Here is a 72,089-nt window from a genome sequence, read left to right on the forward strand (position 1 = left end):
ATCGAAGGAAAACAAGAGACTTCAAAAGCAATATTACTGTTTTGCCTGCCTGCAACTACAAGGACTTTGAAGACAGAGCAGCGAATCTGCGCACTCCTTATTTCATAGGGACAAGTGGAGAACACCATTTCTGTAATGCCATGGAAAGGCTTATTTACTCAGTAACACTTCCGAATGAGAAAAGCTGACTTCAGCTACAGCAGGATATATCTCCCTACATTTTAATTTTTCCAGAAAGATAAACGTAAAAGAGCTTGGTACAATAAAAGTTCATCGGATTAAAGTTTAGCTGCCTTTTGTTCCGCTATACAGTTGGAAAACGTGAAGTACACAATCATCTCCATATGTAGTTTGTTGGAGGGACACGGGCAGGGACTAGTTAAGAAATAACAAGGGCTTCCCGGGGCTAGCTGACAACGTGCTTTCAAAAGAGAAGGAAACACTCGCAAAATCTTGAGAACAAATGAAAACATGCAACAAGCAAGCAAAAGATTTAAATACTGAATTTTAAAAGGAAAAAAATATGTTCCCATGGTCCAATGTGTTTTTCTTGGCAGAAGTAGTCTTTTGTAATGATTCTGCTTTCAATAGCACACAAAATAGCATAAAATGGAATAAATATGCTGTCCTTTCTCTTTTCCCCTATCCTTTGTTATTCTCTATGCCTAAAATCAACTGATATTGTTATTTCAATGTAATTTTGAGGTTTTGCTTTGCCTTCAGTTTTTGGCCTGAGGGTCAGTTCTCATCCTTTTTGCCTTCATGCTTTTCATCACTAAAATCTCATACACTCGCACTTCTACACTTTTGTTTCAACAGAAAATTTCTTCGTTTTTATTCTGGCTGGAAAGTGAGGCACCAACTTGCATCTCTTATTTCTTCAACACTGAATCATGTCACTGGGTACAAAATTGTTTAGTAATGTAAGAACCACTTTTTGCTGGTTTATTCCCTAAAAACGGAAAACCAAACAGTTCACATGGCTACCCATTAACCTTTGATGTGAGGAGATTTGTAATTATTTGCCAGGTCAACATGTGGAGCTGTCAACTTACCTGAATGCCACTCTTTAGTTCGCGTGACCCAGGCAGACCACGGGGTAGAGGTACACATACAGTGGATTTGTAGAGGTTTGGTTCTTCTGTGTTTCAGGTCATATGATGGAGAAAATTTCACCGCGCTACTGCCCAAGAAACTGAGCTGCAGTAGCTCCTTGGAGCGTGTAATTTTTCTAGATGTAATCAGCTGCCATCAATCACTGCAACAACTCTTCCTTTCCAAGGTAGCGCACAGCAGACCCTACAGGAATGAAAAATTCAACAGAGTATAATATTTAATAAAATCTGGGTATACTGTGGTAAACTGTGCTTGCAAGAAACCTCTGTACATGTGAAAAACACCACTGACATCCTGAGGATGGCTCTAATAAACACGAAGTTCACTGCCTTTTTGATTACAAAGCCTAAAAAGCTACAGACAATCACTTTGGCTGTGGACTCTCCTTTTATTACAGCGCTTGACTATAAGATTAGATCTAGCATCTCGTGCCCTCGTAGGTGAAGACTCAAGTGGATGCACAGATTTGTTTCTTCCAGACTGAAGGTGGCAACGCTTTTATATAGAGAATTCCCAATAGTAGCTCAAAAAGCAGTAGAAGTGCTAATGCTTGGTGGGCCGGAGGAAGAAGCAAAAGTATGGAGTGAAAGTAGAAAAAGTGGAAGTACGTAAGTGCCATGGTAGCAGAGGCACTATCAGAATCTGTGGCTACCAGAAGCTGTAATGCAGATGCAAACCAGAGGCAATTCTTCCCTCACCCCTCTTGGGATTAACTCCAAGTGGGAATATCCTCATGTTTTCCTTGAAACCTTATGCCACAGGACTTCCTGTTTGCTACACCATTTAGTTAGAACAGAATCATAGAATCGTAGAATCATAGAATGTGTTGGGTTGGAAGGGACCTCTAAAGGCCATCTAGTCCAACCCCCCTGCAGTCAGCAGGGACATCTTCAACTAGATCAGGTCACTCAGAGCCTCATCAAGCCTGGCCTTGAATGTCTCCAGGGATGGGGCCTCCACCACCTCTCTGGGCAACCTGGGCCAGTGTCTCACCACCTTCAATGTAAAGAACTTCTTCCTAATGTCAGATCTAAACCTGCCCTGCTCTAGTTTAAACCATTGTCGCTCGTCCTATCGCTGCCTGCCCTTGTCAACAGTCCCTCCTCAAAACTGTAAGGGGATAGCACAGGACTGAAAGTTAAGCAGATATGAGCTAGCAGAGCCAGCAGCAGGCAGAGCATTGGTAAATAACTAAAAAGACAGAAAGCAGAAGACTGTGAATGCATGCAGCAGCAGCAGCAGATCACATATATACACGATCCAGTGGCAAATGAAGGCACTCTTGTTCGCACAAAGTCCTGCAGAGTAAGGGAAAGGATAACGTGTTAATAACATTTTTTTTAACATTAGAGGAAAAAAAAGGTATCCTATTAATGCAATTAATGCAATGAAGAAAATTCAAAATTTTGAAGTTCCGAGGAAAGTGGTTGAATGAAGTGGTTGTTCATTTTCTTAGTGCCCTGTATGACCCCCACCCTTTGCTGGTTTTCATGCAAAGTGCTGCCCCAGCCCAAAAGCCTCCACAAGTGCTGACCGAAAATGGTTGCTGAGCTGCTGGATTGGGTCAGTTTATATATCGGCCACTGCTGCAACCTTCCAGCTCTCCCCCACCAGCAGACCACCAAGCACCAAACACTCGTTGGAAATATTTGCCTTGGAGGTAAGACCACAACCAAAAGGAGAAGCAGACCATAAGCATTGTTGGATGTCAAAGCTGAAACAACATGACTGTCCGGAATTCTCTCTAGATCAGAATTTCTAACCAGTTGTACCACGTGCTTATGAGTTCATGGTAATTTTATTATCATAAATATTTCTGTTATGAAATTGTTTGGAGTGATTACACTTCTTTGCCTGGATGCAGTTGGCTGTGTAAGTGCCTCATATCTTCCTCTGTGGCCGAGTTGCCTTTTTGCCTTGTGATGGTTACTGCACCTCAGGGCAGGCAGAAGCTTACGGAAGAGACAAGTGAATGTTGACAGCTGAAGGGAACACTTCTCATCTACAGTGGGGCAAGCAGGAGGAAGAAACCCATGAAATGGGGAGTCAGTAGCCCTGTTTGTAAGTTGTGACACTCATGAAGAAAGGGGATTTGCTTGCCAGGGCCCCAAGATGACAGAAAACGGGTAATTTTTTTTTTCCTAAGAAACCGGAGAACACTGGGAGGACTTTAGTCAGCTGAAAATACTTCGATTACAGAGCAGGCCTGTGAAGAAATACACTCCTTCGGGGCACTGGAAATTGGCTAAACTGCCAATTCAGACCTCTTAATTTGATCTGTCTCACCTAGGTATTCTGAGATTATTTTCTTAAAAGATTTATTTTGTTCAGCTTAGTATTTTGTGTTCTCTTGAAATGCCTTCCTCACCTCATGGAAAGAGGGACCTTTTCCTCCATGCTCCAGCCAGCTCAGGACCCTGTTACACAAGGGCTTGATCAACCCAGGTATTTCCAGGAGTGTATGCTGGGTGTAAAATACTCTTACACTTTTCCTAAATTTACTGCAATTAACATATTGCTTTGGTGGTTTTTTTTTTCCCCTTTTGGGGCACACTTCTCTCAGCAGAATTAGGCACACGTTAAATCTATCGCTTGGGAGCAGAAAGCAATCAGCTCTCTGCGATGTGTACTTGCCATGGGCTTACAAATGATCCTTTTGACTGAAAATATGTTTCCTTGCTCAGAAGGTATATTTGTTATTAATAGAAATCAAACAATTGCTGCATGAAGTCATTCTCCCGCACACTTTCTGCAAATAATCATTGTGGCAGGCCCATTCAGAACCGCGATTGCTGGTTTCCAAGGCTCCAGGGAACTGCAAAAATATTTTCTCTGCCTTTAACCATAGAAATGTGCTGGTTGTTTTCCCACGTAGCTAAAATCCTTCCATAGGAATTACGAGTGACTCACTTGCACAACAGTTTCGGGGGAAGAAGCATCACTCTCTCAGTGGCATATGTAGGTAGGTACCTGTGGATTTGCAGCAAATCAAGGTGAATTAGCTGAGACTTTTACCCTGGGTCAACACCTACCTACCCGCCCTTTACCTACCACCACGGGCTGGTTGGTGAGAGACCTGGTGACCGAAGCTAAAGCTGATCTCGTGTCAGGAATTCAAACATGGAAACTGTGCTACTTTTCCAATCCCTGATATCAATCATCTGCCATGGAGAAGGTGCGCTGCCAGATCCAATTCCTGTCTCCAGTGGGTTGGGACAATCAGATGGATCAGCCTCCTTCGCCCCCTCGCCTCATTCACTAACGTGCTTGTACAGCTATTCATCTACTACTCTTCATGAATAGAGGTGGTGAACTTCTATATAGACATCTATTTAGTCAACTTGAGGCTAAACATTTAAGAAAAGTTAGAGGTTCAATTTCACATTCTTCAGAGGCCTGAGAAGTACAGTATCTGTTTCAGGTGATTTTCTGGATTTGTAGAGGATAACGACTAGAAGTCAGCTATTAGTAAGGATGAAAAGATGGAGGAACTGCTGATAGGTAGTGTCTAGGAACTGGCTGATTTTCTCAATTTAGGTCCCAAGGAAGTTCATTAAAAAGCATGACAGACATTAGAAGTTCAAACTTTGGCTGAAAACCTGTAAACACTAGTTAACGAGCACCATGAGATCTGATGCAGCGTTTGGAATGCCAGCAGCTATAGACTGTCTGAGCTTGAGGAGAATGGGCATTTATTGAACCACATTTGGTTTTAATATAAATTAAAATGGGTAGCCTTCAAGAGAGAGGAGGTAGCAATTAGTTGTGACCCCCTACCGCTCCCTTACACAACATCATACGGATACACTATTTCTATCACAGGTATAGAGCTGAATTACAGCCTGCATTAGTTATGGAGGCTGACAGTATATGCTAATCTGTGCTTTTTGTTTCACAAAGTAATTTGTGTAACTTTCCACAACCAACGTGAATACAAAATTATTTGCAAGGAACACTATTCTCAAAGGTCACCTGCCTAAAGCTAATTCAGAGGGCAAACACTTCCCTATCCCTTACTTAAACTTGCATTCTGCAAGATATGAACTTATCCTCTGGGGCAAATATTTTTTTCTTCCAAATTTAAATTAATTAGCAAGTGTATATTCTCAAAAAAAAGAATACATTACTGATGGGAAAAAATCGAGAGCAATTTAGCTCATTATTTTTGAGAGGTTGCCTTTATAGATCTGATTATCATAAAATTGTTAATTTTTTTTTCTGTGGAAGACACAAAAGGAACTCGCATCACAACTGGGTATAGTTAGTAGCAACCTCTAAAAAAAAAAAAGTCATTCATTATATACTTATTTTCATTCAGAAAAATAAAGTGAAATTATTTATGTAAAACGTAAATCAAAAATAAAGTAAAACGGAATTTATGTGGGGGCAGTGATCAAAGTGTTGGTCACATTATGAATTTAAAATTAAGACCACAAATACAGTGACTCAACCTGGGAGCCAGAGGGAGGTTGAGACAATGGTGCCACAAGCAAAATTCAAGAAAGGAAATATATCTGATCAAGTCCTTCTGGAGCTTGTATTAGTGGCTTTGGTGCCCTGTCCTGGGTATAACTGTGGAGAAACCAAGTTGCAGAGGTGGAAATGAGATTAGAGTGAGCTCCCAGAAAACTTAATACAGACAAGTGAATTACGATGTGACTCGCCTGCAGGGATACGGGTTGGCTAATGCTCTCTCTCCTTACTCACTGAGTCAAGTCTAATTATTAGCTTATATTTCAAGTTTAAAAAAAAGGGCTTTTGTTTCAGCGCTTCTTTAGCTCAATACTTGAACTCTGCTTTAGAGACACCTTTGAGATATTTGAGAACAAAACCATAGAAAGTCAAAATAGGAATAAAAATAGATTGGATTGTATGGTACGCCAATATTCAGACTAGAATTTGGCAACATTGCTTCGTCTTACAAATATACTACTTTTATTTAGTAAGGTGAGATATACAAGAGTAGTAAAAGGTCTGCTTTTAGAGATACTATTTTCCATTCTCCTAAACATGTTAATACACATCAATTATCACCTGAAGAGGTTAACACCTGTGTCGCTGTATAGGAACTAGTTGTCTAGAAAAATTTGGTAACATGAGACTTCTTTGATGTCTCTGAGTCCTTGAAAGCCCAGAAAGACTAAATCTGCAGCTTAACTACAGGCTAGATTGTATGGTACTTTGATAAAAGAAAGCTGTACTTTTATGTGGATCACCACCCTGTAGATTCCACAAAAATATTGGTCTTTGCAAATACAGTTTTGGAGTCAGTGTGGAGTGGACAGTAATGTTCAGTGGAAATGGAGATGTAGAAAGTAAGGAGTCCTGTCGCACTGCAGTCAAATACTGTCAAAGAAAATGTGAAGAGAGAGAGAGTTCTTGGAACAGAGTTGAGAACCCAGATCTTTCTTGTCCCACATCAACATCCCTCTACTAGACTAGACAGGCTTTCATGTTCGTTCTACTTCTAATTCACTGCCACAACAAGAGAAAGGTCTTCTCCCAGCCACTGTGCAGACAAAGGCAGATTGCCTTTGACAGGAAATCAAACCCTTCATACCCAAGGCTCCCATAGCATGGGTAAGCGGCCAACTTCGGAGCAGTTGGATAAAAGGCCACAAGGAGGGTTGCTCACAGCAGGTTCATCCTACAGAAAGCAACATCTGTAGACTCAGACGCAGAGCGCATATCTTAGACTAATTCTCTCTGAGGTACAAGAGGCAGGGGAGCACGTCATGTCTGGATTGCAATAGGGTTTAGCCAAAATCTGGACACCAGTCTGCTTGGCCCTCTCTGTTTTTTTACAAATAACATCTCCTAACAGTCATCTGCTTTGTTGCAGAAGATTGATGGGGACTGGTGAAACACTGGCACAGGTTTCCCAGAGAGGTGGTGGAGGCCCCATCCCTGAAGACATTCAAGGCCAGGCTTGATGAGGCTCTGAGCAACCTGATCTAGTTGCAGATGTCCCTGCTGACTGCAGGGGGTTGGACTAGATGGCCTTTAGAGGTCCCTTCCAACCCAACACATTCTATGATTCTATGATTCTACTTCAAATAGGGATAAAGCCCCTCAAGTCCAGAAAAGAACATCTGGCTGCCATAGAGCTAGAGTGTAATCCCAGCTGCTTTTTTTTTAGTATTTTTAGTTAGTGAAATCAGATAAATTTTGTATTTTGAGGTGAGAAACATTGCTATGTCATGTAAGGGGCCTAAATAACGGTTGTCATCACCTATGAGTGGTGGAAATTACCACTAATCTTAAAAACAGTGAACTTTGTTGGGACAACTTTGGGAATCTTCATTGTATGGTATTATTGCCATCCTATCCCAGCACCATTAGACGGCATCACATTTTGTTCCTGCAGGTACATTTTGTTCCTCCACATGAGAACAGAGAATCTGAGCAGAGACCTTCCGCAGCAGGGAGTGCTAGTCTGTCCATGGAACTCCAAATCCACCCTTTATAAACTACAAAAGTTTCAAAACACACACTTTAGCCTGTTTTTCTCTATGGTAGTACTTCTTTGGAGAGAGTCACTGTAGACTCAGATTTTTTTAAAAATAAAAGATTGGTTTTCGTCTCACGCCTCGTTTTTCATGAGTGTTGAGATAAACAGTAGTCTGCTGACAACACTTTAGGTAACACTAGTATCGCTTGCTTGGTAACACATTTGCGTCAAATGGACCTTGACTCAAAGGATACTGAGGCAGTCTTCCATTGCCTCTGATTCAAAGCCCTTTGCAAAATACCATGCAAGCTTTATTTTCTTTCCAGTTTGCCTTCTGTTATAGTGGAGAATATCTACATGCAACGTCTTGGCTATAGATAATTCAATTTATCTAGTGTTTGCTTTGCATATTTCCGGTAATGACTCTTTAATCAGCCCTGTCTAATTTGGTGTATCCTACTTTGGTGTACCTTGACACTATTGCGTCTTCTGAACGTTTTTCCAGGATAAAAAGGGCCTACAACGTAACAGAAAAAATGCTTAAATCAACACGGAGAAGGACAACTGAAGCTGCTGTCAAATGGATGACACCCCTGCCTTTCAGTTTAGGCTGACACAGAACTGCTCTGCACATATCTCAAGACATTAAAAAATTGAAGAAAAAAAATAAGATTAAATAAAGATTGCAACCGAAGTTGAACAGGATAAAGAAACTTTCTTCCAATGTGGAAAGAGAGAAAAGAGCAATATCTGTGGAGTCTGACATCCTGAATACCACAAGTTACAACATTTTACCAAAATGCCCATCTCTTCAGCCCGCTGCTTTAGAAGTGAGAAGTGGAAGGTTGTCACGAAGTTTAAACTCTGCGCAGCAAGGTAGGACACCAGCCTGGCCAAGCACCATCAGCCAGAACCTGGGAAATAAACACAAGGATTCAGACAGATGGAAGTTTGAAGGTAAAGCTAGATTGCCGAAGCAGAAAGAAACGGCCAATTAAAAAAATGACTTGTCAGTTGCACCAGATGTCACCAGACTAAGATACATGAAATAACTCTGTCCTGCAGATTTCCAGTGACCACAGAAAAAATTTAAAAAACCCTCTTGTACAAGAGAAAACTGTTCTGAGCACTCTCGATTTGCAGAGAAACCTTTCCTTTTCTCAATTATTTATTAATCGATTTCATTTAGATGAGGGTGCCAGATGGATAAAATACTACTTTTCTCTCCCTTACCTTAAACCACTCACGACCCCAAACGGTTAATAAAAAGAAGAGGAAAGACTGTTTAATGCTACTTCAGATCATTGATTTTCAGAAGCCCAGAGATGTATATTGATGCTGTGTTCACACTGAACTCCACAACCAGGAGCATATTATCCCCAGCAGTGAACAAGGATTTATCTGCATCTCAATTTATTTGCCTTCTGCATTCAGGCTTTGCTGATGCAGATATCTCACTCTGTGCAGAGAGTCAGATTTTCTTTTCAAACACAGTAATGACCACAACCTATTACCATTACTTGCTCGGTAAAATTGCTATCAATAAACCAAGGCTCATGTAGCACACATATCGCCGAAACTACATTAGTAGTTAGAGAGAAAGGAGGATGTGAAAGCCACGGACCCGCTTTGCATTCTGAAAGGTAATTTCTCCCATCTAGAACAAATAGAGAAAGAAGCGAGGAAATTTACTCCGCCACTGTCAAGCTAGGGAATGAACGAATCTGGTATTCTGTCTCAATCTGACACATTTCTCAGGCACTTAAATTGCTCTCATAAATTTAGAAATTATCAGGGGAAAAAAAAAAAAAAAAAACAACCCAAAAAACCCACCAAACCATGCTTTTCTCAGAACTCTGCTGATTTGTCATTGGTTTATTATGTGATGAAACAAGCACTGACTCAACATGTTACAAATATTTGTCTGAGTCTTTAAAACCAATGCAAAGCAAGACAAACAAATAATCTTGAATAGTCTCTACAGTGGTATAGAGTCAATCTGTCTCCAGCTGTCAGGCATTCTGGCTGGATTTGGTATTCACACAGAGGCAGTCAACCCACTCTAAATTCTCACGCCTTTTATACACAGCACGTAACTTTGAAGCTAAGGAAACTTCTTGCGCAAATAAATTCTGAACGGCATCTCACAGAGCAACTATGAGCTTCAAACAGTCAAAAAGACAAAGTTGCTTTCCTCCGACTCTAATGGGTTCTACTTACTCTCTGTCCTCCCCCATCTTCACTCTGAGCTAATTAATGCTGCCCCAAAAGCGAGCCTGCTCTTCCCATTTCTCTGAAGAGCATAAATACTGCTGCTGAAAGAAAAAAGAGAAGAGAAGAGAAGAGAAGAGAAGAGAAGAGAAGAGAAGAGAAGAGAAGAGAAGAGAAGAGAAGAGAAGAGAAGAGAAGAGAAGAGAAGAGAAGAGAAGAGAAGAGAAGAGAAGAGAAGAGAAGAGAAGAGAAGAGAAGAGAAGAGAAGAGAAAAGTGGCATTCCTAAATGAGAGAAGAGTCTTAAAAAACATCTGTCTGATCCTTTAGGCTCTGTTCTGAACACTTTCACATACACCACACTGAGTGGAAAGGAGACACTGCGTTTTTTGAATGTTGTTGCCCTTTTCTATAAAAGCCACGTAGAACTTCGTACCAGGTTCCTGCTGTGTAGCTTTAATCTGCTTTTGGCTCTCACTTCCACCCAGTTAATTATTTTGGCTGCAACATATCATCTGAGCATGGTTTTTGCTACCAGGTAATTACCACCTTATAATTAAATAACTCTTCGAAATGGTTTAGTCTCTTTGGCTTTGCATCATTTGTAATTGAATCCACAGAACTGAACTAAGTCACTTCCCACAGGTCTTAGAGTCAGTGGGACAAAGAGCTTGTACGTCTTGATTTGGAAATAAGGCTGAGAATATATCTCCATGGCTTTATTTTTCCGCTGGCTTCCAGCCTTTCTGGCTCCTGACCAGTGCTGCTACTGATGACTTTGCCTGGTGACTTAGTTTTGCCAGGTAACGACTGCATCAGTGAAATGTTTGCAAGCAGCTAAACGTGCTGAGGATTAAGCTATCCATCAAAGACTTTGGTGGACTGTCAAGATCATTCTTCCTCTTCATCAATAAACCTTGAACAAGTGCAATATTCTGTCACCGATCAACAGTACCATCTGATAGTGTCTGATCAGCCTGGGCTCCGTCTCGAAGAGCAGTCACCCAGCCAGCACGGAAGGAGAAGCCAATATTTAAATGAAGAAGAAACCAATATTTAGAATCTATTTTGATCGTGGCTAAACAAGAGTCTCCTCAATCACAGGAGCTGCCACTGGCTATCTGTATCTCCTATGTCTAGTCAAGGGAAAAAAACAATCAGGACATCTTAAATGCCAAAGTCCCTTATATCTTGAGGCCCTTAGTTCCTACCTTACAAGTTAAAAAAAATACATTATTTTTTACATTAAGTGTCACACAGCTGCTTTTCTTCTGCCCATTGAGTGCTCCAATTTCAGAAGAGAATTAGGGTTGTAAATGTGGAGTCAACTGTGGGGACCCATAAAATAGATTAAGGAGCCCAAACCATGCTGAGAGAAGAAAAATTTAGTATGAATATAATTTTTATCTACTCTCCATACTTGAGGTACAGCACATAAGTATTTTAACTGATTACCTTTTTCTTTTAATCAGATCACCCTACTTCATACACCTTGGCAACACTCTTCATTGAGATGGAAGGCAAAAGACAGTAATTTCTGTATGTCTGCTCTGCTGTATTTTAAACAAGGCAGAAAACCTCTTCCACAATTCCTAAACAAAGTCTAAACCAGATCATATTTAGTCGTCATGATAAGCAAAAAAGATCTTGATTCATAGAAGCTTCAATATTTTCAATTATTCTGGAGGCTGAAACAGATTTTCAGGCAAAGGACAGCATCTCCCCTAGTTGGATGCTACGTAAATTGGTCTCTGAATAGCCCTTCCAGCTTCTAGTAGTAAAGATTGAGTATCTCAGGTTATGCAAGCAGACCTTCATCTATATTATCCTTTCTTCAGCCCTTCTAAATGGAAAAGATTGGTTTTCAGTGTGTATGAGTTTTCCTATGTAAAAACCATTAGGCAACAGTCTCAGCAGTTATTAATCACTCGAACTCTGGTGTTTCACTGCCAATTTACATTAGCTGAGGATATGCTTCATCCTGTCCCTTACTCTACTTATGCATAAATCCCAGTGCACGCGTGTTATCTATTCCACTGAGCCTATCAAAGTGCCAGAGATTTCCAGTGATGCAGAAAAAAATATCTTCAAACAGAGAAGGTAACAGTCTGCTGAACTTCTGCAAAATAGTTTCAGAGAGTAGAAGAGCGCATTCGGAAAGAGAAGAAAAAGCTGGGTGCTAAGAATACCAAATTTAACTTTGATCTGCTTCATATCAAAGAGCACACAGATTTTAATTAGATCTCAGGCTCAAAAATATTACTGCACTGCCAGACAGAATTAGAAACATTTACTGTTATCAAGGAGAAACCCGGGGATTTCCACATTGGCAGAAGAGTACTGATTACAGTAAGTAGTGCACCATGGCTAATTACGCTTTTGAAAAACTTGTAATGTATTTAGCGTTCATGCCTTTCACCAGATTGAAACCAGTGGAGAATGAATTCTTATTTACTGACAAAACAAATCACGGCATGAGCATTAACTCTGTAGGTTTTCGTATACTTATACTCCCAACTTCAGAATAAACATATTTATACAACTAGGTTTTACAATCCTTGAATTTAGGTAGGAGGGGCAAATTTTGTACAGTGATGTGATATCTTTTATCAGATTAGCTGAGACAGCTGGGTAAAGAAAGACAGAATGGGGCCTGAGTCCCTTCCTCAATCGCAGTACCGAACTGCATGCTCCTGCTAGTCATAAACTTCAGTCTACAGGATAAGACGAGGCAAATTGAAATGGCCTTAGAAAGGTAAACAAATGAACGCAGCCAACACTTCAGGCACAGAGTAGTGAGAGGCCATCTGGGGAAGCATTTAGCCACCCTTCATAACATATCTTACCTCAAATTGTGCTCAAACTGTCTTAAAAATGATGTTTGTCAAGGATATTCTCTGGAAAGCTGCTTCAGAACTTCATCTATGTAATTATTTAGTTCTTCTATTAATCATGGCCAGCTCATATCAATTTGCTCCCATGCTATCAGGGTTTTCTTTCAGATTAAACACCTCTTCCTCCTCCCTTATATGGACACAATGAGTACTTAGAGAATCTCTTCCACCTTCATTCCACTGAACTAAGTCAGACTCTTGTAGTTCCTATTTGTATGAAACACTGTCACCCTGATCCCCTTGAAAAGTCTTCAGGTGAAGACCTGTCTTGAGCTTGTCTTTCTTGAATTCAACTGAGCAGTATTATCCACAGAATTTAATAACATTTACATCATGCTGCCTACGATAGCATTAACTCCCTGTTTCTGCAGGCAGATCAGAGCCCAGTCCCTGAAATTCATTAGTAATTCTGTCCAGAACAATAACGTTTCTGCATGACCCACTGTTGCTTCAACTCTGCCTATTGCCTTATCTTTATTACTGTAGTATCTCTTGAATGAACCTATCCCATACTTATCAACAGTTTCCCTGGGTAATGCATCAAAAATGCTTTTTCTTTTTTAGAGAAGTCAATTATTTCTGTTTGGTAAAAGTTACCCTCTTTTTTTTTTTGCATTGAAGCTCATCCTATTTTGTTAGTTTCTATGCAGCTCCAATTTTCCTTTTCATCATTAAACTTTTACACAAGTCTGAAATCAAAGCAACGGAACTTTAGTTGCTTGTTTGGTTTGGGTTTTTTTCCTAAATATAAATTGTATATTTCCTATTCTGAGGGTTCCCATAACCTTCCGTTGCCTCTTTCCTTTGTTTTCTTTATCAATGCTACCAACACAACTGATATTACAGGCGCACCTAAAAATTCTTAGTTGCTAAGAGATTTATACCTGGTTTAAGCTGCTCAATGTCCCTTAAAAGTTATACAGCTGCCACTCCAATACATAGGTCTCTCTTAAAACTCACTCTGGAAATTCAGAAGCTGTTAGACCCTACCGACAGCGTGTATTTTGCAGCACTCAGCGTGCCAAATGTGGGAAGGTACTCAGAAACAGGGAATTTCTAGAGCAACAGAGGTACCCAGGGCCAGTTTGGAAGACCCAGGTGATTTCCTAAATCAACAGTGAATTCTGCTCCATAACAGCCTTGAATTTCATATGAATTTCATGTTTATAAGCTTTTTCAGGTTTATAAGGTTTTTCAGAGAATTTTTTTTATTATTATTATTTTTATGTAAGATGGACTAAATAACTATGATAATGCCATCTTTCAAAGTGGAAGAACAATTATGCAAAAGCTGTTCATGAGACTGCACATGCATGGAATACCTCTCAAGCCACTCGTAATAGGCTAAAAATGTTGTTAGCACAGAGCAGCAAATAAACGAAGCAATTCCTAAATTAATTGCTTCAAAGTAGACACTTGTTTCCTTCATTTATCCAACAACTTTTGCACACAGTGAAACAGTATCTGAGTATTGAAAGTGGCAGCTGGACTACAACAGCAATTTTATGAAGCAGACACTTAAAATATCAACGCTGATTAGATCCATTATTGCTGTTATCTACAGTTCAGACATCTATCAGGCTGTCAGTGCTTGCATTCAGTGATAGTTCATGCATAAAATTCACAGCAGGATGTGACTGCCGACCGACAGATAAAAATATTAACATCTATACGTTGCGCTGGGAATGAATACATAGCACTACAGGTGATTCAGAAAATCATTAATAGTAACACTGATTTTGTGCGTGCTTTCATTTTCATCTTGGATCTATATTGGGCGTACTTCATTTGAAATAAATAATATGTTTCCTCGTTAAGAGAATAATTGAGGAACACAAATAGGTTTCTGTTTATGGCAGAGCTGATGTTTTGATTATGCATCCCAAAATAGACTGAAAGCATCTGGCTGGGAGTCTCAGTACCGTTGAAGTAAGAACAAGAACATGTTTTAAATGGATAGTTAAGTAGAAGTTACTTAAACTGCAAAGCTGAATTACTTTAAAATATACAGGAGTATTCTTACATTACATTATCGCCTGATACTTGTTTCCCATATCAAATACTCATTAAAAAGCACACCCAGTCAGAAGAAGATAATGGTTCTTTCTTTAAAATACATTTTGTAAAAGAAGGAGCTTAAAATGAGAGATACTTCAGAATAGAAAATAGAAAAATAATACAAATAGAAAAATACTAATAGAAGCATTCCACTCAATTATTCTTTCCCCATCTTATTTCACCTGGCCATGAGGAAATGCTCTAGGATCCCAAAGAGCCAGAAAAATAAACAAGCTTATATCACACATGAAATCCATTCCTCAGTCAAGAGGTGACATCCAATGTGATTTGAACTATCAAACAGGAATTTTTCTTGGCAACTGCCCGTGCCTGCCAGACCACTGCTGTACGCTTCTGGTGTGGTGAAGTACAACCACGTCCAAACCAGCTCCCTGAAGTTCCAGCAAAACATTCCTTTAGTACTTGGAAGCCTGAAGAGTTAGGCAAGCTGCTAGTTCGTATGGATGATGATGTTTTCCATAAAAAGAGAAGTTTTTCCGTTCTTTCTCTTAATGATTAATCTTTACATGGGGTAAATAAATGCACTACTATTCAAAGTTAATTTAACAAACAAAGGGACTGCAAAGAGGGCTTGGAAGAAAGATTTAACACTCCTAATATGTCTTGGAAAATTAAACTTCTTGGACATATCTAGAATGAAATTTAATATATGACTATATATACACGAATATATTTTCTCTTACTCTTTCTGCTTAGATATATATACTTACACACACACATAAACATTAGGTATAGTCTATAACATAGACTGTAACTGCTTTTACAAAGATTACTCCTATGGCTTTTTGTTTGCATCTTAAAGTGCTATTTTTAAACAGGGGGTAGGGGAGCAGAAATTCTGCCTCCTGTCTCAGCTTTATAAACCAGACATTATATTCAATTTCTTTACGTGTAGTCCTGTTTTGTTGGGAAGCCAATTTTAATACAGCTTTACCATTGACAATAACGGGTATCTTCTGAAGAGTTCACCCCACTGAAGCTCAGTCTTTGTTGCCTCATAGGCCAGAACAAACAAGGATGTCTCTTCTATTCTGCCCAGTGGTGTGGAGTGTGAATGCAAAATATTGTATCCAGAAAAAAAGGCTTTAGAGGAGGCAAATCTGTCTCCTGAGTTTTCCTCTTAGATGCCTGGAATCTGTGAATTATGAGTGCTGTGCTGAAAGGCAAGAGAGTACCGAAAGGGGCTACAGGAAAGCTGGGGAGGGATTCTTTATCAGGAGTGTAATGATAGGATGAGGGGAAATGGTTTTACACTGAAAGAGGGGAGATTTAGATGAGATCTGAGGAAGAAATTCTTTGCTGTGAGGGTGGTGAGCCCCTGGCCCAGGCTGCCCAGAGAAGCTGTGGCTGCCCCATCCCTGGAGGGGTTCAAGGCCAGGCTGGACGGGGCTTGGAGCAACCTGGGCTGGTGGGAGGTGTCCCTGCCCAGGGCAGGGGGGTTGGAACTAGATGGTCTTTAAGGTCCCTTCCAACCCAAACCATTCTATGATTCCATGATTCTGTGATTATTTCCCAGCTGTGGCTCAACCACTCTGGCTCAGTCTGTGTGCCACTGCTGCTTGACGGTAGATCATAAAGAGCCTCATAGTCAAAGGAGCATTACTAGCTAATACCCTTTCCAGCAGCCGTACAACATCGTGGCCCACCCTGGGCCATGGACCGACTGGGTACCTTATTGCATCTTGACTGCTGAAAACGCACACGTGTACCCAAAGCGCCAGTCGCATGAGCCTCACATCAACACATGAAGACTTAAAAGTGACACAATTTTAAAAGCTTATAATTCCCTGATCAGATTTTTGTGGCGGTATGTTGTTTAAAACAGGTACTATTAGCCATAAGTGAGCCAGCCTGTCAGCAAAAACTATTGTAGCATTTAAACTTTGGTGAACCGTATCTGACTGTCAGCATGTCAAGCAGATCTATTTTAGGTGTGTTTAAGGCCCAGTTCATTCTGTGGTGACATTTTTCACAACCCATAATGCATAAACTAGATTCAAATACCTATATCCTTAAGGGATACACGCTTTTCTGCAAGCTCTTAGATATGCTACGACAAAGTAGCTAACCTAGACGATAATGAGCAATACGACTAGTCACTATACACTACAGCGAGCCACAGCTTTCTGAAGATTTCCTTTAGCCTTTTTTACAAAGTCAGTGCTCAGAAGTGTTCTACATATTCTGAAACTACTGAAGTGATTTTATGCGCCTTTTGCTTTGAACAGTCGGTTCCCCAAAATGAGTTAAAATGGTAGCTTTTAGCTTTGGCTGGCTAAAAATTCTTTTACAATTAGAACATATTGCGAACACCTCTGTCTGTCAGAAGAACATACATCTATTTTAAAAAATAATCTGCCAAACCGTATGCATGAAGGATCAACATAAATGTTAGACTGTTATTTTGAGAACGAGCTATGAGTAACTGAAAAAAGAGATAGGTATTACAAGAATATATCAATTAAAATTTAATCTCTGGCTCTATTTCTGAAAATTCATGAAAAATAGTTATCACATCGGTTGCTAAACACTGAATATAACAGGTCAGCATCAGAAATCAGTTTCCCCTTTCATCATTTCCTCATTCCCTGTAACTTCCCCACCAATTCCACTGCGGAATTGTGATCTCTCTCCTTTTACCAAAACACTCTGAAAGAACTTGAGACACATAAAATTCATCAGGAATATAATAACTGATGTATTTTATGCACAAAACTACTTTGCAATTGCCAGTTACATTGTTTCCCATCCTTAAAATGTTATATATGCTACTGGATTTTTATAAATAAAACAAGACTTACATAATGATATTAAAAACAACCCTTTCACTATCCTAATATTTAAATGAGACAGCTATGAAGTTTTATGCTTCCAGCTTGAAAAATAACTCTTGGGCCAAGAAATATCCACGCCAGGAAGGAAACAAACCACCGGCAGGATCAGGAGTTTTTTGCTGAGTGAATGAATATTCAGGAAAAGATTGAAAATTGGCGAACTCCAGGGGTAATACATACTTTAAGTATCTCCTAATTTAAATAGCGAAATCTCCACAGGTATGTGGGCCTTCCGTAGAAGGCACAAACACATTATCCTTTTGCCTAAGAATTCTACAGGTGTTTAATTTATATAGGACCAAAGCAAGGCTTTTCACTTGGGATATCCCAGTACAACTAATCCTCAAAATAACAAAAAATTGCTGGTATCAGGTTACAAACCCAGACCCACAAGTCTGCAGTAACTCAAATGAGAAATCCAAACTGAAATCCCAAATGATGTCCGTCACTGCTGATTTCAACCGGGAAGACGTGCTGAAAAAAACAGGGTCCTGAAGGAAAAAAAATTGCAATGTGCCCTTCTGTGGCCCGAAGCGAAACGAATTGTTGCCACAGATCCTTGCAAAATGAAATATAAAATTTTAAAATGCTGTTTACGAAACTGATTGAAGAAAGGGTTATTGGAACGTCGGGTTTGGCGACAGAAGCTCCATTTATCTAACAGCGCAACGCTCAGCTTTTCCCTGGGTGTGATGCGATTTCATGTGACCTTTTCCAAAAATGGTTAAGAAATGCTGGCTTCACTTTGTGTCCTCTGCAAAGTTAAAACTGAGATAGAGCTTCAACCTATCAGAAAAAAAGAACAACAATAAGCAATTAATATAACATTCCAGTGATTTGTAATGGTTTGAATACTGGAGACAAACACAGTATTCTGCCCACTGGGATTCAAGTAAAGAAATAAAGCAATAAATGAAGCGCTTTCCTTCAAAACAGAACTCGATAGAACATACCAAAAGTTTAGGATGCTCAAAAGATATATTGATTAATAACTTAAAAAGGCAATTTTTTTTAAAAAGGAAAATAGCAGCCCGTGTTAGGCTCCTGACAAAGCCCTGGGAGATGCAACACGGAAGCTCGAGCCAAATTTCCAAACAATCCTTTGGTTTGGGGCAGAGCACAGAGGGGTCCCTCCAGGTGCCTGAAAACTGGATTTCCAATTTCCACTCTGAACGATGTGCCAACAGACTCTCCCTGCTGCCAGGCAGCCAGGGGGTGGGCAGGTTGAATTAAGTGGAAGATGGCAAAATAGAAGCTGTGTTTTGAAACACTCCTCCGCTTTAATTCAGTGTAGGGTATTATAGTGGAAACAAGGCTGGTGTGCTGAAAAAATTAAAGACTGCGATACGGTCCCTTAAACTACCGCAAACCCTCAAGATTTTATCAAGTCACCCATTATTTGGTGTGGGTTTTTAAAGCAAATTCATTGTAAAACCTAAGCAAGAAATAAGTCATTCTTATTCTATTACTTTTGGAGAAAAGCTTAAAAATGTGATCTCTAATGGCTCAAAAACAGAATGCAAAGAAAATATACCCTTTGAAGTTCATGGCATTTTTAAAGACCTGAGTCATGATTTTTGAATGCTTGAAGTTGACAGTAATTTATTTAGTTCAGCATAAGAAATGGTAGAATAAATAGGAAACAATTGTTTCACTATTATTATACAAATTTAAAGGTACAATACGTGACAGACCATCTTGCATTCTCTGTTCTTCCACATCAAAGAGTTTTTTCTCTCAGCAACAAATCAAAACTTTTAATCAAATTCCTGTCTGGAGAAGTAAGGGTGCAAAGATGCGTGTGTTTCACCATCTGTACGCCAAATAAAAGTACTGCCATCTCAGCTAGTGCTGCAATACCATCACGGCTTTGGACACGGCTGAGTGAAGTCTCTGCCTCGTTTCTTTCCCCCCTTGGCCCCATCTCACAGAGGAAGAAGCGTTGCACACGTAGTGATTAACTTCATTCGTAAGAGAGAAGCAGTGAAATATTTATTAATATAAAACAGTGACTTAACGAAGTTAGTAGTGAATGCAACAGTATTTTGCAAGACTCAATGGCAAGGTACACTCGATTATTTACTGCCTAGAGGCCAGGGTCAGACAAGCTCTCAGGGAGACCCTCCCGTTGGGTCCTGAGGTTCAGAAAGGACCCCCTTGCTTTCTAAATTCCTGCTCGGCGAGGAGTCTAGGTGCGGCTGGATCCAATCCTAGCCTCAGACTCGGTCAACGGTTTATGTCTAAAGGATTATATATGCACAGTCAATCCTTTGTATCGGTTAGCTAAGATTTCAAAGGTTAGCATGCTATTAGTCACTTACCGAGAATCTGTTGTGGCAAGGAACCTCTCAGCCTCGAGGAGCAGAGCCTTAAGCGAGCGTCCCCACTCACAGGGCGATCCTGGCTTGCAGCCCGCTGCCGTGCAGGAGAGCTCAAAGGGCTCTTGGGCCACTATTTATAGAGTAAGATCATTGACCTATGGCCATATTAGCATGGGAACAAAATATCTGGGTCCTCGCTCCAGACAGTGTTTTGGCTGTGTTTCCAGCCATCCCCCAAAGTCCAGGTGCAACTCATCACGACTCCCGCTGATGGTTATGGCTTGAGCAGGAGCCGGGGTGGGGGGGAAAGGGGCAGAGCACACGGCCACAAGAAGGAACCTCCCTGTCCTCAGGGAACACCACCTCAGGGAACAGGATGAAAATGCAAGGTGTCCCTGGGATTTGTCCTTTTTCCCTAGCTCCTCTGGGAACGTGTTGCCCTGCCCAGTGCACTGCCAGACCACCTGCAGGGAGAGAAGATCACCACCACTGGTGGGTGGAAGGGAGAAGAGAAAGTGAGATAGATAAGGTTTTCTTTGAACATCTCTCCTTACACATCTTTTGTAGAAAACTCCAGAAATTATATACTCATTCTAACTCAATGCAGAAGATGTAGGCACAGTGTGTTGTGGGTGATCCAGAGTGGGGGGAGAGCAGGCAGGAGAGAATACAAGATGACAGCAGTTGGAACAAGTGCCATAGCACCAAAACATCTGGGCAATGCACACATTCAGGGTTGCTTTACTGTCCAACTCTAAATAGTCCATTTACTTGCATCGTCTCCAGTCTTAGTCAAATTTCGGCAGCAGTGGTGAGCCCTTCGGTGGCTTTCCCTGAAGAAACTAGAAGTGTTGCCCCCTCTCCAAAAACTGCCCATTTACTGATTCCTTCAGTTCTTTCTTATAGAGTTGTTACCAACGTATTATCATTTATGATACTAGAACATGGCTGCAAAACACCTGAAAGCCACAGCCAGCATAATTAAAAGCATGTGGTTTAAAAACAGTTCAAAAAAACAGTTTAAAAATGATTACCTACCTAGGTAACCTCACAAACGTTTTTAACCAGGACAGCATTATGCTCAAAAATGAACAGGGAATAGGCCATGCTCATGTGTTTAAGTGGGAAGAACAAGTGCAACTTCACGATTTATATCCCCATTCATAAAAAAGCAAAAAATGGTGGAAGTCATTTCTTATCGAGCTGGGAATCTTCCTGCAAAAAATTTAGTTTTAGCAACATATAAATGACTGCAAAAATGCTTCGAATTCATTTTCCCAAATACTAGAATGTTTCTGGGATTATGAAGAAAAGCCATTATGTTTTTGGAGAAAAATGCCCCCATTTTCACGCACACACGAACACATGATTTGGAAGTTGTGAGAATTAATGTGGGTTTTTTTTCAAATTAACAAAGTCGAAATATACAGGAACTGCGATGTTGGGCTTTTTTTTTTACCATGAAATGCAACTTCACTAGTGGCTTTCAAAGTCAACTCATAAGCAAGATACTCTTGAGCCATATCTATAACCTTCCACCACTAGCATTTCGGCTCACGTCAGCCATACCGCCCCCAAAGTGCATCTCCCAGTTGTTGCTGCTTACTGTATTTTGGTTCACATCGCAGAGTAGAAAAAATCACGAGAACTTGATTCTTTTAGGATGAAATGAAACTGGAGGGTGCACTCCAGGAGCAAGCCTAGTGCACTCCAACCACTAAGGGGCATTCAGTTCTCAGGAAAAGAGCCAGCCTGGAGTAAGCCCATCTGTAAGACATATTTTCTGATCAGTTTATCAGCACAGTGTCTCTCTGCAAATTTACACTTATTGAGTTGTATCATCTATTAATTTAGAAATCAGTCCATGAACTACACAGTCACTCGAGGACCACCCCCTAAGCTGATTGCCAGCTGGAGAGCTGCTCTAGTACTAAAATCAGACATGATTATCACGAGACAGAACAAGTCCATTCTATGTTTAAAGAGCCGGGAAGAGAAGTTACATTTGTACTTAACTACATTCTAGACAATGAATAGTTTTTAAGGGAAAAAATCCGTTCAAATTCTAACAAAAAGCAGCAATCTGAAACATTGCTTTCTGAGTACAAAAATAGGATTCCTATGAGTATTTTCCACTGCAAATCAATTAGAGGCAAACTGGAAGGAGATGTAACAGGCACATGTTTTCTTTTGTACCCGACATGGAGGTGAAAACAGAAATGGTTAGAGGGCAGGTATTCCGAGTAAATATTTTTCGGTTTTCATGTGCCTTCCGCTTTCGAGTCTTTAGCGTTTGCTTAGCATTTTAAGCTTTCATCTCTTTGCATGAGGAAAGATTCTTTATTCATTCATTTATTTATTTATGGAACGGAAGTGGATATAATGTAATTAACCAGTTCTAGGAGCTGGAATTTTACGAAATAGAAGCAAATAAAAAATTCAAGTACTCTCTGTGAGCCTCATTATACAGTCACAAAGAGCAGTTGCATGCTGTGACAGCCCAAAGCAGCCCAAGCAGAATACCTAAAAGATGAGTTGAGTGCGTCGGCTCTTAGAAAACCTTTCAACACCCACTCATTTCATTCTAAAATGGAATTATATTAGGATCTTATACGAGGTGTTCGTTATCAGGACATATTCTAAAAAGGGAACAGGCTCCTGGGCATCAAAAACCAGAACACTGTCAACAGAATGGAATTTCACTACATTTATATATACACAAAATAAAAGTACATAACTGTTCTAGCAATTATGCTTACAATTTTCGTAAACATGCAAAAGGAAATATTCAGCAAATGATTACTTTGGTGGCTCACTCACAATTTGGAAATAAGCAGCCTAGATCTGTGTTTGGCATCTTTATGCACGGCAGCAGGGACTCTACAGGCTGAGTGTGCAGCCATGTTGTTTTCATCTCTTTGCAAAGAGCGGACACCAGTGTTAAAAACTATAGCCAGCCAAAATGAAGTGTAATAACCCATCAGTGGGTTATTTTTCATTTGAAATGAGCTGATTCCAGAAATTGGCACTTGATCTAACACATATTGCAAGATTGTAATGTTCCCATGAACTGGGAAATCTCATCCTTCTTACACTCTGTTCAACAAACTCCAGGAAACCCCGGAAATCGACCATTTCCTAATTAATATAGCCAAATATTTTATTCAATAAGCAAGAAGTGTGAGTGGAATAGAGGGGAGATTACTGCAGGGCATTCCAGCCATGAGTTCCACACCCAGCCAGTAGCACCCCAAGATCTAGTTGAGGATGTCCCTGCTCTCTGCAGGGGAGGTTGGACTAGGTGACCTTTGAAGGTCCCTTTCGACCCAAACTGTTCTGTGACCTGATAAGATTGCAAGTGTAGCCTGAGTTGAGAGAGATTGGTCTTATAACTGAGTAAGAAACAAGAGGTGAACAAAAGACTGAATGGAGAAAAGGAGGAAACTTTTGAGAATAGGACTGTGTGAATGAGCTTGTAAGAGATAGGTCACATGGACAGTGCAAGGGGTGACTGCTGAGGAAGCAGTATGGTCTAGAGACAATGTCTTTGTCCCAAACCCTTTTTTTACCCCTTTCTTCATCCTTTTAGATTGCCCTTAGGAGTTAAATTAGGTTTGTTTCATTCTGTAATTAGTACAACTTTTGTGCCCAAGAAATTTGTATCCTTCAGGTTTTTCCCAATCCCAGTGAGCAATCTGCTTGAATGCGTAGATATTCATAGCAACAAGCCCCTATAAAAGTGGGAGTGTAATCAGCAACTTATTGTTGGTCTTTTAATAAGTAGACTTTTGTCTAAGAGAGACCTACTTTTTACCAGTTTCACCACGGGCGTAACGTAGAGTTTAGCTACAACACTACCGGCATGGCTGAAAGCAACACCTCCTGTCATCAGGGGGAAGCAGAGATTGCTCTGCCCCAAAGACGAAATGCTGGAGGAACACATCCCTGGGGCAGGGCAGCAGCTGTTAGAGGGTACAACACACCTGGGTCCCGAGTCTACCTTCAAAGCAGGATCAACAACTGGGTGTATAAATAAGCTGTTTCAGTGGAGATCTGATACAAAGTCGAAATTGTGGCTCACATACTTCTAACACAATTAACATCTGTGGCATCCAAAACAATAAAGCTAATGCAGCTAAGGCCAAAATCCCCGTTTCCAGCCACACTTTTCCCTTCTCAAGAGGTGGCCTACAGTTAATTCTGGAGTATAGGACAGATCCAAAAAGGAAAAAAAGGCTCCCTGAAAATGGGTGGCTGTCAAAATTCTGCATGCACAACCTAAGTACTGACACACTATCTTTTTAACTCATAATATTAGACTCACAAATGCTGCTTCCTACTGTCTCATCAAGCCATCAAAATCGTATTTTTATCAGGCCTCAAACGCGGTTTGGAAATTAGACCTATAATTTGAAAAAGAACAGTTTGGAAGAGACATTAAAAGTGATGAGACCTTGTCACTGTTCTAAAGCTAAAGCAGCACAATGACATATCAGTACTAACAGAAAAATGTTTCTAGGAAGATGTTGACATATTACTTTGGTTCAGATACTTCAGAGCTACCAAAGTGTCAAAACTCAACGGAATTTCAGAATACACCATCTGCACCTAAGAAGGAAAGGATTTCCTTGACAAAAATATGAGAAAGAAAATCTTTCCTGGCCTTGGCTATCAATCTATGCTTAGTATGACAGAAGTTTGGATTCTTAAAAAGCCCACACAAGATATTTTTGGCAACATCCTAAAATTAAAAAAAAAAAGTTCTGGTAAACATATTGAGTAATTGCTCAACGGTCAGGCAGTTATTGAAAGAGGTGGACCAGAGTTAAAAGATTTAACTTTTCTGACAAGTGTATTTCTTGTAAAAATTGAACTCAATTTGAAGTCACTTAAAATTACAGTTTAAACGCCCCAGGACATTTCAAGCACATTCTCTTACAAAGTCTGATGAGGCAGCTTCTGCTGCTTGCTTGTTTGAATTAGCAAGAAAATAAACTGCACAACCCAAAGACAATTTATGCAAAGATTCTGTGTGTCTATTTCAGCTAAATTATTTTCTTACACTTTTCTCTATGTATAGCTTTCATATTAGATTTCTAACTCCTACTCAAGGATTTTACACATGCATCCAAGACGGCCTTTCCTTTTTCTAACTTCCAAGTCTTGTCAAACTTCATGGCTCTGTATGGAATGTATGGAAATTGCTGCCTGTGTAGGCTGCAAGTAATTTCTTAGTGTTCTGGGTTTTTTTTTTAAATTGATTTTTGAAAATAATCAGGGAATAAAAATGTGAGTTCTGCATGTTTAATACCCAGTAATAGCGTTAATGAACTTCAGAGTTCATTGTGTCAGACCTTTTTTGGCCTGTGCTGCTGGACCAGGTGAGTTCTGCTAGTTCTTACCCATGAGCACTGAACACTTCTCTGTATCACAGACAAACTTTGACAGGACCTTAGTATTTTTTTTTGTTTTCTAAGTTCAGAATAAAGCCAAGCCCCAGTAAAGCAGTTAGCTTGGGACAGGTCTCGTGTATGTTTAAAAATACTGTTTGAGGACAAATCCCAAGAAGAAACTATGCCTGTTGTCATGTGTCTTGGGCAGAAGCACAAGAAACCAGGCAGTTTGGTAACTCGTGTTCGGCTGTAAGAGAAAAGTTGCTGTATTTGAATGGTGAAGTGGTAGTACCAGAAATATTAACATACTTTACTTTTGAGCACAGTAAAGAAGTAATTACTGACTTTGAAAACAGCAAGGTAAAGCGATGCATCCGAGGATGTGTTCTCCCTGCTCTTTTAACATTTTTAAGGAATACCGACAGCTGATGCAGAATTACAGCTGACGCAATAGCAAACATTAAAGTTACTAGAAATGACAGTTTCAAAAAATCTATTAGAATACTTAATTAAAATAGACACCTTATAAAGTGACTATATAATATTAAAACCGGGGATAAAAGTATTCATATACAACTCATCAGTTACAAGGATTATAGATTGTTAGAATTTTTGGTACGAAGTATTTTTACTCCATCAGAAATGCCAATGTAAAACCTGTGTTTTCTAGATACATAGTTGTTACTAGGAGAGTACTCAAATTGAATTTATCATCAGAAAGAAACATACGCAGAGGCCAGGGGACTCTTACGTGACATTGGAGGCTCAAGATTGTGCTGCTGTAAGCTGGAAAAAGTAGATGGATCTGGACTTCCTAATGTAGGCAAGTGCCCCTGGCTGTAGGTGATGAAAGTTATCTGGCCGTATATTCAAAGCTGTATGCTTTCCACAAAGAGTTGAAGAGCAACGAATGCCTGCCTCTAAACACAGTGGTTAAAACTCCATCCTGGGACATGGGAGACCCTATTCCAAATCACGCAGAGCCATCCTACCTTCACCTTCCTTTCCTTCTAACAACAGTCTGTCTCAGTCATTTTAATTTCCTTATTTAATGAGCTTAACTTCACAAAGAACTTCTCGCGTAGAGTAGAAAATTAATAAAGCATGTAAAGACAGTCTTAGGTATTTGATCCTCACTATATTGCATGTTTGCTGCTAAATTCCATTCCCTAAGGTCAGCTGTGACAGACATGTTTAAAAATGGTCAGATTCAGGAAAGGACAACACCAGTCTTTGTAAGCAATTAAGCACAAGAGAATGAATGGCTCCTTGTTCGAGGACAAGGGAGGGGATTCTGCCCCTCTGCTCCACTCTGGTGAGACCCTGCCTGCAGTGCTGCCTCCAGCTCTAGAGAGAGCCCGAGCATAAGAAGGACATGGACCTCTTGGAGCAGGTCCAGAGGAGGCCACGAAGATGCTCAGAGGGCTGAAGCCCCTCTGCTGTGAGGACAGGCTGAGAGAGTTGGGGGGGTTCAGCCTGGAGAAGAGAAGGCTCCAGGGAGACCTTAGAGCCCCTTCCAGTCCCTAAATGGGCTCCAGGAAAGCTGGGGAGGGACTCTGGATCAGGGAATGGAATAATAGGACAAGGGGTAATGGTTTCAAACTGAAAAAAGAATAGATTTATATTAGATATTAGGAAGAAATTCTTTCCTGTGAGGGTGGTGAGAAACTGGCACAGGTTGCCCAGAGAGGTGGTAGATGCCCCATTCCTGGAAACCTTCAAGGTCAGGTTGGACGGGGCTCTGAGCAACCTGATCTAGTTGAAGAGACATCCTTGGTCATTGCAGGGCAGTTGGACTAGATGGCCTTTAAAGGTCCCTTCCAACCCAAACCATTCTATGATTTTATTCTATGATTCTTGTTGGATGCTGCTTGTCTTTTGGAAGCCCAACACTTGTTCATGTACATTACTATTATGACATTGAAGAGGCACATATGGCTGTACTGTCATCTTTAAACACTTCAAAGCATATATTTCTGGGATTTTTTTTAAGTTATGAATAAATGTCAGATGACAGGATTTCTCAAATGCTGCTCCACAATTAGTTATTCTCCTCTTAGTGGAGGAGAATCAACTGACTCAATATGAACAACAGTATGTCATTTGATCCTGTCACATGTATATCTATTCAGTTTATTCCATGCATATTGTTTCATTGAAACCTGTTTCAGGAGTGTTCAATGTCCCGGACATCACTCTTCAGTTAACAAAACAGGAATACTTGGAAATCTATTCAGTTAATGAATTCTGGGATAATCTGGTATCTATTGTCATCAGACGTCAATGTCAAATGTACAAATGGTGTAAAAGTTTTTGTAACTAAATTAGAGGGTTTTTTGAGGTTTCAGGCACAGCTTTCTTCACTTAACTGATGCAAAATTAGTATTTTTTTGTTGTCTCTTGAATGTTTCTTTTATTTCATCTCATAAAAGGTAAATAATGAAAACTCTAAAACTACCAAATTTGAACAAATATGTAAAGGAAAGAGAAAGAATAAAAAATTTAATTTTACAACAAACCATTTTACCCATCATTTTTAGCCAGTTTTCTCTCTCATCACTTGGAAATTTTTACTGCAAGAGTCTTTTAATTGAATACAGGCTTCAGTTTGCAGGAATGTGTTTGTAAACTGGCAACTTGAGAGAGGCACTGGAAGTCTAAAAAAGATTGAAGAGAAAATGTAATGTTCTGGTGAGTAGCCCTGCGTTTAATTAAAAAGATCTTTAGACCTTTGTTGAAAGCTAAAAAAACTTGAATAACTTTTCAAGCAACTATTTTTCTGGAGTTTATACAGCAGGGATTCAGCTGTTCCAAAACAAACTGAGACACACATTTCTTCTTGCTAAACTCACCATCTAAGCACTGCATACGCTCAATATTTAACAGGAGCAACACACCTGCCGCTTGCCAAGGTCTCCATGTGCTAAATTAGGCCTTCAGAAAGGCCCGTTTTTAGACGCTAGATCATCTGTATAATGATGGAAGCAGAGCAGTCTTTCCTTGTAGAATTACTTTTGGAATTCAACTGCTTGGGACATGTCTTGGAAGACGTAATGTGCTACTGCAAAATTTCTGAGCAGAGACATGTTTCAATCCTTCTCTTTCACTTCTAGTGAGACCACTCATTGCAACCATTTGCAAAGCAAGCTGGGCAGGGAGGGCACCACAGGAATTCACCTGCACATCAACTTTGCAAGTTGGTCATGTTTCCAAAGCAACACAGTTCACCTCTTCCATGCTAATCGACCTGTTTCCTTAGCCAAAATTATGCTGTAGTTGGAAAGAAAATGTTGAGTGTAAGAGTAGCTGTAGTTGTGATGGTTTAAGATTATTAAACAGACACAATTTTTAGGGAGAGATAGCATCTTTCATAGATTACCTGACCTGCCCTCTGGTCTTTAGGCCTTTATGATTGCATATTTTCAGCCTTTCTCTGTACTCATGTGTGAAACAGCGTTTGTCTGTTTTCTTATTTTTAAGGAAAGCTGAAATTCTTAAGTAATCCATATCTAAGGAAAAAAAAGATATTTCAGCTAAAAATTATATTAGCATAATATAACTTTCATGCTAAGCAGTTATTTACGATGTCTTTCAATTTGCCATATACCAAAATCTACTAAGTTTAAAAATAAATAATAGATTTGTAAGGTTTTTGTCTCTCTTTTTTTTGTGTGTACCTGCTTACATTTGGCTCCTCTTAATTTCTTCAACTACAAAACTCATGCACCATCTTGAAGCTCCCTCTCTCATTCCATTCTTTGATCATACCTATGTCTGCAACAGCAAGGACCAGGCTTGAAATCAGAGCTGAGTTTGTTTTCCTGGTTCAATTCCTTGGAGATGACTCGGTATAGCTGGTGAATATGAAATAACTTCTTCTCCAGTCTCCATTTACTACTGCTGAGATTCTGACAGTTTTTTATATAAAAATAAGTTTCTGTACTTCAGAGAATGCATAATACTCTGGGCTGATGCATCTTCCTTCTTTCAGGCTTGAGAGTCAATGAAAACAGAATTTTTTCCAATCTAAACAGCAGAATTCAACTGTCTATCACAAATACCCACCTCAGGCTTTCTAAGTTTCCAATGAAGCTTTTAGATGGAATTTTTTGTGTCCAATGGAAATGAAATAAGAAAATTTGCTATAGAAACAGAGTTGTTATTGAAATCAGTCTCTCCTTTCTATATGAAAGTAGGGCAAGAAAAGAAGCACAAAAGCCCTTACAACCTGTTGGTGTCAAAAATATCTCTTGAAGCAGAGCTGGTGCACAGCCAAGCATTAAAACTTATCAGATCATGGGGAGAAGTATTGCTGGGAATGCCGAACTTAATGACGGAATAAAACTGAAAGATGGAAGTCCCTAGACATGTTCATATATATTGCTTGGGAAAAAAAGTCAATGGGTAAAATACTTGAGTAATTTTGGGACTAGAAATTCCAATCCAGGAGCACGTACTTACAGTGAAATGGCAGTTTTATTTCTGAGCTTAACCATCATTTTCTTTTCCTAATTATTCTATCCTGCAAATGCAGGAAGAGTAATTCTCAGCACGCCCTCCTATACTCAAGCATGTCTTTTTACTTCCTGGGAAAATACTCTTATTACTAAGTAGTATGTGAAAAGGCAAACAACCTTAGAGTATCCAATTTGCAAAAGAAAACACTTGACCATTCCAGCAGAATAACTAATGGGATTGAGGTGCAAGGTCTCAGTCATGTTTGGATACTGCTTTCATGGTGGCCAGTACATCTTTAAGGCCTGAGCACCCTGACTTTTTTTTTCAGCATCACTGAAGATCTCAGTCTGGTTGAGTAGACATCTGATGCCACTTGAAACACCCAAGGATATTCCATGGGAACTTCAGCTGCCAGCCCAGGACAGCCAGGGGTAGGGGTGTGCCCTGTGTCATGTCCACCAGGCGGCTCCTTAAATACCCTACAGCTATCTTAGGTTAGCACAGCTCTAATGTCTATTTGCTGTGAATCCCAGTCATCGGGTCCTCACATCCTCCAGGCGCTATGGCTAGCATACACACATTTATTTTGTAATTTGTGTGTTACATTTTTAAAGATGCAAACATAGAAATGAGGTATTAAGCACTGAGGATCAACATGTCCAGCCCATTGAGTGGACCTCAACTTCAGTACATAAGAATACCAGCATTGGGGGACCCTTAAAAGTGCTTTCAGTGAGACTCCAGGAACACATGGGCATTTCTGAATTTTAAATAACTTTGTTCCACATCTACATAAACCAGTTTACATGTCAGTAAGAGGACTATTAAGAATAATTTATAAATAGACTATTTTAAAATCGAACAAAGAAAAATAATGTAATTAAACACTCCTATAGTCTATCTCAATGAATCCAGACTTTGTTTTGAAATTTCCAAGTTGCCTGATTATTTCATTGGACTTACTGTGGTTCATGCAAAGGTCATAGAGACCCAAGCTATTTTTTCCTATTGTAAGCTAAGGCAGAAATTATGCAAAATTTCCAGGAAAGGATAGAAACCTCTAGTGCTCAATCAAACATTTAATTTGCACCTGTTAACATTAAATTGCACCCATTTCTGTAAACTCAGAACTTTAAGCTTGATTATGACTTAAATAAAATACATTATTTTTATTGTATTGTGTTACAGTACAATGCTAGGGAAGTAAACCGGGCTAGCCAGCTGGGCTAGGCACAGTATGAAAAGAACCTAACAAAATAAGTCAGTTCTTATCCAAATTTACAATGTAAACATAAGACAAAAGACTAGACAAAATAGAAAAGCTGCAATGAGACAATATTGGTCATTATGGTAATTAGTGTTCCTGGCATAACAGCCGTTTAACTTTGATCGAGCTTCTAGTTTCCCTTCCATATTACCTGAATGAAGCTACGACTATGTTCTCATGAGTAATGTAAACCTAATTTATAAAATATCTTTCTGTAGATCAGTTGAAAGAAAAATGGTCTTCTAGTCTAATATGGCCCCAACTTCAATACTCCATAAACTTATTTTTTAATAAATGCATTTATCTTTCTTTTGATTTTGTCTGCTTTTGCATTTTGCTTTTGCATATGAAAAAATTACGAATTTTATTTCCCATATAACTATAAAAGAGCACTGGTTCAATTTCAGCACTGATTATGGATTGTCTGAATCCACCAACACTCTTCAAAGAGATAACTGAAGGAGATAAAATCTCAAGCCATATATGGCTTGCTGTGATTTGCTTTCTAATATTTAAAAAATTTCAGAAGACAAATTCTTGTGCCTAAATTAACTGTCAAGCCTGATTAGGATTGCAGTCTCCTAGGACAAAAGTGCTGCTTAAAGTAACACAATTCTATTCATGACACTAAATGAAATGCAGTAACAATCAAACAAGAATCCCTTGCCCAAAAGTATATAAAAAAAAAGAAATTAAAATACTAACAAAAAAAAAAAGCTTAACACCTCTTCTATCTTTCAACAACTGCCCAATGTAAACACAAAGCCAGCTTTAGGAAAAAGATAACAACAAAGGACCAAGTTAATTTGTCAATATGACACAACTGATGCCGGGTTAGAGCTGGTAGGAGTATTAAAGTCTGAGGTAGTTTAGAATTTTTAGAAAAAATAATATCTTGTCAAAAGAAAGGGCATTTTCTGAATGAGAATGCAGTATTTTTTCCCAACCAAAAAAAAAAATTGCACCTGTTGCAAGGAAAATATTTTAAAGTATTAGGTTACATTGGATTTATAGAATATTGTGGGTACAGTCTCTCAAGTAGTCACCATGAGTAGGAATTTACTTCAGTCTGGTGGTTCCTTTTTCATTTAAAAAACAGATACCGAGATGGAAAGAACAAAACTGAATAAATGAGCTCTGTGCGTGAAACATAGTACTATGAAGGGATTTCTATCACTCTGCTGGTTTTGACAACTTCCACACTGAAAATTGGGTTTTAGCCCCTCTATGGACTCTCGGACTGTTCAAGTTTTAATCATAGGCAAAGTAGCCTTCCACAGACCTTCTGAGTCAGCCTCTGACCAGTCAGGGGGTATGCAGAGGGTATCTGAATCAATATTTCCCGATGACCTTTTCTTTTTCCAGAAGAATAATCATATTCCCATGTTACTTGGAAGTTTTATTTCTCTGCCAGATAAACTCCCCCATCTTCCCCTAGGCCATGTCTAGATGATCCTCTCTCTCCCTCTCCCACTCAATTTCTTCTTTCACTGCTGTCAGGCTTTCTTGACTTTTCAAGCCCCTCTGCAGAATTCAGCTTCTTCCTTCTCTCCATCACACCAGTAAAACTTGCTGGCCTCTAATTTTATCAGCCAGCTACCTTACTAAAATTAAAGTGAAGAGTGTGAGCGAACTTTCAGACAAACCTGATCTGAAATGGCCTCACCCATAAGGCGGGCAGTAGGCATTTTAATATGTGATGAGCAGCTGTGAAAATAATACTGATTCTGTGCTCCTGTTCTATCTTGATTTCTCGTTATATTTACCTTATAAGATTTCATGGACTTACTGGGCTCTGTAGGAAAAGGTTCCAAAGGATCCAAAGACAAGAATCCAGGCGGATGTCCAAACACCATTGATTTTCTGACTGTGTAAGGTTTCATGGAAAACTAGGGGGTGGTGGTGTTACAAGTTTTCTATGAGTACTGAAAATTTTTTATATATTTTGTAAGTGCGTATTTTTTTACACATTTCCTTTACAGACATACAAGGTCACAGGTACTTGGATCATGACTGTGTGAACTGCAGCTATAAATGGTATGCAAAGTTGGGTAACAACTTAGAGTTCTTGCATTAAATAAATTTATGCAAGTAGAAATGGTGCTAACAGAAGTGTTCAGTGAAACTTCTCTCAAACCACGCTGAATAACTTAAATCAGATTTACATATTTAGGGCTATTTTGGCTACAGTTTGGACACTGTGATTCCAAGCATCTGCTGCTTTGCATGAAGATCTTTGCATGTTATCTGATGTAGACTGAAACATCATAATAAGATATCCGGTGTTTGTTGAGGAGCTGTAAAGTTTGTTTTGGCTCCCATGGCTCAATTTCTGATTGAGCAAGTTCAACTGCTCAAGAGGCTCTGGTCAAGCTACTCTCCAGCTAACCATGCAATCGTGTCTCCTCTAACATTTCCTGCTGCTTTGCACAGCCTTTATATCTTGCTACTGTCTCTTTTTGATAAGTTATATATGAAAAGCATATGTACATTACAGGAAGGACATGGACCTGTTGGAGCAGGTCCAGAGGAGGGCCACGAAGATGATCAAAGGGCTGGAGCCCCTCTGCTGTGAGGACAGGCTGAGAGAGTTGGGGTTGTTCATCGTGGAGAAGAGAAGGCTCCGGGGAGACCTTAGAGCCCCTTCCACTACCTGAAGGGGGCCTACAAGAAAGCTGGGGAGGGGCTGTTTGCAAGGGCATGTAGCAATAGGACGAGGGGCAATGGTTTTAAACTAGAGCAGGGCAGGTTTAGATCAGACATTAGGAAGAAGTTCTTTACACTGAGGGTGGTGAGACACTGGCCCAGGTTGCCCAGAGAGGTGGTGGAGGCCCCATCCCTGGAGACATTCAAGGCCAGGCTTGATGAGGCTCTGAGCAACCTGATCTAGTTGCAGATGTCCCTGCTGACTGCAGGGGGTTGGACTAGATGACCTTTAGAGGTCCCTTCCAACCCAACACATTCTATGTTTCCATGATAAAAATTATTATATAATATATGAAAATTATTATCCCTGAAACTCAGAAAATTTGTCTGCAGTCATAAGGGTGAATTTAATAAAAGCCACAGGTCCTCTCCATTGCAGACTGTCTCTCATCCTTGCATTCTGCTTGATGTTCTACTCTAATCCATTCATCTTCCAGCGGCAGGAAGTGGAACGAAGCCCCTAGTATTTTATTAAACCCTTAGCAGTAAATGAAACCCCCCCAAAAAAAAAACCCTTAATGGTAGAGACTAATTGTTTTTTTTTCTAATCAGCTAGTAAATGCCCACTGTGAAACTGTAAGTATTCCTTAACAACATTTTTAGAGCAGGCTTCTTGGGAAAACTGACTTCAAATGTATAGCAACACGTAGGACGACGTGCAATGTGGAATTATTTAAACATTTTCTGTCTTGAGAAAAGGAAGGAATAATCCTGACACTTAAAAAACTCATTGTACTGTTTATTCTGGTGCACACCATATTTAAGGATTGGGCTTTCTTCTGAGCTCCTCATCAATTTTTGTTGGGTATTTTTTCAAAAACCTTCTATGAAGGTTTCAGCCACACCAATATTTTAGCAATTGATTCAGTCAAAAGCGGAATTGAAGAAAAATTAACTTCGGATTTCAGTGCAGACAAAATTTTAAGTGTAGAAGTCTAGGTGCTTTTTTTTTTTCCGAAGTCTGATATCATCCAGTATGGAAACGTTTAAATCATATGAATATTATCCATATAGGCGGATAGAAAGGCAAATTAAATTTTACAAATTTAAATTCAATTTTTTTTTCTTTGTAAAGAAAAAGTAGAGATTACCTCACAATACTGCAGCTTGGGAAATAAGTAATCTACGTACTAGGTCCCTGTGAGGATGGGATTTTAGTCTATAATTTCAGAGATGAACTACTGCTTTGTGTTATTCTCTATAGCAAGGTGATGAGTTTGGGTCCCATTTAGATGAATTTTAGAGGAAAAAATAACTACTAGTACATGCTATATCAAAATATTTGAGCCGTGGAAAGTGTATTCATCAAATGACCACTGATAACATCAAAATCTCATCATAGCAACATGTAAAACATCTGCTCTTCCTGCAAGCTCATATGTACTTCTTACAGCCTATAAAAGAGCTGTTGTATTTAAAATTTGGTACTTCATATTAATACACTTATTTAAAATTACTTTGCCTCTTGGCTTTGAAATTCAAACCGTTACGGCATTTCTGAGTTACAGTGCCAGTTTATATTTCGGGATTACATTTTGTCAGTGATATTTATATCTACACTATCCTTAAACAACATCAGCTCAAAAGTGAAGAGCAAAGCACACATCACAGTAAGCCTTAATATTTAAAGTACACAGAAGAAAAAAAACCCCAAACCTCAATGAGTCATAATTCCGCGAAATACGAGGGGTCACTTATCTCTCAGTGACTTTTTTTTCAGCAAATGATTCAGGACAGCAATATTCTGAAAGGCGCTTCAGGCGGTAGATCCAGATAAAATTTCCAAACTACATGGGCGAACACGAGGGCACCTGCAATGCCTCTTGCTCTTTTTCTTCTACTGTCAAGCTATACTTTAAAGATAGCAAGTCTACGTCTCACTGTCAGTACTTTCTAATACTGCAACTGCACTTACACTGCTATTCAAAAGCAATCTGTCTATCATAGAACCATGGAATCATAGATGGTTTGGCTTGGAAGGGACCTTAAAGATCATCTCTTTCCAACCTACAGACCTTAAAACCACAGAACAGCCCAATCCAAAAATCTGGTTGGGAAATTTCCTTCCTGGCAGTAGTAGCTGATATTTCTCTTGCTGTATGACCTCCCTGAAAAGTCAGGGAAAACTCACTATTTCTGTTCATTCGATTCACATTTACTACCTTGACTACCTTGAGGACTATGACTACATACTTTTAAATGCAAACTGATTGTCTGCTCAGGCTAGGCTAAGTATATGCATAAATCTGATCCAGAGATTTGTAATTAGGCTTATAAATAATGCCAAGTTTAAATAAATCAGAGAGAAGAAGGTATAAATCTGTGAAATATAATGAGCTTAATCTTATAATATCTCATACACCATCTACAGTCAAATTTTCAAAAAAGTGGGAAATGTAGTTTTCTCATATGCTCCTTTAGTGCCTTATCCTTTGAAGTTCTATAAAAAGGAGCCTTGCAGCATAATAACATCATTTATTTTTATCTACAGCAATGAATCCAAAGATGAAGATGCAGGGTTGAGAATGTCCTCTCAAGTACAGCTGGAACATCACTAGATCAAGGGGACTTCCCTCCAGCAGCATGGGATTGGGTTGGAAGCAGTCTTTTGAGTGTACTGGCCTAAACTATCTATTGACTGATCAAAATGTCAATTAGAAACCCTTCCCTTGCCCCATTCCACCAAGAAACGTTTAGGCACTGGTGTGCAGCCCTAGCAGCTAGGGAAGCAGTGATTATATGGGCAAGTATCTTGCTACAGAAATTCTACTGTTTTTTTAGTAAACTCCAGTTTCCGGATCAGAGATGGAAACTTTCAACAGAAGCGGGAATTAAGTAAAATGACTGAGTATGTATTATCTCAGCTATGATGCCAACGCATTACTTCTGCTTCTATCTGTTTGCAGCTCAGCACCTCTCAGCTACACTAGTTGAAACTGGCTTCTGGAGCCGAACTGTTTTTGCGGAGTCAATGGACCACTCATCAGTTTCTCAGGCTGAAAAAAGGTATCCCAAGTCAGGGAGAATCGATGCACCGATCGACTTCTTTTTGAACCCGGTCAAGTGCTTGGCAGTCTAGAAAACAGACTTCATACCTCGAGAGTTTTCAATTAGGATTACGTTCTCCTGACTGCAATACGGTTTATACCTACAAGCACAGAAGCCAATATAGGCATCTCAGAGGGAGGTTGAAAAATTAAGACAGTTTTAGAAGGTAATCATACTTGTTTCTCCCTTTGTAAAGCACAACGTAATCAAGAATGTACAGATTGTACTTTTGAAGATATTGCATGCTGGACTTGTTAGATTAAAAGAGGCCTCTGCTGTTATAGAATTATTTATCTATTCATTTAAGACAAATCTTGATTGCAGAATGTCTGCTTCGTTTTAAACTTTGTTTTACAGACAAGTATGTACACTGAATTACAAAATATTACACAAAATCGTGAAGCCTAGGGAGGGAGTTACTATGCAGCATAAACTTATACTTAACTTTAAGAGGTTACTTAATATTTACACAAATATCTGCATTACCCCAAATCAGGATGCCTGATTAAACTCTTACTGTAGGTATACCAAAGAGTTTTCGGGGAAAGAAATATCATTTATGCAGTTTTGCACCACTACTTAGTACAAGGTGTATCTTCTAACTGAGGCTTCAATATTTTGGAATAATATAAGTAGTTAAGTATAGCAGGAGGTCATGATAAGAAATAAATTAAAGTAATTGTGTTACCTCCTCTTCAATTTCCTTCTTAATTATACGAATAGCTTTTCTCATCTTCTTACCTCTCCTTTTGAAGAAGTTCCAAGATGATCCTTGGGAGGAAACTTGTGAAGGATGGGATATGTTTCAGTTGCCCGCACCTGCTACAGCTACAAAATAAGATACCTTGTCAGATGCCATAATGTCAATGAATCTTAAAAAACCTGTACGGACATTATTAGAACAATAGTTACTTCAGGCTATTCCAAAGAAAACCTGGTGGTGAGTCACAACTATGCTAACGCTTACATGGCCAGTTCTGTGAAAACCGAAGCCAAAGAATTTACAAAGGAAAAAAAAAAGTTGGTTTTATTTTAACAATTATAATGCAACTACTGCAGAATACTTTCTATGTTTGTATGTGTACATGTTTTACATATCTTTATATACAACGCAAACATATTTAATTTCTTCATCAAAGACAGATATTCAGTGCTGAATATGAACACAATAGGAAGCAGAGAAGTGATGCAATAGGATTTGTTTTAGAAAAGAGAATCTTGGATACTTTTTGCTTTTATGGATATGTCATACTTCAGCACCTGTAAAATATCTAAGTGACACACAAATATTCTCATGATTAAACTAGCTGCGGGACTGAAAAAATCCCTCATTAGGGAACTAAGTCTTAAAAGTACATTTAGTGCTTAATTTTGAATTTAAAAATTGCATGACTTCTTTTCCCAGGTCACTGAGAAAAACATAAGCACGCTTCGAGCATATTTTTGGTCATATCTATAATGCTTTTGTCTTTCACTTAATCAGTCAGAAGTTCCCCAGATTTTCCCATGTTTCTCCAGACCTCTGGAAGCCCGCTTAAAAATTGGTGTCAGGCAGCCCAATTTCAATTTGTTTTGGTACTGAAGGAAATTTAAAAGAGATTGCATAGCAGAAAGAGTGGTTCGACTGCTCCATCCTTGAGGTCCCGTAGAATTCTTAAGTGGGCACCATGTCAACCTGCCAGTTTGCTCCTGTTCCTCTTGCCAGTTTGCTCTGTCTGTTGTTCAGTTTGTTCAACCTGCGCTTCGGTTTGAGGTGCATCCTCTGATGGATTGCCTTTTGGGAGGAGTTCCAGCAAACTCAAGCTCCTCCACAGATGGATGCCAAAAAGATCACCTAATTTTTGTTTTGTTACAGCCTGATGTTCTCAGAACTCCTCTTTTGGTCCCTAAAGGCTTTCTCAAAAGCATCTTGCTTCTGCTGCATCTTATTACTAGGTTTTATGCTTTTCATAACTGACTCCTGAAACTTCTTTTGTCATGCCTTATTATGTATTTACATCTAATCTGTCGAGGTTCATGATGTTGTCTGCTTTCTTCATTTGTACGTAACTTCAGCTTTTTGAGGGGTTCCTTTTTAATTCTGTTACTCCATTGTTTAGCCACGCTGGTTCATTTTGGTCCCTCTAAAGGCCCCACTTCCCCATCAATTATATTAGTATGACTGGAAGAAATTTTTATGAACTAAACATTAGTGAAAGAAATTTTTATGAACTAAACGTTAGTGAATGCTGTAAATGGTAATACACTGTGTTATACATTCAACATAAATGTGTTCTGTTCCCTTGAAGTCATGCTCTGAGACACTTGAAATTAAATTCTAACAAATAATATTTCACTGTCAAAGAGGAGTCACAGAGTGTTTACGCTTCAGTGTAAACATGCTGAAAAAGAAATTTGCTTATGAGCCACAGGTCTTTATATATCTAAAAATAAGAATTTCACCCGAGTAATGCAGAGAGATTACTTTTCAGCAAATATTTTTCTTCACAGCATGGGAAGCCTAAGTAAGTGTGGCCTAAAATACAACCAGAGCACAAATCCTGCAAAAGCCTGAAAAGATGGAGGTACAGATCAACAGGCGGGTGGATATGAGCTAGGTACCAGCACAAGGCTCAAGCCAAGGTCTCTATCCTTAAACAGGCTGAGAATTCATGAACCAAATAGGTAGACACAGACAGACAATAAATTTTACGCTTCGTGCTTCCTTTTCTTGTGCGTGACTGAAGTGATGGAGAAAACTGCAAAGCATCCAGCTATTTAACTGGACTTTTCCAGGATTTTAAATCTGAAATGCGTTAGACATTAATTCAATGCCACAAAGGAGCGGCTGACCAAGGAAGCACTCTCTCCTCTCTTACATACAGCCTAAATCAGAGTTACCACTGATTTATTACACACAGACTCCAGCATGGGAAGCAGGTCTTCAAATTAATGCAGCAAGTCATTGCACTGTCATTTATTCTGCCCGTATCTAGTCGTCAAAGTCCAAATTTCTCTCTTCCTTGGAATATTCCAGTTATATCCAGGTATTAACCCAATCCTACTTTAATTGTAATAACTAACAAGGAGTATATACCTGTGGACACTCATATATTATGAAAAGTACGTTTTAGTTAAGAGCATGCTTAGCGCTCCAGAAGGTCTCAGAACATTTATTGAAAAGATTTGATTCTGTAGTATTCACCAGGCAGACCACAGAGGCACTAGTCTGGATGCTATGGCTTTTATTACGAAGAAACCTTAAAAAAAATTTTAAAAAGACATAATCCCATTTGTTTCGTTCAAGAAGCCACAAGTGAGGAATTTAATTTTTTCCTTCAGACTAGAAAATTATAAATAGAAAAGCAAAAAGTTTAACCTAAAGTAATAGCCACTAAAATGCAATTTAAAGTCAGATTACAACGACAGGGGAAAAGAAAAGTAATTCTGTTGGCAAAGTCATGGTTTTTAAATTGCCTACAGCAGCTGCTACCACTTTGCAATGTTTTTATTTTTTCATTAAATGCAGACCGGAGGAATTATGCATGGATTTTAAAACTAAGTTCAACATGTCATCAAACCGTGTAAAAACAATTCAAGTGTTAACTCTTCCGATTTAACGTTGTTTACTCTTCTGATTTAGTAGCATATGTCCTTGTCTTAGATATGGAAAAATATGTTGGTTTGAAACCAGCTACCTATTTTGTAGGTGGGGCTATTATTCTAGGAAGGAGCTCTGGTGCTAGGGCTGCTCCGCTGAACATGGTCCCCGCACCTCTTGCCCCTCCAGATGATCACAAGTCCTAGCTGTGCTGCCTTGGTCTGCCTTCCTTGCTCTTTCCTCTTGAGAGGAGGATACAGTCTCAAAAATGTAATCAGCAGGCACACCCAAACAGCTGAAGGAAGCCAGCTAGCATTTCGTTTCTGAGGGCTTTCCTCACCCCGTCTCAGAAGTGCATCACTGTTACAAAAGCAACGTGTGAGAACCTGGGAAAGTTTTAATGTTGGCCATTCCCAGCAAAGATAAAAGTCATAGAATCATAGAATAGTTTGGGTGGGAAGGGGCCTTTAAAGGCCATCCAGTTCCATCCACACCTCCCACCAGACCAGGTTGCTCAAAGCCCTGTCCAGCCTGGCCTTGGACACCTCCAGGTGTTCAAGCTGCAGCCACAGCTTCTCTGGGCAGCCTGGGCCAGGGGCTCACCACCCTCAGCATGAAAAATGTCTTCCTTCTATCTAGTCTAAATCCTCCTTCTTTTAGTTTAAGGCCACTACCCCTTGTCCTGTCGCAACTGGTCCTGCTACAAAGTTTATCTCCATCTTTCCTGTAGGCCCCCTTTAGGGACTGGAGGGGTCTCTAAGGTCTCCCCAGAGCTTTCTCTTCTCCAGGCTGAACAACCCCAACTCTCTCAGCCTGTCCTCACAGCAGAGGGGATCCGGCCCTCGGATCATTTTTGTGGCCTCCTCTAGACCCACTCCAACAGGTCCATGTCCTTCCTAGTCCCTCTGACACATCCCTTTATTCTATGTTCCTAAGCAGTATTCTCATAGCTTCTTTTTGTGTTTTATTTACCGATAGAGAGACACTCCTAGGAATGTTAGGTGCAACAAACTAGGAATTAACAGGCTCAGAAACAATAGGGAGGATGCTGTTTTTCACTGCAGAACTTACTGATTTTTTTTGTGAGCCCTAATGTTAGCCTGGCGAAAGCAGGTATTTGAAATTTGCACAGGTCAGGACTAAACCCTTTCTTAGGATCATGTATAAGCTTGTGCCTCTTTGGAATATTGTATTTCACCCCTGTGAAACAGCAGAGACCAATGGCTATGGCCAAAACACAGCACCTTTGCAGAGGGACCGCTCCCTCCTTGCAGGATGTGTCCTGCTGTGGGTTTGGCAGCAGCTGCTTCCTTGTCCTGGCATCTCCATGTCCCACTGCTGTAGCCAAAACACCCACACCAAAGCTTTCCAAAAGATAATGAAGAAAGGAAAAGGTTTCCAGCATAAATCCCATTAAATTTGTGTCTTATTTACATTGCTTTGGCAGGAAAAGAAATGTTTCAGGCCAACCAAATACTGATTTTTAAATGTTTTCTTAGCCAAGAACTGCTATATCAATTATTTCTGCAACCTTATTTGTTAAGCACCATCTACCTTTTGCTGCACATTACGTGGGAGTTGCATAAACAATTCTGCTTCATGCTCAGTGTGCTCCATTCAAATGGAGCTTTTTTGATCACATGAAGTCATATAATGGAAGCGCATTTGTCAGAAAAAATATTTAAGAGTCTTTTCCTGTTGTTTCTACCCCGTTAACATGATTTTAATTTGTGCAATTTTGTGAAAACGAACAGGGAAAAACGAAGTCCATCAGGCAGCTTCATGCTGACACATACATTAGGCAAAAGCAGAGTCAGACCTTTTAGATGCCCGGCTGCTTCAAAAAGACTACACAGAGCTACTCAACTGATATTGGGCAATTATGGGATAATCTCCAAGTTGCTCATAGCTAAAGATTAAATTAAACCCTAGAAGTTTAAAAGAAAGAAAAAATGAAAACCTGACATAGGTTATTACTGTATTCAGTCTCACGCTTTTTTAAGAGCTCCATCTAATGGCTTTTTAATGTGTGAGGACGGCACAGAGGCAGTGATGAAGTTACTGCAAAGGGACCGGTGTTGTGTGGGGGCAGATGCGGTATCTTGGGCACAGACGTAACAAGAAGACGTGTGTGTTTCCCTTAGTGCCCTGCAGACACAGTACCTCAAACAGTCTTGATGCCTCCCTGTATCACCGCCTGAGCACTTCAGCGTTTTTACATGCATTCTTCTAGACGGCCTGCTGAAGCAAAAATGCATATTTCATTAGGCGTATTTGTGGGTAAGCAAACCTTTTAACTGACACAGAGCTCCAAAGCGTTGGATAGTCAAAATGATGCTCCTCTCTAGCCTTTTTTCCCCCAAGCACATTAAAATACAATACCGATATTCATAGAATCAGAGAATCATAGGGCTGGAAGGGCCCTCTGGAGATCATCTAGTCCAACCCCCTGCCAGAGCAGGGTCACCCACAGCAGGTGGCACAGGAACGCGTCCAGGCGGGTTTGGAATGTCTCCAGAGACGGAGACTCCACCACCTCTCTGGGCAGCCTGGGCCAGGGCTCTGCCACCCTCACAGGAAAGAAGTTCCTCCTCATGTTTAGGTGGAACTTCCTATGCTCAAGTTTGTGCCCATTAAACTCGAGCATTTTCTAAAAGCTCAGAACACCCCTCAAGTATAAATGTAGCCCCCTTTTAATTTTTTTTATAAACCGAAAGATAGGCGTGTGGCCTGTTTCTTCTAAAATGGCTTAATTTCATGGAAATCACCTACTCAAATCCAAAGATCTGTGACTGGATTTTCAAAGCCATCAGGAGGCAGAGTCACAGCTATGTTCCCCCCGTCTCACGTGTGATCACTTAAACAGGCAGGTGTCTACAGCCCTGTGTTTTACTCCATGCTTCTAAGTATTTCAAGCAACTGTTTAAATACTATTAGAATCTGGCCTTTAGACGTTACTCAGGCTGATAACTAACTTCTCATTTAGATACATAAAAAGGATCACTAAAGCAAGCTACCCCAAAACTGGTACATCTTGGATGAAATGTAATTTGTTTTAAATCTGGGTCCTTGGGCGTACGTCTGGCCAGCAGCAAAATGAGCTACAACCCAGGCGCAAGGAAATAATACATCTCAGTTCCTGATGAGTTTATAAGATTGTTCCCTTTTCCTCTTAATTTCTTTACCCAAAAGTCTAACTAACATGACAAAATTTAGAGTCACTGCTATCTTTGACAAAGGCTTTTTAGCACTGCCTACAATGATACATATAGAATCACAGAATCATAGAATCGCCCAGGTTGGAAGGGACCTTTCAGATCCTCTAGTCCAACCATCAACCTAACGCTGACAAAAACCATCACTAAACCATATAGCTAAGCATGCAGTTTTTAAAATTTGCGCTTTGAGAAAGAATAAGTTAGGCTATAACGCTCATAAGAGTATCAGTAACGTGCAAACATACCTGAAGTTCAACAACACGGGAAATTTGTGGTATTAACATTAGGTAAACAGAAATGTTATTGCATTTCTAGAAATCGGTGGGTTGTTATTTGCACAGTATCTCTATACTTTTTAAACTGCAGGGGAAGGGACATCTGCAAGATTAGAGGTGTGCAGCCTGCTCTTAGATGCTCCTTCCTGCGAGAACCGTACAGATAACAGACAACTGTAGCTACAAGCAAAACTTCCTCAGTGATGTGATAGAGGGAGGAGATGTCAGCCTACATTTCCACAGACATGCTAATTATTGCCAGCTGCTGATCTGCTCCTCGGAGATATGCATCAGTATCTTTCCCTACTTAACTTAAATTATTTAAGGTAATCTTGATTTAACACTGTCTCCTGATGACTTATTTTTTAATTTAGTCACAGCTAAATGACGGGTGCAAGCGCACTGATAATTACTAATTTTTAATAACTTGACATTTTTGACAGAAATTGCAAAGTTGCAGATTTTAGCCATAAGACCATTTATTAATTTCTTCAGAGGGCATTCCCACCATATTCTAGTCTGTCAAAAATGGGAAGAGAGGAACTGCCACTAGTGCATCAATTGCAGTCTTGATACACTACATATTCCTTAACTAAAGCAAGCAACGATGTGAGACGTCAACACAGTCTCCAGTATCTTTGTCTTCGGCAACACTTTGTCTTGTTAATAATGTCCCCAACAAGCGCAGAAAATTTTATTTACATGAAAATTTCTCTCATTTTCCAGTTTCACCTCGGGGAACATCATCACAGACCTTTTTATATGAAGCTCTGCCGTTCAGGAAAGAAATATCTTGACCCTGGTAAACTCAAAAAGTGGAACTGCCAATTTTTGTAATGAAGACAGCTGAGCTGCATTTATGTACTGGGAAAATGGTGGGAAAACAGGAGGACCTAGAATATTTAGTAGGTATGTCAGTGTTTTAGTCCAATATAAATGAAGCTTTAGATAAAAGTAACTATTGTTCGCTGCATCTCTGTTTTAGAAATATTCATATTAAGTCCTGTGCCACTTCGGTTTCTCACGACTATAAAACGTATATGCAAATACGTGCACAGGCCAACTCCTTTGACACGTTGGACTATATCTAGTCACATGAATGTTAGTGAGTAGTGGATAGAGAGGCAGAATTCAACAGAAGAATATTTGGTAATCTTCGGATCAACACCTCAGAGAGAGGTGGACAGGCACCATTAACCTCCCAAATGCAAGCCATGAAAACAAAGCGATAGTCAAAGATAAATTATTTACCCTATCAGCCCTCACAAGCCTGTAAGTAAAGCCTTTGCCGCCTGTGACTGTGTCTTACAAACTTCTTCAGATCAATTTTTAATTGATTCCAGTTGGAGATTTGCCTGAATCAAGACGACGGGAAAAACAGTATCATAATGCCTAAATATTACACAAAACTCATTAAACAAAGGTCCTGAGCAGGGACCTGTCCGGAAGACCGTGGAGTCTGTCCAGAGGGCTGTGCGCTGTGATGAAAGCTGAAGGAAGCTGATAAATTGCGATTTCACCATTTCAGTGTTCAGACTGGAGCAGACAGAGCGACTTAATTAGTTACTAAATTGCACTTTATCAGTTTTTAAAAGCTGAACAACCAAACATTAGGGGAAATGCCAACTCTTGAGCTTCAAATTAGTGTAAAATAACATATTTTGAAGTCTTCCAAGCTATATTTATGGGGGGGTTGTTCTATTTACTGCCCTCTGTCACAATGTATTTGCTTTTTCATTACGGCACTATCTGACAAAAGACCAGATCTATGAAGTCTGTGTAATTCTCTGTCCTTCTTTGAACTCCTGAAATCCAAACTTGAAACTGCCATGTGCACAATGAAATTAATAACGTTCATGGAAGCTCGCTTTTTAACCATTTCCAACTGAAGTTATGTGGGAAACTGCTTTACTGTCTCTTTCCTCCTTAACCTTCAATAAACGTTTTTCTTCTGTAAATTAGTGGTCTCTTGGCTTCTAGAAGTGTACTACAAAAAACAATTTTTACTCACTCTCTTTTGAGAATCCACAGTACACCTGGCTGTAAAAAAAGAAAAAGAAAATTAAAAACTGCAATAAAGTATACACCAGAAACGTTCAACATTAGATTAGTGTTCATACTTCTGAGCTAATGTATAAAGTCAAAGAAAAAGAAAAGTCAGCATTTAATTTTTGCCCTAATTTATATTACCATGGGTAAGAAATGTACCCTGTTAATTTTTGCCATCAACGTCTATTTTGTTTTTCTGATGTCTGTATGAATGGAAATAAATATTGCCCTGCATGATAACAACGTTATGAAAACTGAGTGTTCTAAACAAACCTCAATGAAATATTTTTTTCCCAATAATTTGATGATAGAAATTAGTTCTTTTTCCTGAAAACATACCTTGCTGAAGAAGTCCAGGAAAAGTTAACTTGTAAGGTTGGCAACCAGCTAATATACTTGCACAATGATGTTGCTGAAATAACAGATTACACAAGCAGTTGAAGTGCCGATGGGTATATTCTTTCACCCATACAAACAATAATGTGGGCTACGTCAACAGAAAACTTCAAAATATTTAGAACACAAAGTTTGTCTGCAAGTTAGAAGAACAAGTGATCTCCCTCCACCTTTTGACTGGTTTATACACTTTGTCTCAGAAGAAGGAGAGAGTTTTGTTTAGGTTAAAATCAGTGTGGTATTTTTGAAGTGGCCGTTGACTTGGCTGACTACTCTACAAGCTTAAGAAGAATCAGAGAATCACAGAATCTTCATGGTTGGGAAGGACCTTTGAGATCATCGAGTCCAACCAAACAACCTACAATCTCTGCCACTAGAGCATGCCCTGAAGTGCCACATCTAGACGTTTCTTCAATACCTCTAGGGATGGTGACTCAACCACCTCCCTGGGCAGGCTGTTCCAGTGCCTGACCACTCTTTCAGTAAAGTAATTCTTCCTCATATCTAATCTAAACCTCCCCTGCCGCAACTTCAGACCATTTCCTCTGATCCTGTCATTATTCACCTGGGAGAAGAGGCCAACACCCACCTCTCTCTAACCTCCTTTCAGGGAGTTGTAGAGGGCAATGAGGTCTCCCCTCAGCCTCCTCTTCTCCAAGCTCAACATGCCCAGCTCCCTCAGCCTCTCCTCATGTGACCTGGTCTCCAGACCCCTCACCAGCCTGGTAGCTCTCCTCTGGACACCCTCCAGCACCTCAATGTCCCTCCTGTACAGAGGGGCCCAGAACTGAACACGGCACTCGAGGTGAGGCCTCATCAGTGCCGAGTACAGAGGCACCACCACTTCCCTGCTCCTGCTGGCCACGCCATTCCTGATACAAGCCAGAAACCTTGCTGCGCTCTCTGTAAAAGGAAATGATCCATCTTTCCAGCTTCTCCCCAGGTCAGTTGTCAGGCACTGACTGCAGGAACACATGTACAAAGTAATTCCCGATGTTGTTCAAGGTCTAGGCAGACAAAGGAACTTCATGCAAATTTAAGCGTGTTCTAAAACGGGATGAATTTGAGGCAACTCTGAAGCACCTGTGCTGGAAGTGAGTTTTGCAGTGGAGACCCTTTCTTTCCCAGCAAGCTGGTTTTGCCTTTGAATGAGAAGCAAGCAGGTTACAGAGAACTCAATGGACTCTACAATCACCAAGTACATATTTTTAAGAATTTAGTGGTAACCTTCAAGTACCAAAATAGGATTAGGAGCCAATCAGCAATGCAAGGAGAACAAAATACTTCCTAATTAACCTTCCCTACTTATGTCTGGGCAACAAACATCCTTGGGAGAAAGAATATATTTTATTGTTGATCAAACATGTAGTTTGTAACAAATTATATTGTGCAAAGGATAGTATTACTGACATATTTTCCAATATATCTCTATATCCATATCAGTAAATATATCGGTGTATGTATATACTAGAGATATGGTTGAACAGAGGGAATTTTGAATTAGTGCGGTTCCACTGTCATGTTCTGAATAAATAAAATAAGAATAAATGAAAGCATACATTACTACATTAAGCAACATAACTGTCTCCAAACAATTTATTCTCCAGCTGTTAACATGTTAAGTTTTCATATATATGTAACAGCATCTCTATACAACTCAGCTAGTCAGGTATGCAGTGATGAGTTGGATTGTTCTGAAATGAAAGCTTTTACTGCACAAATCACTGATTTCACCGATTTTACGGTTTTTACAACAATTTAGTGATAAGCTATTAGCTGTAGACTTCTGATGTGTGGTATAACAAAAATAAAAAGTGCAACATCTAGAACCATACTCAGCCTTCTAACACATCTACATGCCTAAGGTCACCCTCTGGCTAGTATTTGAAGGTGGAAAAAAAGAGAAAATACACCATCGCTGTGTCCACTGATTGAAAACATAACACTGTGGAAACCATCAAGTTCAGCTTTTGAACACAGCATTTTCTTAAAAAGGCTAATAAGTTCTCTGTGTCAAAAGAGCAGCACAAAAGTTCTGCCTGAGGCTTGATTTATCTTTGCAGGAGGAACATACCCCGTGCTTAATGAAACAAGTGATGCGCAGAGGAAATAAAAGCTGAATATCAGAAGTGCTATTGCACATGGTCACTCAGGTCACTAGCAGAAAAAATTAAATAAGCAAAGTTTTATGATAGCTCTTTTTCCTATTTCTTTACATGGGAAAAAAAAAAAAGAGAGAAAATATTCAGTTATTTTCCTGTTACACCTACACATAGGATGATGTGCTTAAAGAAAACCCCTCCGTGTAACCGCCAGTGAAATGCTGCATCTGAGCAATAGTACCACCCATGACTTCAGGTGTTAGTTTAAGACAATGTGAATATCGCTTAAAAGTCACTGCACGTTTTGGAAAATGTCACTGCGTATCTGTGCCTCACTGAGCGTTGTATCAGTCCTGTCCCAGAAGGTATGACTTTAGGGGCAACATAACTGGAAACATTCAGCATCTGCCACTTTTCCTCAAAATCCCCAAAGAAAAGACAGCTCTGCTTCTGTTTTGCATAAAAGGAAGAAAAAGTCTCAAGTTTCAATCGGTTACTTGGAAGATATTGCTATATTTAGGGAAAAAAATAGAAATATTCACTGTTGGTAAATTTTTCTGTCTAAATAAGCCTCCTCTCGTGTATGCTCGATCTGTTCAATTTAGCACCAGCTGCTACAAAATGGAAGCAAACCCAGCCTTCTGCAATTTCTAGAAATGTTTTAACCAGCAAAGTGTTAAGTATCTGCATATCCAAACAAATACCAGTTCAAATCACACAGAGCCGTATTACAGAACAAGATTTCAAAATGCCAATATTCAAGATTTCAATATTTCGAAATAAATGAGTTTTAGCCTATTTTTGGCATGCTGTAAAAGGTGCCGTGATTGTACACGTATAAAAAAAATAAATATCCAAATTTGCATGCCTAATTCCTCTTTCTAGAAGTACTTCTGTACTTATCCACTGACAGTAGAAAAATGCTTTCTGTGACCTGTCCCAAGTAAGTCCTGCGGGTTCAATCAGACCCTGCAGCCTGATTCTATATGTCACCGAGGGATAGATTGTGAGCTCTGTTTTTCCTCTGCTAAGCTGTATCAAAACACCCCCAACACAATGAATTAGTTCACTTAGCGTCTGAAGAAATCGTGAGCTTGAAAAAAATTTTAAAAAGATGACTTAAATAAAGGTAACCTCATTAAGCCAATTCTTACAATGAATTGTTTCCTCCACTACAGAAAAAAAATAGGGGTTTCTGGTTCTTAATGTTAGAATATAGATGACGTACTACTCTTCTTCAAGCGCTACATCATCTCAGTTGACACTGGTACCAGAAACTACCATCCATTTAATCAAGATAAGATTTTCAAATACAAGCTTGAAGAGATTAGCCTACAGTTAATTACCAATTTTAATAAGTTCCCAATGAACAAAATAAGTGCTTCTCAAGCACATTGCAATGCTATTTTCCCTGTAAAATGGCAGAAGCCATTTGAGAATGAATGGAGTCACTAATTACACCTCATTTTCGCTTGCCATTCAAACAAAAGCAAAATAAAAATGAAAAGGTCACCCCGAGAGAGGACAGTTGAAGTGTAAGCTGACTGTTCAGCGGCACCAGTGGAGGACTAGTGTTACATATCAGAAAGAAATGTCAGCCAGGGAAAAGACATAAAATGCAAGTTTAAAATATTTATTCTTAGCGTCATAGAATCACCAAGGTTGGAAGGGACCTTTCAGATCATCTAGTCCAACCATCAACCTAACTTAGGTTCCTGCACAACAATCTGAGAACACATTTGTTGCTCTTGCGTATCACTTTACTGCTTAACAACAATTAGTGCAGATATTGGGATCTTCAGTTTTTGTCAGAAAAAAAAAGAATCATAACTATTTTAAGTACAAAACTTTCCTAACAAAGAGAAAAAATGTCTGAAAACCAAAGTATTTCTATGTAGGCACAATTTCCAGGATGAAAAACATGAATTCTGAAGAATTTATCCTTGTGGTTTGCTGGCAACCAAGGTCACTACTCAACATATCCCAGAGTCCTTTCTCAATGTGAATAGATAATAGCTGGGCACAGGCTATTTTCTTTTAGCAGTTGGCCACAAACACACCTTGCTAACATAGAGATAACACAATAATGCAGTTTGTAAATGACTGTCAGAGAGCTTGGTAGCTTTTGCCAAATCAGGTCAGGAAAATTAAAGTTACGTGTCTTTTTATAGAGAAACTCTAAAAGGAGTGGATATGGAAGGTTCAGTATATGCCGCTGACACTATTTAATTGCAGGAGAAAGTTTTGGAGTCTGGCCATTGAGAATGTCTTGGAATGAATTACTTCCATTAATCTGTTGTAAGAATTGGTATGTGAGTTACTATGGAAACCTAATATGCTTCTCTATTTTTGGTATTTTCAAACCCAAACTAAGAATATCTATCCTCTTCTGCCGTATGCAGCGAATTAAAGGAATTTTCTTTTTTAATGTTCGATTTGGCATGAAAATTTTAAGGCAACCATGACGACACTGTAAGGAGTAATACTCAACTGAGCGACAATAAGGACAATATGCAAGTGATGGAATGTGAGCGTTCAAGGGAGTAGCATGTTCTCCCCCAGTATAACTTTGATGAGCACTCTCTGACTTATGCCTTCTTTCATTTACGATAAAAATCCTTATTCCCAGAGGTGCTCCATGTAATCGAGCTCAAGTGGGATGAGTCAGTGATATGCACAGCAGCTCTTCAAATCTATTTAGATAAGAAAGAACACGCTGCTAAAAAGCCAGGCAATTTTTTATTCACACTCTTGATATAAGCCATTATGGACTGAGGAATTTGATGCAGCAATAGCTGTAATATTTGAGCAAACTCAGACTGGCAAGCAGTTTTACTAAAATATACTCTGCTCCATCAGAAATATACTAAATAGTCATAGTTGTAAGTCTCAGAAGAGTAAATATTTAAAGGAGATTCCTATTAGCGCTTGCATAGGTTCAAGATGGAAAGGACACGACAAAGATCCTTTTTGCAGCTTTTAGCATTTTTACTTTTGACCACCACTTTGAAATGCAAGGTTTCAGTATCACCATGGGATAATGAGGCAACCCAACACGGTTCTACGAAATTTCAGAGAAATTTCTAATTTTGTTTTAAATGAGGCATAGGACAAATACGTGCAGCTTAGTAATTGTCTTCAAACTCATTCAGCCATCTCTAAATGAGTGGCAACATGTCAGTTAAGTCTGGTTGCTCATCAGTGTGGAAATAGCTAGTCCAAGCCCTACAAATAGAGGAATGGTAGTTTCATGCTACCGAGGTAATGGAACTGGATGGCCTGATATAAAAGAAGACAATATTGAGCAGGAGAGCAGAAAGACCTCAGCTGCCTTCACCCCATGCTCTGACAGTCCTCGTTGTCAGTCCTTTTACTCAGTCGCACACACGCATACCCATCCCTGAGGAGCACAATCTCATCGGCTCTTCGGACAAGAGGAGTCCCCTCTTGCTCCGCACAAAAATGGGTAACACACACTCACTCGCACAGACTGACGCCACATTTGACTTTCAGCTGCCCTGGAACAATTTGAGCTCACTGAGATCACTGCTAATTAGAAGGTCAGTTAAGGAATTAGTACATGTCCGTCTTCTGGCCTACAACAAAACCGAATGAAAATAAAGGAACACCTAAGAATTGCAATACCGTTAATAACCATTCTGCTCCAGGCACTTGCTGAACACAATATCCTACGTTCCGTGGAAATATTCCTATGTCAAAGGGAAATTTCCTGCTTTTCATAAGGGAAACACAAAGCTTTAGAACGTAAGAATGGTATTTCTGGGTCAGGGAAAGATTATGGCCACACTTTCATGAATATTTTCTCGTCACGTTTTACCAGCTTATGTTTGATTGCAGGATTACGTGACTTTTGGTATGTTCATAGCACGGACAGAGACTAAAATAATGAATGCTGAGCCATCACTGTATTCCCACAGCCTATTCATTTTATGAAAATAGAAAATTTGTTAGGAACAAGCTACCTGTATTCAGAGAGAAAAATCACGGAATTTCATCTGCAGTTTGTATACAGGGTACCGTACACAGGGCTGATATTTTACTCACATTTTAGAGAATTCTCTTAAATTATTTCCAGCCATCCTGCAACTGCATGTAGGCCATTCCTTCAGCAAAAGTCTAGGGAGTTTAGATTACAGTTCCTTCATAAAATAAATAAACAAGAAAAAAATAGTAAAACACGCAAACAACTGTCACTGTAGTCAAAGGGTTTTCTCCAGCTTTTATTTGACCATTCTTCAACTCTTTCTTTTAGTTAAAATTGCACTATTGCTAGACTAATTTGAAGACCTCCCCCTCTCCCTTCTTCTGCTTTCCCCTGATAGAAGCGCTCAGGCCAGTCAGCAAGATGAGTCAGGGCAGTTTTCTGATTTCTCAGTGCAGGAGTGATTTTCTGAGGGAGTGTGCATTTATGCATGAGAAAGGGAGAAATGACCCCAGAAAAGGAGGAGGAGGATAAAAGGGAGTAAGCTACATCAAAATGGCATCACAAAATAGCAACTGTAAGAGAGATTTTTGCCAAAGGAAGTGAAATGTGGATGATGTTATCTCGGCTTATTTATACATAACAAAGCTCATAAATATGCAGTTCAAATCTTGTATCTAGTTACAAAACGTGGAACTCCCATGTGAATCCAATAAAACAGAATGGGTGAGGGGCCAAATCCACCAAAGGGGAAGACACACAAGTTTTACTTCTCTAGCGAACTCCAGTGAAGTACAATATATACAAAAAAGAGTGCCTACCAGCATTCATGGCTCTGCATTACTCCACACCGAAGACAGTCAGTACTCCACGCAGTAGACCATGGCACAGAGTTCCTCCAGCAACTAGAGCTGTGGTAACTGGATCCAAAATCAATAAAATGGAAAAGCAACACAACACAGCACAGTGCAAGGCTGCATTTTGTTAATTAACCCTTGGAAGAGAGCAGTTCTTTGTTGTACACTTCAGTAAGATACTTTTTTTTTTTTCTTCTTTTTTTAATCCTACTCAGCTGTCTAAGACTGGTTATTACTTTTATAGAATTGTCTGGGTTGGAAGGGCCCTTTCAGATCATCAAGTCCAAACATTAACCTAACACTGCCAAAACCCACCACTAAACCATGTCCCTCAGGAACACGTCTACCCGACCTTTAAATACCTCCAGGGATGGTGACTCCACCACTTCCCTGGGCAGCCTGTTCCAATGCTTGACAACCCTTTCAGTGAAGAAATTTTTCCTAATACCCAATCTAAACCTACCCTGGCACAACGTGAGGCTGTTTCCTCTTGTCCTATCACCTGTTACTTGGGAGAAGAGACCGACCCCCACCACTCTACGCCCTCCTTTCAGGTAGCTGTAGAGAGCGATAAGGTCCCCCTTGGCCTCCTTTTCTCCAGACGTTACTTTCTCACATTTAGTTCAAAGCCCAGATCAAAAAACTTACCTTATTAGTTGAGAAAGCAGGTCCGAGCAGGCCAGACAAGATGGTACACTGGAAAAGGAGACCTCTTTTCTTCTAAGTCAATTAGTTTTGCTGAAGGTAGCAGGGAGAGAAGAAAGAGTGGGGATCCAGGACAGGTGGCAGAAGTAGGGAGTATCATAATAAGAATACAGTTGGACACATGACATTTTAAAATGACGGAGAATGTCTTATTAGGTTAGAATAAATTTTCAGCCAACTGTGTGAGCACACCCAAGTGCTTCAAAGCACTCATGAATAATCATTCTTAGCCCTTCCCTCAGTCAGAGGCTTTTTAATATTGAAGAATGCTAAGTTTATTTTTCTAGTAAGTTATAGCTTGATTCCTTTGTACCATGTAGCCATGATGCTTTGTAATGTGATACATTTGCTTTTAATTTTTAGCATTGAATTCATACAAGTCTCAGTTTCTTATAAATTGTTTCAACTCAATTGGATATTCTGTGAGCTCTCTCTAGTTTTGTTCTGTCTATTATTTCTTGTATTTTCTCTTTCAGCTTCACGGAATTTCACCTTCTTTTTCTACTGTATTTGAAAGGGCAACTCCTATAAGGGCATAACACTCTCCAAACTTTGGCTGGGGTAAAGTGAGGTGATGTGGAGAAAGAAAGGGGATACCTTCTTTATTTTAGATGTATCATCATGTTCCACCTCATCTTTAAGATCTACTTGCCCTCCAGTGCAAATAAGGGACTATTTCATTGCATGCTCACTCAAGGCTTTCTCATTTATCAGGACCGCTGGCTAAACGTGAGTGAGAATTTCTGTTGTGAATAAGATGAGCAGAAACTCACACTCCAGTCCAAGAGGGAATTATGAGAATATGTCAGGAACTGGACATTCAAAGTATGTGTTTCTGATAACATCCCATGACATCTCCTGGAACTAAGTGCTGATGTTTCTTGAGATTCTTGGTGTTTCATATTTGGCAGATAAAGTAATTTGGTGTATAAGATGTAAGATATTCCACGGTGGACTAGGTTGATCTAGAATTCTGCCTGTGCATGTACTGTTATATGATACATTAGCATTTATACTCTCTAATTCACTTATGTCACCTGACTGTTCAAGTCTTGATTGAGTAAATGATGGAGTCAAGACTGATGAAACAATATTCTAAGTGAGTATTTCCCTTCCTTCAAATGAAAACGTTTAGTATTTTGTAATCCGCTATTCATTTAGAGAAATCTAGAAGCAGGAAAAATATCAACTTTATGATATAGCTATATAATACACATGCATACGTATACAAAACTTAGATGAAATCTTCCTGATTAGAAATGAATTTTGGGGCACAGGGAAGTTTATGAACTGGATGAGTTCTGCAAAGCTGCAACTCTAAACTGCCGAGGAACCAAGAGTTATTTTAGCTACAGGAAACATTTGACATTCATTATTTTTGGCATATCCCTCCATTCTTGTCCTTTTCAAAGAGCTCAGAAGAATTTGTGTTCATAATGATAGTCTGAATGACCCTACATGTAAAAATAAAATCATAGAAGAAACAAGAAAGCAAATACCATGCTTTCTATGCAGGAGACTTCTGCAATACAGGAAGGAAAAAATAATGTCTACACGATGCAAGAAATGTCTCTGTGATAAGATGGGTCACAAAAAAAAGCTTTTGTTTTCTTTTTTTGGTAGTCATTCAGCAGTATACAGGCATACAGCCAGCTGCTTCGGTTATTTTTTTTATTCCAGTAATCATGAAAAAGTACATGTCATTAGGATTCTCTCTTCTAAAAATTAGGTCTTTTTGATGTTAGGGGGGACTGGGTTTTAACAACAAAATAGTCAACATTTTTCTAATGCAACTCCAAAAAAGGTCTCCTAATGCAGTATATTTCCACAGAGTTAGGTTTGTACTCATTTATCGCTCTATTTTTATGTCATTTTCTGAGTACTAGATGTCCCAATTCATGAATTTCACATATTAGGAAGTGCATGAATTACCAAAATTTATTTTGAAATTCTGTTTTAAACACTGTTTCCAGCCCTTTAACTAGGTTAGAAAATGAGCAAATTTATTCCCCTTTAGGGTCTGAAACTTAACAACAGACTTCAAATGCAAAAAAAGATAAAGAAGGCTCAAAATCCCAGACTTCTGTGAAACCAAATGACTCACGTAGGCAGTGTTGTGTATGTTCAAGCATTAAGTGAACTGAGGCTGATGCTTCCACCTTACTCAGTCCTTTTAAAAAAAAGACAACCACCAACATGCATGTATCCTTTTCTTTTACTTGTGTTTCTTGTCCGTTTCAATTACCGTATCATTAAAGCAGGAGCTGCTTGCCTCTCTGCTTTAGCATGACCTTGGCTATATAACAGACGTTATCATGTTGGGATTAACTAATACCACATGCAGCTTCCAAACTCCTGTAGCAACATTTACATTGATGAAAGAATTATTACTTACAGCAGCTACAAATCAGATTTGGATCTGTGTATCACACTCTCGGTTATCACACATGATACAGGGGATGCGCTCGCCATGACGGAGGAGGACTCTCACCACCCTCTCAGTTACTGTTTTGCTCACAGGTGAGCAAATCACAAATTACAAGTTGTGAGTTATGAATTAGAGAACCCATGAATTAGAAATGTCATAAATTAATTGACAAATTAGTGAATTCATGTGTTAGCCCTTGTTCATTGTTTGTATCTTTTCCTAAAGAGCCTGTAAAATAAAGTTTAATTTACAGAGTACGTCATTCCGTGAAGTTGGAAGACCCAAACAGACCATGACACGTGCCTTTGCAAGGATTTGCTTGAGGGTTAAGTCAAATTCAGATACCTTTCCCAGGTTGCAGCTCGTGTTCTGGCTCTGGACTGAGACCAGAGATGCGGTGGTGATCAACTTCTGATCCCCAACCAAGTGACCACCAGCGCAGGGGTTGTCAAAAGTTAAGGGACATCAAAGACATCTGTACCTGTGACAGAAACACTCCCTGGCAGCACATCCTCCTGCCGTCTTTGTCCCTGGAGAGCCCCAAAAGTGAAGAGCACATTACAGCCCTAGGAAAGCGTGCATCACTGGCAGGTGCTGATCTGCCTTCAAACACACGCGCCAGCACACAGAACATTTCCCGAGTAACAACAGTTTTGCTTATTAAACTAAACGTGGATGTCACTTTCTGCAGCAGTCCCTCTGGCCAGTTCAAGCGCTGTTCAACACCAACAAATATAAAAGGGCTGATCCTATTTCAGATCGTACAAGACGTCAAGTTAGTGATAACTTTGTTGGATCATCATAATTTAGGGACATTCCCCAAAGCACTGTTGTGTGGATCTGAAACTATTCTAGGACTTGCCTACCTAAAGGGCTCTCTCACACTGCAGCAATCGAAGCTGAAAACCCCTTTAATGTGCAAGAGAAGCAGCTGTCTGGGTATTCCCTGTAAAAGCAACTAATTAGGAGATCTAGTAAATCATGAAGTTATGGATACAGTGTAAAGGAAAAATATTAGTCCCTGTTCTTGTAACACAGGAGTGGACAACACCAGGCAAAATCATTCCGCGTACAGTTTAAAAGGGGCAAAACCTCTGTTTGCACAGTACAATTAAATTGTGGGATTCTTTGAACCAGGAGGCTTTGAAGGAGAAAATATAAATAAGTCTAAAAATTTGTTAAATTTGAAGATGTGGCTACAACCTCCCTTTCGAGAAGTTTTTAAACCGTGAATTATTAGAACCTGGAGGAGGCTCACTCTGTACTTCTGTTGCTCTTCCCTTGAGTATCTGATGCTGTCTGTCCACTGACAGACACGTGAAATTTGATGCCTGACCTTGTAGTCTGAGTCATCGCAGCCTTTCCTATGATCTTAGCACCCAGAAATTTCAGCAATCACCTCGCTGTTTTACATTCCCGATTCCCTCTGTGCCTCTCCCCCATCAGCACAGATACATGGCACCTCCAGAGTTTTGTTACCTTCCAGAAGATGCACCTTTTTTCCCTGGCTCGTTCCAAAATGGGCATGCGTTAAAGTTAAGGGATGCTCTCTCTATCTGTTTAAAGCATACACAAGTAGACCACTAACCAGGATGCAGCTCCAGAATATAGATACTTTCTCTGCAGAAGGGCAAATACGTCTAAGAGGAGCTGGTATCAAGTTAAGAGAATCTTGCATGATAATTCTTCTTTATAAAGTTTTTCAAAAACTTTATGAACTTCTCGTCTGTGATGTGTGCCCATTCTTTCTTAAAGACAGATAATGTAACGGTTGTCAGAAATAAAAAACAAATTGTGGGGCAATTCATTGGAAAACTTGACATTTTAGTAGGTAAACATTGTGACTATCCTTGGCACCATATTTTTCATTTATATTTTCATTTCATTAAACTTGAAAGGGGTATTTTTCAGTCTTTGGCTCTATTTATTCTCATTTCAGCTGCAGGAAGCCTGTGTTTTGTATATTTAAATCTTTACATTCTTTAAGAATGCCTTTAGCTACTGTTACGTTGCCATAACACAACCTAACTTCTATGACATTTTGGAAAAGAATCTCTGAAATTTTGGAAGAAATAAAGAACACATTCCTTTGAAATGTATGGTTGCAATAACAATAATCCTAGAAAAGTCCTTTGTTACAAAAATTGCTTTGCTTCCCATTTACTATATTCATTCACAGTAATTTTCAAACAGCAGAAAGATGAAAATTCAATGAATCCAAACAAGCCCCCAGAAATAAAAACAAAAATTGAAAGATTGCTGGAGTTTGTTGTGAGTCAAATCAGGCCGTCCTGGGACCTTTAGAGAATGATTTAACCAGAAACACACGCATACAAAAATACACCTCCAAGGAGATGGAACTTGTTAAATTAATCATAAAAAAATACCTGTGTTGTTCATGTTTGTGTTAGGTAGACATTAATATTTCTTTCCCCTCTTGTTCTTGGCCTGGCACTCCAGTCATTCCAGGACTCCACAGAAAGATGAAAGCTATTACCCAAAAAAAACCCCAAAACCAAAGCGAGAAAGAGAAAGAAGAGAAACCTCGCAGATATTTTTAGAATCTCAGATTGATTTCTTTAATAAGGAAAGTAAAGCAGAGACAGGCTGGGACTCTACATGAACAAACGATAATTTTTCAGATTTGGCACATTATGAGAAAACATATGAAATACATTATTAATCTTAACAGAACCACAGAATGGCTGAGGTTTGCAGGGACCTCTGGAGGTCACCTGGTCCAATGCCCCCTGCTCAAGCAGGGCCACCTAGAGACGGTTGCCCGGGCCCACGACCAATAACGTGCGTCAGAAAATTTTCTGTCCAACTTTATCTTTTAGCTGGCAGCCAGCAAGTGGTGACGCTCTACTAAGAACTGGGATTAAAACCTCAGCAAACAGGCATTATCTTCACAGGACAGGTTCCATGGATCATATAACCATGTGTGATTGTACGGAAAAGATAGTTTGGTTCTACTTTTTGAAAGATGGCCTAGAGACTAACGTGTAGAAAAGTATTACATTCAAAGAATGTTCTTTAATTTGCCCTTACCTTCTTGTATTTAAGAATCGCCAGGTTTGTATTTGTCTCAGCACTCCCTCGTGGCACAAGCAGTTTATCTTATACGATAACACATTTTGCCACAGGATCTTGTGTCATTCCCTGCAATCAGTGCACAAACAAAGAGGCAGAATTAAAGTTAAAAGCACAATCAAAAATCTAATATGTCTCTGTTCTCAAGGACTTGGCTTTTGTACGAAAGCCAGATAAACACCAGGCAAGGCTAAATTACTCAGTCACAGGAGACTGAGAATTAACGTGCTTAATGTCTTTTCTAAGGCACGACGCACTAGACAATAGTCTTTCTTACATGGTTTGTGATCTTACATTAAACAAATTGTATATAAATCTTATATTTATACAGTAATTAATCATTTATGTATAATATATAAATATAAAAATTAATAAAATAAAATTATATCTATAAGATGTAAATCTTACGTGATGCAAATTTCAACTTTAAGCTAATGAAATCATATACATTATGATAAGGTACATTTTAATACTACAAACTGGGAATAAAAATTTGGAAAATCCAATTTTACAATTTTGTGATTATAAGAACTCGAGTTCAACGGTTGTTGCATTTATTCAGCCAAAATAAACCTATCTCACTAGAGATCTGAAATTTTACAACTTCTGTTCCCAGCAAGTGGAAGTGGAATTTAATCTTCTGTAATACTTACCTAAGTACCGTTGTACTCTTTTCTAGGTGACTTTTAAAGCCGGGCAAAAACTCAAGTTCAGTATGAAATGCCTTTGCTAGACGGGCTCTGGAAGGTTGCTCACCACACAAATTGATTTTAATTGACCTGTTTATAAAATATCCTTCCTCTATTTAAAGTTAAAAAAAAAATTAAATTCCACTTTCATTTACTAAATAAATCACAGAATTCAATATTATATGTGCCCAGTCAAAAACATTTTTTTTTTTTTCTGTGTCATCATAACAACCGATTCTGTGTAGTGAGAGTTGAAAATCAGAGCTCATTGCACAGCAAGAGGAAAACCGGTCATGAACACACAAACCATGTGTGTGGCCAACATGGGATCAGTCTGCCGGAAAATGAGGACTGCGACACCAATTATCTTCTGTTTCACTTATGTGTTTTCCCGTAAAAGCTGCTAAGTCAACGGTGCTGCAGGACCTGTGCAGGGTGATGGCAGCAGGTTCGCATTGCGTTGCCCGGCGGAAGAAAAGCTTCCTCATTTAACTTCACTACAATAGATCAAGGCTTAAGTCACATACACATCCATGGAACAGCTTTTAAACCAACAAATTTGCAATTGCACTACAAACACGTCGGCATCCCAGAGTAATGGGAGGATTAAAAACAGGCTTCTACACACGGCAAGCCAACTAAGCTGCTCTTAAAACTTTTATTCTTGCTGAGGTATTTTATTTTGTTCCTTATATTATTACTGTTGAGCATTGAATGGGTATACTTCTAATAACTGTTATAATATAAATTTATGTAAAATGTATTCAAGGAAAATAGCTCTCTCCGTAACTGAAGAATTCCATTAAAATGTATTTGATTCTTATGGCTTCAGATAAAAATGGTCTTTATAAATTTTCTACAATTATTTTTTACTGCATCGTAAATTACTTTGAGGCTTCTTGATTTTAAGTTTGATTTAAATCATGCCAGTTTTACCACTGTTACGGGTCACAAATACCTCCTTTTCTTGGAAATTTTGAACCAAGTGCCTGTGCTTTTCCGTGTCCTAACTGTATTTTGAAAGAGCAACTTCCCCCTTAAATTATCTGATGATACATAAGCAAGGTAAAAAATAATTAGCAATTTTGTGAGTTCAGTTTACCTGAAGCTTTTGGAGGACACCTCAAGGTATCTGTGGCATTAAAAATTCAGCAGACTTGGTGAGCACATTGTTCCCAAATCTGAATGCAACCTGACCGGTGATCGGCTTGGAGTTGCCGCACAATGGGCCAAGCGTTTAACAAGCATTTCCAAGAGGTAGTACATGGCTGTTAGAGCCTGAAGAATCATTTGGTGGAGTCTCCATCTCTGGAGACATTCCAAACCCGCCTGGACGCGTTCCTGTGCAACCTGTTCTGAGTGACCCTGCTCTGGCAGAGGGTTGGACTGGGTGATCTCCAGAGGGCCCTTCCAACCCCAACCCCGACCATTCTGTGATTCTGTGGTTTAGATTCTGCCAACAGGGAAAACTGCCCATAGGCACTTTCCTCAGAACCGACCTCTGTGATCATTTGCGGATCACCAGGCAATTTTAGTGAGGCCCAAGCGTTTATCACTGGATATTTCTTTTCATAGTGGGATACAATACAGAAACATCAGCTCCAGCCCTGCTGGGGAGCCACTTTGTACCCCTCTCACAGCTGGTAGCCGCAGGGACATACTATAGCTCCTCACTGAAAGCACAGGAGAGTGGTGAGAAATACAGGATTTCCTACAGGAACGACAGACGTTTCTTACCTCCAGGACTTTGGCAACACCCAGGCGAAGCCTCCATGTAGTTCATACCTGGATTTGGCCAGCCTTTGGGTGAGGGGTTGTACTGGACTGAAATTACGTCAGCCCAAAGATTTTCATACGTTAAAGATCTTGGCATTTAAGCAGGTACATACAGGACACTGCTTTGACTGGCCTTTAGATGTGCAAAGCGGTACCACCAGAGAGTATCAGAACAGGTTGTGTCTCGTTACGTCCTTCAGCTTTTTCTCTTTGATCCTCATTGTGCCCTGGTAATTTCTTTTTGAGCTGTGGTCCCTGCTCCAGTCAAACCTGTTATGTTCAGGCACCATCCGCTATTTTAGCAAATGTTATTGGCTCTAATGAAGTCGTCCTCTGTAATGTAAACACTTCAATGCTTAGAAGGCACACAAGTCTTCTGCTCCTTTAATAAAATGCTCTTTAAAAACCCCGCAAAACAGCCTGCAGCCTTTTTTTTTTTTTTTTTTTTTTATTTTTCCTAAATTTCTGACTCTGCCCTTCTGCCTGCTGCTTTTTATTCAGCGTGCCGAAGTCTGCCCTTTAAAAGTTCACTGCACGTCACTGCTGGAAGAGGCACGGGCAGCTGTTACTAGGAGACTAAGCTTAACTGTGCAGCGGGCAGTGTCGGCTGAAGACACGCAGACGTTCACCTCATCTAGAGGTGCCCATCCTTTGATATTCACGTGGGCTGAAGACATGACTACGCCACTGTGTTTATGGTTTTCTCACTGACTACAGGATGCGCCTCAAATTTTTTGGTCTCGTGGCTGCCTTTTTACGGATTATCATCGTCCTTTACAATACCGTCTACACTGCAAAAGGAATGTACCTAGAAGTGTTAGAGAAGCCCTCACAATGCAGAAGGAGGGGATAAAACAATGCATGAATAATTTAGAAAACAATACTTATTGAGAAATGAGTGCCAGAGAGACTACGGTTTGTGGTGGTACAATGTTAGATAGCACAACCCGCAGCATTCCTGCAAAACATTGTCCAGCTCCCCCTCATCTCCTGGTGCCATCTCTATTTGCGCTATACTGTCCCTTCAAGGCCCCAGTGGAGGTAGGGGTCATGCTATGAAATACGTGTCACAGAGGTATAATATGGCAAAAACGTATTTTATGAGGACATAAAGGAACCCAAGCAGTATTCCCAGAAGACTTCGGGATTCTGAGACGTCACAGCATCTTTGCAAGGTGGGAGAGGAACTTCTACTGCCTGGAAAATAGGCCAAATGAATTGATTAGATGCTTTACCTTTGATAAAGCCTGTAACAGAGCTAGGAAATGAACCCCCAATTTCCAAATCATAGTTTTATACTTCATCACCAAATAATCCTTTCTTCCAATGCTACTCCAAAGCCTATTTACATGGAGAGGCTGATATTTGCGAGGTTAATCAACCCCATCCTCTCATTCCCCAGCAAACACTGCAATGCCCAAGCCAGCTGTAAAGACACTGTTAGCCTGCACACTTCAATTACTCTTAAGGGTGGCAATAACTGCAAGCTATATAACAAGAGATTATCGCTCTCCTTGCTGTTTTATGTATCTGTGTATCCAACAGATAGACATGTTAATTAAACCTCACTACTTTCTCTCTGTCCATGAATATTTCAGCATAACTCACTGTAAACAAATACTTTAGAGGTTAGACCAGTCATGCTAAAGTAGTAACTTATATCATAGTAGACACCATACTAAGATTCACGTAAGGAACATTTCATATCAAGACCCACATATCTGTGTCTGATCTTCTACAATAAATATTTACACTTAAATTATTTCCAATTATTTAGTCACCTATTTATTTCCTGCGATGTGTGATGCTTTGCCCTTCAGATATTGGGGGTAAAGGTTAGAGTCTTTTATTTTTTGCTTTCTTTTAGTTGTCTAACTGTAAGATGTGCTAGTGCAGGAGGAATATGTGCATTAGGCGCTCAGCTCCCTGAGCAGCTGCAGGTCAGTTTGCCAAATGTAGACTCCTTGACACCTACTGTCTGTACATGTCTATTAAAGTACATGCCTGGCAGCAAACATAAATCAGCGTTTAAGTAATTTTTATAGAGTTGAAAATGCTTTTACTAGTCAGATAGTGACCATACAATCTTTCAAAGAACTAAGGATATGCCTACATATATGTACACTAAAATCAGTTGTACAGTTTGGTCAGTGGAAATGCTAGTATTATTCCAGGTTCACCTCTAATCCTTTGGTTTCGTTCTGTGCTATCTATACTCAAGGCAGTTGTTTCAGAATTGCCTTTGCTACAGTAGGTACGTGACACTGACCTTTCCTACACAGTTGAGGAAGAGACATCACTGGCTCATGGGCAACCAGGCACAACATCAGTACTGGCTTTGTGCACCTTTATTATAAAAAACCGTATAAAAATGTACTGCCTCTCAAGAAGACATAACACCACGGATACAAGGCAGGGGTTCAGCAAGAGCTGATTTACGTCCTGCAGAGTGGGAGTTACCAAAACGTTGGTATGTGAGTGACCATGCGGACTTGCCTACTGAAGTTACCAGTGCCAGAGCAGTTCACACAGTAGATGACAGATGTCACATAAACACGGAGCATTAAAAAGAGGAAATGTTATCAAATGAGCAAACCCCCTTTACTTTGCAGGGTTCTACGGGAACAAGAACGGGCAACTCTGCACGCACAAACAGGTCTTCAGTTAAACATTTTATGAAGAGTGAGGAATAAAGATGCTATTCCAGAATGAGAGAGGATAGGAGAATGTATCAACATGGTGTGGTATGTCACATCTAAACTAGAAATGGTTTACGAGAACCTGAAGTGAGAACCTCAACCTGTGTTAGAGAGGTTAAGCAGCTAGAATGACATGCTGAAAGTGTAAGTCTCACCAGGATAGTCCCCATCCTTGAGGTCTACTGGACACTAAGACGACAGCTTTGAATTTGTCCTTGCAGTTTCCTACTTGAGAAGGCCAATGAGTTGAAGGACCATGTCAGGAATGGCAGCAAATGTTAATAGCAGGGCCTTAATGGCACCAAATGTGCTATTACGCACAGTTGCAGTAAAGCAACTGTGAGCAGCTTCACGTAGGCTAGTTCAAAGTTCCTAATTTGCAAAATCTCTTAAAACCACTTCAGTCCTCTCCTAACCTGATTACCATCCATTATGCCATCTCATTAAAGCCTACAATTCATGCCTTAAATATAGTCTGTTAAGTCTTAAGTGTAATTTCGGTCTACATTCTCATTGCAATTAGACAGCAATGGCAAAGCTGCCAGCTGGAAACTGCTTGTTATTTATGAATTCAGAGTTAGAAATTCTCTTTATATCCCAGTGATGGCAAGAATATCGAGTATTATGTTTGCTACACTTGTTTGTTGAGGGGTGGTGGGAAGAAATAAAGAGAGAGAGAGTAAGAGCCTACTGGCCAACAAATGACAGGTATTTTATAAAAAGTAGTCACAGTAATGGCACAAATACAAAACAGAAGTGTAGAAGTACGTACCTCGACAACGGCACTCCATTTTGAAACTTCCAAGTGGCTTTAGGTGTAAGAATGAGGTCCGGTGGTGTGGGCGCTGTCAAATTGTCAGTACAGCCTACGGCACAAAACATGAATTCTTTGTGAATTAACAATGTCACCTTCTTTCCAAAAGAGGTGTGGGTGGACATTCAATCACTTGGAAAGTGAGAACAGTGGGTTGCATGGAGTGCAGCATTTGATCTATTTCTAAACTGTTATAAATACTCTTTTTCCACGGCCATTGCACAATTTCTAAGGAGGCCTTTTCCTCAAAGGAACTATGTGATCAGAACAAGGATAGCACAAGCCCTTCCAGAAATTCTGCAGTCTTGGCTCTGCATTTAGGCATATTGTGAATACATGTTGAAATGTCATTTTGAAAGAGAAAATACAAATTTATGCCACCTCTGGAGACAGAATCAATTTTGGTGCACTGTTTGTAGGGGGGCTGATTCTCTTCCCTATTTCCCCTATAACTAGTGTTATACAAGTTCTTCTGTTTTGTTGACTTTGGTCTATATTTTAGCAGATCACTAAACCTTCACAGATGTAATAGGAGCTTAATATGAGAAATTTTTTAAGACTTATTTCAACAAATTTGTTCTACTTGTAAACAAAGGATTGAAAACTAATTACAGTATGCAGATTCTTAGTTCTAAAAGAATCTAATATCAGCCTAGGCAGACGTCTTTCACTCAATAATTTAAGAACTACTAGACAGATGAAAGACTCTCCCTTTCATAATGTATCAGTGGAAACTTCTAATATTAAAACTAGTATTTTTTTTCCAACCAAAATATTAAAATAGGTCAATTATTTTTCCAGTGGTTGTAGTCCTCAAACCAGAAAGTCACGTCATTCTAAGGGCTGTGTTCTAATCCAGCCACAAGCTAATGAGTGAATATTTTTTTTTTGCCCTGGATTACTGTCTTAATGGTCTATTCCATTCTTTCTTCACAATCTCTAAGAAAAAATGATGAAATGGGTCCAGTTTCTGCCTGCATCGTTTATTCTAAAACCATAATAACTCTCAAATTTAAAATTTCATATTGCAGCTTCTCCCACACTTCTATTTTGTAATAGAAGCAGCAGTCAAGACTTCAACTGATTGTCAATGTAAAACCCTGCTGACAGTACTAGGACCATACGTGGTTGCACTTGGTAACTCCAGGTCTGTCCAAGGGATGTTAAACTAATAGATGCGTTGGAGAAATTTAAGAAATAACTAGTTTCTGCTATGAACGATAGAAAAAAGCATATCAAATTAACAACTAATCAATTAAGAAATTGGCAAGAGTCAGACAGGTAAGTGGCAAGATTACATTCAGGTGAATCTGAAGGAAAATTCAGGTTTAGCTTTTCAGAAACTGAACAGAAATAATAAAAGAGCTAGAAAAGGCTTGTTAATATTGCCAAGGTAGAAAACTAGTAAATACTGCCTTAGTTGTGGGTGTTAGATCTGCTTCTCAATAGATGGTCTAAGTCTTAAAATCAGGTCCGGATTCAGACCTTGAAATCTCACTGATTGCAATGTATAACGCACCACCATGTATTGTAATGGCTGGTCAGAGTATATTCCCCTCTCTCCGACACCCTTATTATTTATTAATAAAAAAGTTTATCATCTCCTGAAATAAATTTTCTTATAAAGTATTCTTTGAAGTAAGGTAGTCATTATTATTCCAAATTTCAAATGCTACAAAGATCACCCCAAAACACCATTAATGTGTTGCATCATATTATCTAGATTTTGGCAGTGTCATTACAGATAGATCACAGAAATTGAATTATGTTAAGAATTTTAAATGGATTTTTCATAAGATAGACTTGTCAAGTTTAAATTCTCCCTTACCGTGATTATACAGCTCATAATTATTTTTTTATTTTCACTTTTTTCACTGTTTTCACAAGAATTACAGCCCCACTCCATCTAATTTACCTGCAGTCGACAGTTTAGCTTTGTAACAGTATCATCAAATCACATCAGGAAGAGTAAAAATTTGAATACGTACCATGCTCTGCTGTGCACTATTTCCAAAGAAAACTTTGTTACTGCTAATTCTTCAGCTAAACAGCATAGTTACTGTCAAAAACGATAAATTTTGGCAGCAGGAAGTCTCTGTATTTTTATACGGTTTACATTTCCAAGGGAGAAAAGAGGACAAAAAAAAATTAAAAATGCTTGCAAACAAGTATCTTTTAAATAATTCATATATAAATGAAACTATCTTTGCAAAATCTATTCTTTATATTGCTTTTTATTTCTTCCCACCATTCTGTGGCTCATCAATAGACCTTCAAAATTGCCAGCTGCCTTTCAAATAATTTATAGATGCTGTGATGAGAATCATGCAGGCGGTCAGAGCTAGCTTAATTCTCTGCACAATGGCTTTACTATAACATCATATCTGCAGTTATACAATTTTTTAAAATATCTTAATTTTTTTTGCTTATATAAGTCCTTTTTACCAGACACATATATATGTATATTTCATAGCTGCAAGTACAGTAAATGGATTGACAGGGGGTTTTTTTTGTCTCTTTTCCATTCGAAAGAATTCCCCTCCATCTAACCCGGAATACACATTCAGCTGGCAATACAACCACAATGGGTCATCATAAGTACAGACCAAATAATGAAGTAAACTAAACTGTTTCCAGAAATTAACTCTCCAGGAATGCTTACTAGAAGCTCTTCCACAGCACTCAACAAACGACTGATTCATCCCCTAAGAACTATCCTTACGCTAAGTTAACACTTCACTTAGTACTGGAATTCCAGTGATAGTTTGCCTGTACGTACAAAGAGCTCCCAGTTCATACACTTAAATCAAAAAGGTCACTATGTTCAAAACCTCCAATAACTTGTTATTTGACTCACACACTCATGGAAATGAGCCAGAGACCAAGACATCCTATCCGTGGTCATCCCTCCTCTTCTTGAAACTATCTAATCATAGAATCTTCATGGGTGGAAAGGACCTTTGAGATCATTGAGTCCAACCATACACACACACACAAAAAAAAAACCAAACCCCTACAATCTCTGCCACTAGAGCATGCCCTGAAGTGCCACATCTAGATGTTTCTTCAATACCTCTAGGGATGGTGACTCAACCACCTCCCTGGGCAGGCTGTTCCAGTGCCTGACCACTCTTGCAGTAAAGTAATTCTTCCTCATATCTAATCTAAACCTCCCCTGCCGCAGCTTCAGACCATTTCCTCTGGTCCTGTCATTATTCACCTGGGAGAAGAGGCCAACACCCACCTCTCTCCAACCTCCTTTCAGGTAGTTGTAGAGGGCAATGAGGTCTCCCCTCAGCCTCCTCTTCTCCAAGCTCAACATGCCCAGCTCCCTCAGCCTCTCCTCATGTGACCTGGTCTCCAGACCCCTCACCAGCCTGGCAGCTCTCCTGTGGACACGCTCCAGCACCTCAATGTCCCTCTTGTACAGAGGGGCCCAGAACTGAACACAGCACTCGAGGTGAGGCCTCACCAGTGCCGAGTACAGAGGCACCATCACTTCCCTGCTCCTGCTGGCCACGCTATTCCTGGTACAAGCCAGAATGCTGTTGGCCTTCTTGGCCACCTGGGCACACTGCTGGCTCATGTTAAGCTGTCCGGCCACCAGCACCCCCAGGTCCTTTTCTGCTGGGCAGCTTTCCAGCCACTCTGCCCCAAGCCTGTGGCGTTGCTTGGGGTTGTTGTGACCGAAATGCAGGACCCGGCCCTTGGCCTTATTAAACCTCATACAGTTGGCCTTGGCCCATTGATCCAAGCGTTAGGATAAGAGTGATGGAGCCCTCCTTCTCCTCCCCTTGGCCAAGGAAATTTTAATTATAAAATGCAAAGGTCAACAGGAAAGATAAATATATTTAAATGCCTGATAGGTGTGCGTGTAATTTAGGTATGTGATAAATTTAAGATGGGTGCATTATTCATTTACCCAAGATCATGGGAGGGGTCATCATCAAGCCTGGTGGCTAGGCTGTCCTGACGTTCCACAAAACAATGTTAACATGGAATGGAAAAAACAGGCTCAAATCTCATAAGCAAAGAAAAGATTCAGGTTTTTTTGACAGATAGCTATTTCTGCCTGTATTTGTTTTACAATAATCCAACAAATACATTTCAGAACCTGAGCTCAGATATTAACCTACCAGTGTACAAACGATTCCGTATGAGCTTCTGTAACCTCAACCTAGCCTGAGAGCATACCAAAAAATATGAAGCTCTTTTGAAATTCCACTTCCCTTCAGTCGTTCCGGAGATAGAAGAACATGGGGACAAATGTTGCAGGACACTTGTGAGCCAGTTTTGCAAATTCACTTCCTAAAGATGAAGGAAATATATCTGGGTAAACGGATTTGGGAACCTGTGTCCACAGCAGAGATAGTTTACTGAGAACATGTACCCATACACACAAATACTTTCAATCACAAAACTCACTATAAACTTTTGGATGAGCTTGAGGAAAGCTATTTAACTGACAAGGTAGCATAATTCCCGAACACTACATTAATAGATGGGTTTTTAAGAAAAACCAAAAAACTGTGATTTTCTAACATTATGTGTGCTAAATCCCCTTCTCTTGGAAGACTTTTTTTTTTTTTAAAAGGGATTTTTCAAGGATACTGCAAGACCGAACCAATTAATGGAACTATTCTTTCTAACTTGCTGATGGCGAGTTAGAGGAGCCATGTTAGAGTCATACCTGTCCCGCAGTAAAACCCTGCACCCTGGGCAACACAAGATGTAACAGAACTCATCTCCTAGCCCTGAGATCACAATATTTTTACTTTTAAGAAAAAAAAAAAAAGTGTGTTTAAACACCCTAAGTATTTACATATTATTTTACAGTGTGGAGTTGAAGTTTACTGAGGAGCTTCAGGCAAAGAGATTTGATTTTGGGAACCTTAATGACTTGTCTACATAAAAAGCATCAGTCTGAGCCCCCAGACTAAAAACTAACCTTGTATCCTACCTCTGAAAGCAAGGAATAGAAGTTGTTTTAGGGAAATGGTGTTAGAAACAGGCCACGCACATTCTCTTCCATATTTTCCCCCATCCCCCCCAAGGTATGGCAACCACAGGTTAGGTACTTTGTGAGTCATCCTCCCTGCTGACACATCTATTTATATATCTTTTATAATTTTATATCTTTTATAATTTTGACCTGTATAAACTGAGAAATTACTTAAGACTTCTATTTCTGCATTGTGCTGCAGAAAAAGTGCTGCTTTCCCTTCTAATCCTTCTGCTCTTTGACAACCGCAACCTCCTGTGCTACAAGCAGGTAAATTAATAATTCCCTATTGATTTTCTTCACATGGTACAAAATTATATACATGCGTATCCTTCTTCTTCTGCATTCCTCCCCTTTGAAGGCTGTGTGTCTTACTCAGCCTAGCTTACCTGATGTGGAAGTTTTTCTCTATTTCTGACCGTCCTTCTTAAAATTCCCTGTACCTCACCTAGTTGTACCGCACCTTTTTGAGAAAGGACGCCCAAAAATTAATTCAGCATTCAAGCTACGAAAGCATTATGAATTCACAGTGTCATTCTCACGTCTTCTGTTTAGCATTCTCTTTCCATCTAATTCCCGAGTGCTTTTTTGGACTGCTGCTACGCACCAAGTTGATGTCCTCAGACAGCTAACCACAGTGACTCTGAGATCTTGTTCCTGATTGTTTACCGCTTCCACCCAACCTCCTGGGCATTTGCCATCTTTAAATTTCAACTGAAATTTCTCATTCATTCTGTTGCGCTTTTCAAGACAGTTTGGCAACTGCTTACACCCTGAGCAATCTGCTGTTATCGGGAAATGATGGAACCTTACTTGAAATGATGTAATTTATGATATCAAGATTTATTGCATGATACAGACACCCCTCCATTGGGAAAACTGTCGATTCAATCCTTGTCTTTGTTTCTTACCAACTGGTACCCAGCGAGAAATCCAGCACTGTTATTTCTTGCCAGTTTAAAAGTCATTGGTTAATAGCCTTTTCCAAAGCTTTTTGGAAGGACTTATCAAATGGATCACACTCAATCACATGCTTATATGCTTAGTGGCTCCTTTGCATTTCTTTTATCAATTTTATGCAGTATAATAGCTCAAGTCTGGATCATTAATTGCACCTTAAGCATGACAAAATGAGGCGCTGGCAGCCTGTACAAGCAGTTTATGCAGTTGGTCAGATTTATACATGCTGAAAGTATATTTTTTACTTACATTTGGTACAAAAGGAAGCACTGGATATTTTAATCTCACGTCTCTCTGGTACTTGTACCCAAATATCATCTTTAAAGATGAATCAATTAGCCATAGGAGTGGCTAAAAGTCTAATTGTCTCTCATAGCCCTTGCTCAAGCATAAAAGAAACCCACAGCCCCTTGTTTGCTGTTCAGAAATAGCTATAATGAGGGGCCCAGCCTAGCCTTAGATTATCCTAAACAGGGTTCATCTGGGCAAGAAACGTATTTGCCATATAATGCCTACAGTAAAGTAATGATATTGAATTTTAAAACGAAACATTTTGGGATTTTCTATATACAGACTATAATTACTCAATACATGTAGTGGAATTAAATTGTGTTAATCAAACAAAAAAAAAATGTTATTGCAGACTGCAAATAACACAGCTGTTACCACATTTAAAAGTATCATTTTAACAGAAGAAACAACGATATAAGGATGGAAAACGCATGGT

Source organism: Larus michahellis, chromosome 5 (assembly GCF_964199755.1).
Source record: "Larus michahellis chromosome 5, bLarMic1.1, whole genome shotgun sequence".
Classification (NCBI taxonomy): Eukaryota; Metazoa; Chordata; class Aves; order Charadriiformes; family Laridae; genus Larus; species Larus michahellis.